The sequence below is a fragment of the Triticum aestivum genome, chromosome 4B (genome assembly GCF_018294505.1).
Source record: "Triticum aestivum cultivar Chinese Spring chromosome 4B, IWGSC CS RefSeq v2.1, whole genome shotgun sequence".
Lineage (NCBI taxonomy): Eukaryota > Viridiplantae > Streptophyta > Magnoliopsida > Poales > Poaceae > Triticum > Triticum aestivum.
The window spans coordinates 6762153-6834241 of NC_057804.1; the positions used below are offsets into that span (position 1 = coordinate 6762153).

The 72089-nt window shown below is 46.9% G+C and overlaps 3 protein-coding genes across 5 annotated transcripts; 2 read left to right on the plus strand and 1 right to left on the minus strand.

Moving 5' to 3' along the window:
* The first annotated feature begins 17655 nt into the window (after positions 1-17655).
* On the plus strand, positions 17656-20601 carry LOC123090522 (receptor-like protein EIX2). The gene has a single exon (XM_044511829.1). It carries the CDS (start codon positions 18343-18345, stop codon positions 20593-20595), a length of 2253 nt encoding a protein of 750 aa, XP_044367764.1. The 5' UTR covers positions 17656-18342; the 3' UTR covers positions 20596-20601.
* A 9867-nt stretch (positions 20602-30468) lies between these two features.
* LOC123090521 (disease resistance protein RPM1) lies at positions 30469-44097 on the minus strand. Of its 3 annotated transcripts, XR_006442460.1 has the most exons (9): positions 43929-44086; positions 41003-43827; positions 39779-40480; positions 39142-39481; positions 38828-39009; positions 34332-34578; positions 34060-34240; positions 33919-33974; positions 30469-30889 (listed from the first exon to the last, which is right to left on the minus strand). XR_006442460.1 is itself a non-coding variant. In XM_044511828.1 (3 exons), the coding sequence occupies exon 2, from the start codon at positions 43797-43799 to the stop codon at positions 41019-41021; it is 2781 nt and encodes a 926-aa protein (XP_044367763.1). In that variant the 5' UTR covers positions 43800-43827; positions 43945-44097; the 3' UTR covers positions 39601-40480; positions 41003-41018. The 3 variants fall into 3 exon arrangements, 2 of the variants coding, with proteins under 2 accessions (XP_044367763.1, XP_044367762.1); XM_044511828.1 differs by lacking the exons at positions 30469-30889; positions 33919-33974; positions 34060-34240; ... (1 more) ...; positions 38828-39009; positions 39142-39481 and having other exon boundaries at positions 39601-40480; positions 43945-44097; XM_044511827.1 differs by lacking the exons at positions 30469-30889; positions 33919-33974; positions 34060-34240; ... (1 more) ...; positions 38828-39009; positions 39142-39481 and having other exon boundaries at positions 39601-40480.
* On the plus strand, positions 35578-38846 carry LOC123090520 (receptor-like protein EIX2). Its single transcript, XM_044511826.1, has one exon. It carries the CDS (start codon positions 35610-35612, stop codon positions 38424-38426), a length of 2817 nt encoding a protein of 938 aa, XP_044367761.1. The 5' UTR covers positions 35578-35609; the 3' UTR covers positions 38427-38846.
* Positions 44098-72089: the final 27992 nt, after the last annotated feature.

A 72089-nucleotide genomic window follows, 5' to 3' on the forward strand; every position in this document is an offset into this window, starting at 1 on the left:
ACCACCACGCCGTTGTGCTGCTGTTGGATGGAGTCTTCCTCAACCTCTCCCTCTCTCCTTACTGGATCAAGGCGTGGGAGACGTCACCGGGCTGTACGTGTGTTGAACGCGGAGGTGCCGTCCGTTCGGCACTTGATCATCGGTGATCTGAATCACGACGAGTACGACTCCATCAACCCCGTTCACTTGAACGCTTCCGCTTAGCGATCTACAAGGGTATTTAGATGCACTCTCTCCTTCTACTCGTTGCTGGTCTCTCCATAGATAGATCTTGGTGACACGTAGGAAAATTTTTGAATTTCTGCTACGTTCCCCAACAGTTTTCACATATCTTACTATACGTTTTGCAGCAGTCATATGAACAGTGGTAGGTGCATGAAGAAACTGACATACTTTATTGACAGCAAAAGAGATGTCTGGTCTAGTCAATGTTTAGTATTGAAGTGCACCTACCAGGCTCCTGTATTTTGTACTATTTTCTGAATTCAGAGGCTCTCCTTCAGAAAGAGACAATTTTTCTATGCTAGATAAAGGAGTAGGTGCAGACTTACAACTTTGCAAACCAGCCTTTTTTACCAAGTCTGTTGCATACTTTTCTTGAGAGAGGTGAAGACCATCCTTGTGTTGCTTGACCTCAATACCAAGAAAGTAGTGTAGATCTCCTAGATCCTTTAGAGCAAATTCTGCACTTAAATCCTTCAACAGTGTTGTTATTGCTTCATCAGATGAACTTGTTGCAATTATATCATCAACATAAATGAGAACAAATATGGATATTCTTGACTTGTTATAGATAAATAACGAAGTGTCAGACTTTGAAGGAACAAAACCAAGTGTTTGCATCTTTTTACTGAGGCGAGAATACCATGCTCTTGGGTCCTGTATCAGTCCATACAAGGCCTTGTCAAGTTTGCACACATGAAGTGGTGCCCGTGCATTTACAAACCCAGGAGGTTGTTTCATGTAAACCTCTTCTTCCAGAACACCGTGGAGGAACGCGTTCTGAACGTCTAGCTGTCGTAGACTCCATCCCCTAGACACAGCAATGGACAAGACAAGGCGAATGGTAGCAGCTTTAGCAACTGGACTGAATGTGTCCTCATAGTCAATGTCATACCTTTGTTTAAAACCCTTTGCAACGAGTCTAGCTTTGTAACAATCAATAGCTCCATCAGCTTTTCTTTTTATCCTAAAGATCCACTTACAGTCAATAAGATTTTTACCTTTGCTTGAAGGGACCAAGTGCCATGTTTTGTTTTTCCTTAGTGCCACAATTTCATCATGCATTGCCTTTCTCCAATTAGCATCACCAATGGCTTCTTCAAGAGTGTTGGGTTCTCTTGGTTCACCTATTGAACAAATCATCCCATATTTTGTAATATGTCTATAATCAATAGGTTTAATTATGCTTTGCTGTAGCCGTGTGCGACGTGGAGTAGTAGCAGGAGCCACTACAGAGAGCCCCGGCGCAGAGGATCCCACGCTTGGATCAAACTGATCCTCCCCCGATCCCAAGGAGGATCCGGACACAGCTCCAGAACCGGTGGTGTCGGCAGCGACAGTTGGTTCGGGATTTTCTGCGGTCGTCCGCTGCGACGCACGCGGCAAATCAGCCACAGAAGATCTGGTTCGAGCCGCGTCATCATTGCCTCATGATTGCCTGGGCCCCGCCTCGACAGGGTCTGTCCCCGCTCCCGTCAGGCGAGTCGCTGTCGGCCGCTTGTAGACGACCGGTTGGGCCTCAAGCCGCCCGCGGCCCAGGCCAGCGTCGGCCTGCCATCTGGCGGACGGCGATTGGAGTGCCCGAGGGGAGTCGCCGATGCCATCCAGGATCTATCGTGTGGCCAACGCGGGTGATTCGGTGCGCCCACCTGCAGCTGTCACGGTCGCACGCGCGCCTGCGGCTATCGGGGCTGTCGCAGCAGATTCCCTGCAAGGCACCGATCCCGAGGCGGATTCGCTGCGCGGCAGCTCCTGACCAGATCCCAAGAGGGATTTGCTCCCCAGTTCAGGGCACATGAAATATGAATCTGCTGCAATATTTTCTTCACCATCTTCCATGATTTTTTCACTGCTTTTTCCTGCATCATCACAAGACTCATGAAGGCTATTAGTAGTAGGGTTAGTCATATGATCATCACAATTAATAATGCCCCCTTGATCATAGCCAGAGAAATGAGATGGTAAAAGCAAGATTTCCTTGTGTAGGAGAGCTCCGGCATTAGGATGTAGACTCGCAAAGGGAAATTTGGTCTCATCGAACACGACATCGCGTGAGATGTAAACCCGTCCGTTGGAGATGTCAAGACACTTGACACCTTTGTGCTGGGCACTATAGCCAAGAAAAGCACATTGCTTTAATCTAAACATGAGCTTGTGATTATTGTACGGACGGAGATTTGGTCAACAAGCACATCTAAAAACATGGAGAGATGTGTAGTATGGTTTGACATGGAGGCGACGTTCCATAGGTGTTTCATTATTGATGACACGGCTAGGTAGCATGTTGATGATGTGGACAGCTGTAAGAAACGCCTCGTCCCAAAATTTGAGAGGCATAGACGCCCCTGCTAGAAGAGCCAGACCGACCTCAACTATATATGTGTCTATGCTTGCGTTCGGCCGACCCGTTTTGTTGGTGAGCGTATGGGCATGATACATGGTGCGATATGCCTAAGGTTTGGAAGAAGGAATTGAGTTTCTCGTATTCCCCTCCCCAATCGGATTGGACAGCTATAATTTTGTTATCAAACTTCCTTTCAACAAGTGCTTGGAAGTTTTAAAAACTTGAAACACATCGGACCTCTTTTTAAGAAGGTAGATCCATGAGAACTTGCTATAGTCATCGATAAAACTCACATAGTAGGTATGTCTACCAACAGAGGAGGGAGCAGGGCCCCACACATCAGAAAATATCAATTGCAAAGGCTTAGTGGAGACACTAGTAGATATGGGATATGGTAATTGATGGCTTTTAGCACACTGACATGAATCACAAATAGTTTCAATATTTCGCTCACCAACAAACGGGAGCTTATTTTTCCTTAGTTTCAATATTTCGCTCACCAACAAACGGGAGCTTATTTTTCCTAAGTAACTTTTCAACTAAGGAAAAAGAAGCATGTCCTAGACGATCGTGCCATCATGTGGACAGAAGTTTGATAGCACCACAAGCTTGTTTATTGAATCTTCTGAACTCCGGAATCAACGGGTAGAGCCCTCGAACGCATCTACCTCGATAAAGAACTTTCCTCGTTGCCTGATCCTTGATCAAAAAGAAATAGGGATGAAACTCGAGAAAAACATGATTGTCAATGGCGATTCTATGAACAAACAGAAGGTTTTTGTGGGCACTAGGAACATGCAAGATTCTTTTGAGATGTATTTTGCGACTAGGGGTATTAAAAATTGAATGACCAATGTGACGTATACCCATACCTTCACCACTGGCCGTGTGGATTTGATCCTTGCCACGATATTTCTCCTTCATGGTGACCTTCTCAAGCTCGTTGGTGATGTGGTTTGTGGTGCCGCTGTCGACATACCAGTTAGTGTCGATCCCATAGGAGCCATCGGCCGCCGCAGCCACCTTTTCTTCATCTTGTGAGGAGTCACCATCATCCTCCTTGTGGCGGTACCAATAGTCCTTCGCCGTGTGACCAGGCTTGCCACAAATTTGGCAGCGAGGTAAGTCCGGGCGAGATCTGTTGGAGCCGCCGCCACGACGCCCTTTTGAGCTGCCGGAGCGCCCGCCACCACGAGCGTTGTTGGAGTAGCCGCCACCGCCGCCAGATCCGAACCTCCCCTTGCCACGAGAGGAGGCACGAGAGCGAGAGCCACCACCGCGGCCTCTGGAGACGGAGTTTGCGGACGACTTGAAGCCGCCATCGGAGCCGTGGTACTGCGCCATGCGCTGATCAAAATTGCTGAGCATGGCAAAAAGTTCATCAAGTGTTACCGGAGTGACGCGGGCGTCCAAGGCAGAGACGAGGGGCTGGTAGTCGTGGTCTAGCCCATGGATGATGTAGGACATGAGCTCGTCGTCCTGGATGGGTTTGCCCGCCGCGGCGAGCTCGTCGGCGAGGCCCCTCATGGCGGCGAAGTAGGTGGCCACCGATTGATTGCCCTTCTGCGCGTTAATCAGCGCCGTGCGGATGTTGTTGACGCGGCTGAGTGACTGCGACGAGAACATGCTCGCCAGCGCCACCCAGAGTTCCCTCGCCGTGGTGATCGCGGTCACCGTGACGAGCACCTCCTTGGAGAGGTTTTGGAGCAGGTATCCTAGGACCTGCTGGTCCTCCTTCACCCAAAGTGGATGAAGAGGATTTGGCCCCTCGGTTTCCTTCCCAGCAGCATCTTTGGTGGTGTGGGTTTTGGCCGGCTCGGTGGCCGTGCCGTCGACGTAGTGGAAGACGCCGGCGCCCCGCAGTTGCGGCGTGATCTGTGTCCGCCATAGGATGTAGTTGGTGCGGGAGAGTTTCTCCTTCACTCCACCGCTAAGCAACGACTGGAAGGAGGAGGAGGTGGAGGAAGACATGGCTGTGCATGGAGATGGGATAGCTAGGGTTTAGTGGAAGAAGATTGCTCTGTATACCATGTGCGACTTGCGGTAAACGTCTTGCCTATCCTGGCAGACGTGTTGCGTGTTATATAGCGGGGTTGCGAGCCCAAATACGCGTACAAGTCGGTTAAGAGATTACATCTTGGAAAGGAAGAAAAGTTAGAGATAAGAGGAGATAAAGATTACGATATACTCATCTAACTAACTACTTTCCAACGGTGATGGACTCGTTGTACACGCCATTCATACGCAACATCATCATGTTTGACAGTGCACTCTGATAACTAAACTGCAGACTTAGCGCTTAGGGAAATATGTATGTTTGACAGTGCACTCTGATAACTAAACTGCAGACTTAGCGCTTAGGGAAATATGTAGGGTGGGGCGCTTTACTTGTATGAATAAGCAGTTGAACCCAGTCAGACTGCACTAGAGAGTGATTATTCTATCATGCCCGTGATGTACCACGCATGTATCCATCGCCCGCTGTTGTTTTGAGATTGGTGACACGTTTTCTGATTTTTGTCAAAATTTGTCTTGTTTCAAAGTATCACATGTTGTTTTGTTAGGTTTTCAAAGAATCACATGATGTTTCGTTAGGTTTGAGTGAGAGAGAAAGATAGACAGAGAGAGAGCACCAAAGAAGAACAATACTTATGATCCCGGTTTCATAGAGAGGTGGCAAGTGTGATCACAACGAGCTCATCACGTGAGGCAGGCACAACTGAGCATCCAAACACTAGTGTCATGTTGCGCTCCAGGCCTGGGCCTCTACCTGCTGGAGCAAGGCCTCCTATCACGACAAGCTCATTCAAACCGCAGAGAGCTAAATCGTCTCTTCCATCCGTGATACCCCTTTGACACACTCACTAGACAACTCCGCCATCTCATCGTAGCTCGATGCCCTCTTTTCCCCTTTTCTCATTCTTGAGATGAAACATCTACCACCGCTGTAGCTATGCATGCACTAGCCGTACGAGCATCAGGCCTCTTGCAGATACCTTTAGTTTACTGCTCGGTCAGATTTCTGCTACTCCCTCTGTTCCCTTGTACAAGGCCACTATCAAAAATACATTTTGCATCAATACAAGGCCACCAACAGTAATCGAGGCAAAAATTAATGATGTTTCCTCGTAGTGGCAACTTTTTAATACTTACATGCATGTAGTCATAATGACACTAAGTCACTTCCTTCCCATTCATTCGTTGCATGCTTGTAGTGTATTAATGATCCCGGTTGATGAAAAAAAAGTTGACTTGCAGAGGAGTCATTAAATTTTATCTTGGTACCTATAATATGAGTTTGTGGCCTTGTATAAGGGAATGGAGGGAGTACCTCACAATCCCACCATGTAATAGTTAATCAATGGCGCGCTCATACATGGCTAGCATTCAGGGAGAAACTCTTTAATGTTGTGAAGTGACAACCACAACCCCTTGAATGTGGCTGCCAACATTGATCAAGACCGACTGCAAATTTATAATTGCCATGTAGTGATGTAAACAGTCAAAGCTGGAGGCTGGTGAAGAAGAAGTGGTACGGTGTGTGGGCATTGCAAATCTCATCATTCACTCACCTACCTTCTGCATGTACGTAGCTTGATTCACATTTCCTTTGCTAGATTTGTTGTGCCCATTACGCAAAAGACACGAAAGAAGAGAAGTTTTATTTGAGTATTAATCACCGTACATTTGTAGCAGCGGGAAAGAACAACAGAAGCCAAGTTTGCATGAAATGTGAATATATGTATGGTACACGAAGAAAGCTCTACTCTCCCAGACTCTTCCACTGATGAACTTACGATGTTGGTGCCTCGTGGTCTTGTGAGGGCGCATCGGGGGTGTGCCACACGGCTTCCCACCCTCCGCAAATCTGTCGTCGCCGCAGCTGCCAGTCCAGCGCTTTCTCTGGATGCGCCGCTGGCTCGGACTCTCGGCTCACCGGCTCGAACCTCGCCTACTGCCACTTCTCGGATGGCCGCTGTCGGAATCAGCTGCACCGCGTCTCTTGACCTATTAAGTAATTAATTAGCTTCTGAGTGAGAGCTTCCTTTACTTCTTCAATGCATGGTGACTTGGGTCCCGATTCTCAAGCGCTAGATGCTATTGAAAATTAGTGATTTCTACCAGTTAATCTTGCAATTAGTCGATAGTTAGCCCTCGTGTAATGCTTCAGTAGATTTAGAGTGATGGATTGTGGAGTGATGCAACTGCAATAGGATGGTGCTGTCACTGCCTCCTGATGCCAGGGCCATCCATCAATTAGTGCCTAATTTGTTTTTGTGCTCCCCGTTCATTCCTCTGCCGTGCATTTCATGGCTGATTGTCCCAATCATAAGCAACTTCAACCACAACTTCTGTGAAAGAAAAGTATGCATGGCAAGACCAAGACCAAGACCTGGAACATACTTTGTCCTAATCATCGTATGAATACGTGTCACCTTGTTGGTTGAGTCTTACAGATCCTCCATTTTGAGACTTTGGACATGCTAGGTGCAACCTGATTGTCCTGGGAATTCTGAATTTAGATGGTATACTTTTTTGTGTGTAAAATACATATACCATTTGATTTTAGAGGTTTTGTACACATCCGGGGACAGTTAATTTCTTTCTGACAAAAGCAAGGCACTGTCATATGTAGCCTATAGATTTATTTGTGAAAAGTTTTCCAGCACAGCCAAGCGTGCGAAAAATCTTGGTAATGCTAAAATAGCCGATACAGACATGGTACTCCATTTTTGTTCCTTGGGTCAGTCTTCGATAGAAATGGCCACCCATTGATTGGTGCCTAATTTTTGAGCTCATCGTCTGTTCCTCTGTTGTGCATTGCAGGGTCGATTGTCCCAATCATAAGAATCTCCAGCCACAACTTCTGTGCTTCTGTGTAAGAAAAGTATGCATGACAAGACAAATACCATGACCAAGACTTGGAACATCCCGTAGGCGTAGGCCATACATCCCGTAGCACTTTTTCTGTGTCGACCTAGATTTTATTAAGTCTCAAACATTTTCTGGAAAGTACATAGACGGACCAAGAAATAATAATACTCCCTCCCATTCATATTAATTGACGCTGGTTTAGTATAACTTTAGTACTAAACCTGGCCACACCTACTGCTGAGGTTTACTATCACGCCACACCCACGCCTGGCGATAGGCTCAGCTCCAGCAGTAGGCACCCGCCGACTCACGCCCCTACGCCTGTCAAGAGGCTCAGCCCCAGCGGCAGGCACCCGGCAAGCAGCAACCCCACCGGCAGCGACATGATCAGAAACAGGGGCACACCCTATATTGGAGCCTCCACGGCCAGTGGCTCGTCCACGACGACCAGCAGACCGCCCACGACCACGCCCACGGCCACCCAGCAACCCAACATCAGCCTCGGACGTGGCTTGACCATGAGCAGAAACCGGACCATGCGCCATGTCAACAACCCAACAACGTCATACACACACGCTGGACAAATAAGCAAGAACCACGTAACATATATCAGAGCATAGCATAACAGCAATAGGCAACCGAGTATAAAACACAGTACACAAGCAACATAATCAGAAACATGATAATACTGTCATTGAGGTTGGTGTTCCCAAATCATAGGCTGACTGCAACTCTTAAGGTTTACTATCCAGTCTGTTGAGTATATTGATAATTAGGAAGTATAGGATAGACTAGGATTCGGTCCTGCCTTGTCTTGTACTCCAAGTTGGTCTTTGTATTCCTATATATATGCCCACGAGGCTCAAGCAATACAACGAACTATTCCACCAATCCCTCTCTCCCTTCCAACATGGTATCAGAGGTCTTCCGTCCCGAGGTCTTCCGTCGTCACCCCGACCTGCCCGCCGCCGCCGCGTCGCCCCTTCGGGCCGTAGCGCCGCGGCCCGCGGTCCACCGCCGTCACCGCGCGTCGACCTCCCGTGGTATGCGCCGCGCCGTCTCCCTTGGTGCGGGAACGCCACCGTCCACGCCGGTCTTCGTCATGCTGTCAGGGTTCTTCGCCTACGTCGAGCACCGCCGCCGCACTCCTAACCTAGCCGCCGCCGCCGCCTTCAGGCCGCCGCTGCCGCTCTTCTTTGGCCGCCGCCGCCGCTACCTTTGTAGCCGCCGCCGCCGCCCGTCCACCCCCTTCGTCTTCGTCCAGCACCAGTTCGTCGCCAGCGTCGCCGTCATCTACCCCGACCGCTTCATCTACTCCGACAACCGCGGGCGACATTGGCCCCGCGCCGATTGGCGCCGCAACCGTCGTCGAGTCCTTCTCTGCTGGCCTCTCCGACTTCTCCGACATGGTGTACAGCTCGTGCAGGTCCCTCGTCTACGCATGCCCGGTGCTGGCAACACCGCCGCGTGCCTTCGTCCACGACGTGTCCCCGGGCCTGGCAAGCCTGGCGCGGCGCTTCGTCAACTTCGTCTTCGTCCGTCTACGCATGCCCGATGCTGGCAACACCGGTGCGTGCCTTCGTCCACGATGTGTCCCCGGGCTTGGCACACCCGCCGCGACGCGTCGTCAACACCATCTACTTCCTGGCGCACCACTACTTCGACACCACTGCGCCCATGCTAACTCGGCGCCCCCTTGCGCCCGCGGCTCCACGGCGACTTCCTCGACACCGGCCACCCCGACTCGACATCGACCACGGCATTCCTCGCACGGCTACCTCGACCACGGCTCCACCACACACGCTCTCGGCTACATCGACAAACGGCACAAAGGGCTACCGCCTGCTTGAGCAACCTCGTCGGTTTTCACTCCAGCCACGACTCCGCGATGCGTCGACCGTTACGACTGTGGGGGGTGTTCGTCGGCTTGCCTTCGGATTCTTCTCCAGTCTCACCGTCTGCATCGCTACCGTTGTGACTGCGGGGGGATGTTGAGTATATTGATAATTAGGAAGTATAGGATAGACTAGGATTCGGTCCTGCCTTGTCTTGTACTCCAAGTTGGTCTTTGTACTCCTATATATATGCCCACGAGGCTCAAGCAATACAACGAACTATTCCACCAATCCCTCTCTCCCTTCCAACACAGTCGAGTACCTGAATGCAACTAAAATTATAAATTTCCCAAATCATAGGCTGACTCTTAAGGTTGGTGTTCCGATTATGCTTCTTAGAAACCTGAGCCAGGCAAATGGTTTGTGTAACGGTACACGGCTAATTGTAAAAGAATTAGGTGATCGGCTTATCAAAGCTGTCATTATGACTGGCTCACATGTGGGTGATACCGTTTATATCTCCAGGATTGAATTATTGGCAAAGAAGGAAAATGCACCCTTTGTGCTTAGACGTCGCCAGTTTCCTGTTCGTGTATGCTATGCCATGACAATTAATAAGAGCCAGGGACAGACCCTACCTGATGTTGGTATATATCTTAAGGGTCCTGTTTTTACGCACGGGCAGCTATATGTGGCAGTGTCTCGTGTTACTTCGAGGGCTTCTTTGAAAATCCTTATATTAGATGCTGATGGCAAATGCGGCTCTGAGACCAAGAACATTGTTTTCCCTGAGGTCTTCCGGGCCGCAGGAATGACCTAGGTTTGTTGTGTATGATGGTAGTCTTCATTTTGGTAGGTTTTGGCATGCTTTTGTGAGGTTGATGATATTTTGGGTGGCGACGTATATTGTTGGCTGAATAAATATGTGGTCCCGTGTGATGGCTGTGTTTTGGTGCTGATTTCTAATTTTCTCTCCTGTTGTGGTGGTCCTGCAGGTTACTGTTTACATGATGCATTGCTCGCAGTCGGTGTCGTGCTTGTGTGTCTGCTATAATGCCTCTGCTACAACATGACATGTGTTAATGTAGTGTTTATTAAGGTTTGGTCAGCATGCTGAATAAGTCCTAGGTTTATCCGTGTGTGGCAGATCCTGAGAGTTCTGTCAGGACAGGGTGAGACACTGAGGCAAAAGGCAAATGTACATGCTCCTTATTACTTATCACAAACATTTTCCTGGGAGCTCTTTTTTATTGTTTCTCATCTGAAATTGGATTCATACTAATGCCATTCTTACATCTCATTTTGTAACAGTTATCTTCTGATATTATGAGTCTTGGGGATTATAAGTGCCATTCAACTGTCACTCTCATGAGAAAGACGGGTTGGCACTTACTGATGCAACAACCAATGCAAACAGGTTGTTGATGTTCCTTTGCCTCTCGACGTCTCTTTTATTGAAACTGCATTAACTGTTCCATGCCTAATGCTACTTCTGCTTGTCATGTCCTTTCTTTTCAGGTTTGAACCGTCCGTGCCTACTGTTGCCCCAACAACTATGGGCAAGAAAGGTCTGGAAGAAGCAAAACCCTTTACTAGGTGTTTACCCTGCCCCAATTGATCTCTTCTTGGGCCTTTGTTATCATTTCACATTGCACCATATAATTTTTCATTGATTCTTGCATCATTTCAGGAACAACGACGTCTTTTGGTGACCTAAGCCTTTTAGAAACAAGTTTTGTAAATGGATGTTTTTTTAGGGTTTAGGAGAGCTCTTCCGCCGTGGGAGCCGTCGGGAATCGTTCGCTTGCCAGGTGGTGGCCACTTACCCGGTGGCTCCAGTTCTCATATTTGTCTTGGTTTTCCTCTTCAGCCTCCAGTCCTATGTTTGCTAGATTCATGGACTAGATCTGGCCAGCAGATTTGTTAGTTACATGCTTGCAAGAATGGGTTCAGTTTGGTTTTTGATCCCTCATATTTATTCAGATTGCCATTTCTTTGCTACCTACATATATGCACCTTGATTGCTATGGATGATCATGTAGGTAAATCCCTCCCTTTTTATTGATGCTTTGTCCTGCTTGCAGCATATATGTTTATGTGACCTTTCCTTTCTTACCTGTTCTTATCCTTTGCAAATGGATTTACGCTCTCTCTTGCACTACTTTGTTATTGTCGTTACTTAGAATAAAACGGTCTATAGCTGACATATACTCATGCCTTACACCTCTTATTATGTACATTTTTAGATTATTGTACGCTGTGATTATTGTACAGACCATTGCTGCTGAATAGATACATAATAAAATCTTTTCTGTACACTACAGATTAAAATCAAATGATTAAGGAAAACATCTAACTTCATGCTTTCTTCACAGACACCACGGGGCACCGGCGACCCTCCTTCCTCACCCATGAGGGTTAGGCTTCAATGTTGGTGTCACACGATTGCATTGATCCACTATGCGTCAGACTTTGCATAGTTTTGTGATGATTTGGCCACTAACAGGAGTATGATTGGCATCACACTGCACAGTGCACACAAATTTCTCCGGTGGGCATATCTAATCGTCAGAGGTGATCGCCCATGTGAACTATTCCTAATTGATTTAGCCTTCTGTACAATATATACCCTTCCAGTAGACCAGCGATTAGCTATGATAATCTGCGTTACTCAGCGCAAGTTCATTGCAGTGGCGCACACGTTTTCAGTTAATTTTTAGTGAATTTAACCTTCAGTGTTTTTTTTTCTGTTTTGTACCCACGCTTCATATTTCCTAACATACAATGACTGCCTGTAATCTATTCACCAAAACATCCAAGTGCATATATGATATATTTTCCCAAAAGAAGAATCTACATGATTGAGCTTGACCCTTTCTATGGATATTTTTGACACTTCATTTATTTGTTTTCAGGGTAGGCTCTCAGTGGATATGTCGACTTCTTGCGCTCCTAATATATGCGGTTTTACTTATGCCTGGCTTCATAATAGGTGTGTGAAAATTGAGTTTATTTTTTGTCTCATCATGTTAGTTATCGTTATGGTGATCACAAATGCTTGGCTCTTGACAATAAGTGACTTTGAGCTTGTTAAATTAAACTTGGGTTGCCAGTTGAAGCTTGCTCATTATTTCTAACATACACATTTCATTCTTTTGGGTTGCCAGTTGGGTATTACTATTTCTTCTCAAGTCAGGTTCTTAGAAGCGTAGTCTACGGAAATCAGCCAAGAAATAGGTAAGCAGAGTTACATACTGCAGAAACAAAAAACATTTGAGTTATGATCCATGTTAGCATTACTGAAAATCATAATGTACAGGTTGCATCTGTACATACCCACAGATCGTACCAAACCCAATCCAGTAGTGGTATTTGTAACTGGTGGAGCTTGGATCATTGGGTGAGTGAATTTTTCTCAAGATGCCTTTCTCTGTGACTTCCATTGTTGATGGTCATGTTCTTTTTATCTTGAAGGAACTATGCACCGCACTTGAATATCTGATCCTTTTGGATGGTGATTCTGTCCAAAGTCGCTGTGGCACCGCACTTGAATAGGGCACCACACTAGGTACTACCGCCTCCCCACCACTCACGACGCCAGGTGAGCTCACTCATCCAGCCTCCGGCCTCTTTGTTCATGTTGCGTTTCTCATGATGGTGTCTTACATCTTCCACTTTTTTGTGGAGGCTGTTCTACTTCTTCGAATTCAGGCGGCATAAGGAGGACCCGGTGTTGATCTGGCTGACGGGAGGACCCGGCTACTGCAGCGACCTAGCCCTTTTTTACGAGAATGGCCCCTTCCACATAGCAGACCAACATGTCGCTACTCTGGAATGAGTTTGGATGGGATCCGGTATATTATATATACTGACAGTTTGTGTACTAATCAATCAATCTGTATAATATTTTTCTTAGAGATTGTTTACACCCTGTATAATCTTCTCTCTTTTTGGATATTGGCTACTGCAGAAGTCGAATCTTATCTATGGTGATCAGCCAACTGGGACTGGGTTCAGCTACAGCTCTGATTCGTGTGATACCCACCATAACGAAGTTGAGGTGAACCAGAGTGATTATCCTTATTTGTGAGTTGCAATCAAGATGCAAAAATGGCCTTCTGTGTTTTTCCTCATAAGTTCCTTGCATCTTTAGGCATGCAATTTTGATAGGCCTTCTTCAAGGAGCATATGAGCTGGCTATGTGTAGTGCTCCAGAATGCTTTGCTTTGACTGATTTTTAGTGTGGTGACTATTTCTGTCTATAAAATTGAGAAAGCATTAAGATTATTGTGTGTGATATATTTAGAAAGCAATTATGTAAAAAAGGCACATAAGCCAGAACCTATAAACCTAAAACTGATATTGAAGATTTTTATAATTAGAACTGAAGGGTTTATAATTAGAATATTAATACGGTTTCACTCTTCATAGGGCACTTGTAGCAACCACATTATGAAAGGATCGACGAGGAACGATCTGATATGCATTGGTGGCGATGAAGGTAGAATTCCAATATATCCTCCAACAAGACTTTAGTACTACCTGTGATGGACGCCATCACCTATTCTAACTCTCGCAAGTACCTAATGATATATGATGCCACCAGCTACTCTGATGTACCGTGTAAACTACCGTGTGATCTCCCTGTACTTTTGTGCACGTGTCCCCTTTGGGACGTCTTTCCATCCTTTTGTACTCTATCTATCGTGTATGAACATTGTATCCTTTAGTTCACCCTGTATATGAACATTGCATCCTTCAAATGTGTTCTATTATTGTTCTCGTGGCTTGGAGATGTGTTGTACTACAGTTTTGGTATCCATTAATGGTGTCTTGCTCGTATTACATGTGAATGTTTCTTTCTTATTTATTACATGTGAATGTTTCTTTCTTATTTTATATTGTAATCCTGATTGAATATGAATGCTAAGACTGGCTTTCTACTAACTCCATTACTTGCTTGCTCACATCATTGGGACCGGCACCCTCGCGCTAAGGCGCGATTCCGATCTAGTATTCTAGTGAAAATTGGTAGTGTCTAGCTGTAGACCACAGATGCAGTAGATTCAGAGTGATGGTGCAGAGTACTAGTATTATTGACAAAACCAGGCTGTTCTGCTTCTTGTGTTCGACGAAATTTTGTCACCGTCCATAATAGAGTTGGCTGAGTATGTTTACATGGGCCACTTTGCTAGGCCATGCGTTTAGCGTTGATAAAAAAAGATTAAAAAAAAGAAAGGAGAAAGTAATGGATGTGGTGCCTAGTAATAGACATACGTGCGCTAGGGACTAGCTCTTAGCGAGTCCCATGATTAATCAATGTTGCATGTACATGCATGGATTGTGCCTCACGTACAACTACTAGCCCTATGTGCCAACATGCACAACAGGCGCAATGAGTCGTGGCTAGGCATGCATAGTGTACGTATAATGATGGGTGTAGACGCACAGTAACGCCAGTGCACGACCCGAAACGTGATCGATCAGGTCAACGTGTACTCATGTGCTGCGAGCGTCCAGCCGCCTAAGTTTTCACAATTAATCCTTAATTAGCCAGGATAAACATCAGCACACCTGACGGGAGGGATAAACATAAGCGCCTGGTTTGTAGGCAGGATCACGCTCGGCTTCAACAGAAAAACGGCGGCGGCCGTGCTGTACGAGCTGCTCCTTCGTACCCTAGCCTCTGGCTATAAAAGGCTCATCTCCTCCCACGTACAAAGGAGGCACGCACGAGTAGACGCCGTCGCCCTGCACATCCACACACGTTCAGAGAGGGAGAACCCACGCCGCAAGGCTGCCCATCCATCCATTCGCGAGTGACCACACAGATCGTACTCATCCATCACGCTCCACTTCATCCACCATAGCTCACGTACGCAAGTATCCATCACGCGCACCTCCAACATCCATCCATTCACCAGCGCCCACACCAATCCATCACACATCTACGCGGCCACGCAGCCGGCAGAAGACCGGATCGCATCGACGGGCCGACGCAGCCGGGCGAGAACACCGGCGCCAGCGACATGGACACCAAGCTCACGTTCCCGAAGGGTGAGATTTTGATCTAATACATCTATTTTCTTCAGTCTCCTCTCTAGCATGCATGTGCTACGCGGAGAATATGTGCCGGTCACCGATGACCCTCGTGTGATCCCATCGCCGCCGCCGGAGATGACTGCACCGAAACAGCAAACTGCACCGACACCGCCGGAGATCGTCTACGCCAACCCTTTTATTTTCAGGTGTCATGTTCTTGGCTGGAGATGACTCGGGAGCTGCCGGAGCTCGCCAACTGCGCGGCCCAACCGCTAGCCCCGACGCTCTACCATGGCGGCCTTCATGGCGCTCGGCGAATAGCCCGTGGTGTACAGGTCGCGACGCACAGATTGCGACGAACAGGGCCACTGTGAACAGGTTCATGGCAAAGGATACACAGCCGCGTACAGGTTTTGCATCACGCTCTTGGAGGAGACGGCGTGGCGGAATCGGAGCTCGGTGACGACGCGGCCCGAGTCTCGCTTTTCCCTTCATGGCGCACAGATTGCGACGAACAAGGCCACGGTGAACAGGTTTATGGCGAAGGAGACACCGGTGTACAGGTTTTTGCGTCACACTCTTGGAGGGGACGGTGCGGCGGAACCGGAGCTCGCCGACAACGCAGCCCGAGACCCGCCTTTCCCATCACGACGTACAGATCCTTGGTGGAACCAATATCCGCAAAGATGGGTCTAAGACCGGTTCCTCCTTCATGAGGCCCGCGTCCCCGGCGAACAGGTCAATGGCGTACAAATCCTTCACTGAACCGAAGATTGCAACGACGTTGTCCAAGACCGGTCCCTCCTTCAAGAGGCGCACCCACCATGGCGGACAGGTCCTTAGTGTACAGGTCCATGGCATCGCCAGCGCACGGGTCACTCTTTCGCGTAGTACCAACCCAAGGCGATGCGGCTTTTGCGACACCACTTTCCACGGCCCCGTGATGCGGCGCCTTTGCCTTGGCAGACCGCCAAATACTTGGTGTCTAGCCAAGATGAGGCGCCAACCACCCCGGCCACGCCAATGTGAGCGTGTGTCAGTTTATTGTTACACTGACGCCGGTCTCCCCAAACCGTTACTCCCGCAAGGCGTAGCCCCTTGAACACCCCAATGAAGCAACAGGTCATCAAGAAGTCTAAGCCGACCTCGACCCATGCTACCCCAATACCAACTACTCCAATGCCGCCAAGACCGAAGAGGCACGACGGCGAGGGCGGGCGCGGCCACCGCTAAGGCCACGCCACTTGCGGCGCGTGTACCGACGAGGACACGGGCTCTGCCGCTGCCCACACACACATCACCATCATCATGCATGGAGGACGAGAAGCGAAGACGACGAAGACGACCACACAGCTTAATCGGAGGTATCTCGCGGAGCAACCCGCGGGAGTAATTAACCGGGAGCCTTCCGAGGCCGCGGGAACCAGGAGACCGCAATCGCCATAGTCAGGCTGGCCGCGCTAGTAGGCCACGGAGCGCACTTTTTCTTTACGGGATCTTGTACTTTTGTTTCTCGAATGAGATTAATGAAATACTTGTTCCCCGCATCCTTTTATTTGTGTATTTAGTACTGGCACGTCCGCAATTTTTTTATTTCTCCTGGTGCGTAGAGAGATAGTAACACGATAACTATCGTTGTTTGTTATTATTTTCTCGTGTCAAACACCTTAATAGGAAATTTTGAATGGAAATGGTAATTATAGTGTTGTACATTTAGTGCCACTAGTGTGTTCTGTTTCACCTTGTTGATTGAGACAACCCCAGGCTGTTCTGGACCTTGTGTACGTATATGCTTTTGGTGTTATTCTTCGTTTGAGCACGTAAAATAAATTACATAATGCCATTTGATGTTTAGAGGCTATGTCGACACCCACGCTCGAGTTAATATCACCCTGACTAAAAAAGTAAGACACCACAATATGTATCTATACTCTTTGAAAATGATTCCAGCGCAGCCATGGCCGCGAAAAACCATCATAATGAGAAATAACTGATATAAATGATCCCCGGAATTAATTGCCTGACAAAAATCATCATGTGGAAATTACTTCAGTTTTCTTCCTTGAGTCAGTCTTTGATAGAAACAGTGGTGCTCATTGATTGGTGCCTGATTTTTTGAGCTCCTCGGTTATTCCCTCTGCCGTGCATAGCATGGTTGGCTGTCCTACTCAGTAGAAACCCCAGCCACAGCTTCTGTATTGGAAAAGTAAGTATGCCAAGACTGAGACGAAGACTTGGAAAATACCATAGACCATACAGATATTGTTATTCTGAGTGGACTCAAGATGAACTACTCTCTCCATTCCATTGTTGTTCTCATCCTGTAGCTAGCTGCTCTCTCCCTCGTGGAACCAATATGGCTACCAAGCTTGGGCATCTCGCCCGAGCAGCTGCGGCAATTCTTTGCCTATTGATTTTCCATGTTGCACCGTCTGATTCCCGGTATCAGGTGGGACTGGAACTTGTATCAGCAGGGAGCGGGAGGCGCTTCTGTCCTTCAAGGCGGGCCTTCTGGACCCTGCTGGCCGTCTCTCCTCTTGGCATGGCCAAGATTGCTGTCAGTGGGAGGGAGTCCGGTGCAGTAACAAAACAGGCCATGTTGTAAAGCTCGATCTCGGCAACACCTACGCGGATGGCTACTACGAAGTCGACTGGTCCAAAAGCCTAAGGTTGTCAAGAGATGAGGTGAGCCCCTCTTTGGCTGCGTTACAACAATTGAGGTATCTTGATCTGAGTGGGAATGACTTCAATGGCACCAGCATACCTGTGTTTGTGGGCTCTCTGGAGAAACTAAGGTATCTCAACCTCTCTTCTTCATGTTTCGGTGGGAGAATACCTTCCCAACTCGGTAATCTCTCAAATTTGCAATATCTTGATGTTGGTGGGAATTATTTCTTCTGTGATGATGAGGGTAATCAACATGAGCCGTACACTCTGGATTTTACATGGTTGGCACGTCTCTCATTGTTGAGCCATCTTGACTTGAGTGGAGTGGACCTCAGTCCTTTTCAGGACTAGGTTCACATGGTTAACATGCTTTCTTATCTGAAAGTGCTTCGCTTAGTATATTGTAGGCTTACCAGCACAGTGTCTGCTACTTTAAAATCAAATCTCACACATCTCCAAGTCCTTGATCTATCAGAAAACTCGTTTAACTCATCATTAGAGCAAAGTTGGTTTTGGGATGTCACAAGTCTTAAGGAGCTGCACCTATCCGATTGCTACTGGCATGGATCTATTCCTGGAGAACTGGGAAACATGACATCCCTTCAAGTAACAGATTTTAGTGGCAATAATGATCTTGTGGGTTTGATACCGCGCAACTTAGAAAATTTGTGCAATCTGAAAGTGTTGAATTTTGATGAAATCAACATTAATGCAAGCATAGGGGAATTAATGGATCGATTGCCAAGTTGCTCATGGAGTACAATACAAGTATTGTCAATGCGTGACACAAATTTGACCGGAAAACTACCAATATGGATCGGGAACATGACTAGTCTCAGTGTTCTTGACGCCAATGGTAACATGATAACTGGTACTATACCACTTGGAGTTGGATCACTTGGTAACTTGACAGTGTTGGATCTCTGCTACAATAAACTCTATGGTGTGCTTGTGAAGGAGCATTTTTCAGGCTTACTGAATTTAGAGTTTCTGGACTTGTCACACAACTTCTTGAAAATGGATATTGAACCCAATTGGGTTCCTCCATTTAGACTAAACTCTTTATTCCTTGAGTCATGCATAGTCGGTCCCCGCTTTCCAGCATGGCTTAGACGGCAGTCCAACATTGATCAACTTGTTCTCAGTAATGCAAATTTGTATGATATTATTCCTGATTGGTTTTGGGTGAAATTTTCCCGAGCTTCACTCTTGGATGCATCATTAAACATGTTGCATGGTTCATTACCAGCAAGTCTACAACAAATGTCAGCTTCCCGATTATCTCTCGACTCCAATAACCTCACAGGTCTAGTTCCACGCCTTCCTATAAACATATCCATCTTTGATCTATCTTCAAACTCTTTCTCAGGGCCATTGCCACATGAGCTAATAGCTCCACGGCTTGAGGTGCTGATTCTGGAAAATAATCAAATTATAGGAACCATTCCATCATCTATCTGCCAATTGACTCGTCTGAGACGCTTGGACCTATCACGAAACAATCTAACAGGAGATGTTTTGCAATGCTGGAATGGTCCAGACAACAATACTTCAGTGTCCAGGGTAAACTCTGCAAATCAATTTGGTTCTGTCATGTCTATTCTAGTCTTGAGCAACAATGATTTCTCGGGTGAATTTCCTAAATTTCTTCAGAGTACCTCACAATTGAGGATCCTTGATCTTTCATACAATAGGTTCTTTGGAACATTGCCAGAGTGGTTACCAGGAAAAATGCAAGACTTGGAAATCTTGAGGTTGAGATCAAATATGTTCAATGGCCATATTCCTAGCAACTTTACTTGCCTTTCAAATCTTCGTTATTTGGACCTAGCCCGTAACAATATATCAGGATCCATACCATGGTCACTATCAAACTTGAAAGCAATGAGATACGCATCTGATAGAGATTATGAATATGACTATGTTTTTAATGGTGCTTTTGACGACAGCATGCCAGTAATCACCAAAGGCCAAACACGTGATTATTCCTTTGAAATATACAAGCTACTCGTGAATCTTGATCTGTCATGTAACAATTTAACAGGACAAATTCCAGAGGAGATACATTTGCTGATTGGGCTTACTAGTATGAACCTATCAAGTAATCAGCTGGTCGGCAAAATCCCAGACAAGATTGGTGATCTGAAGCAGTTGGAGTCCCTGGACCTATCCCGCAACAAGTTTTCTAGTGAAATCCCGTCGAGTTTGTCGGCTCTAACCTCTCTGGGCTACTTGAACCTGTCATACAACAACTTATCAGGTGCTATCCCATCCGGGCCACAGCTACAAGTCCTTGACAACCAGATTGGTATCTACATCGGCAACCCAGGTCTATGTGGCTACCCTCTCCCCAAGAGCTGTTCTGCTAGTACTTCAAATGCAGAGCAAAGTGTCAACCATGAAGATGCAGATCATATCTCATATCTCTACCTTGGGATGGGCATAGGATTTGTGGTCGGCCTCTGGGTGGTGTTTTGCACCATGTTACTGAGGAGAACCTGGGTGATTGCTTACTTTCAGATCATTGACAAAATTTATGATGATGTTTATGTATGGGTGGCTATTACTTGGGCTCACCTGATGAAGAACCATGACGACGACGCAGCGTGAGGGAGCGCGCGGCATGTGCAGTTGAACTGCTCAAGAGTTGTATGTTATTGCTTTGTGATTTGGAGAGTAAGTGGTACTATGGTGTGTGTATTGGTACTACTATATGTACTAGTTTCTGGTGCTATTATGAGTTACCTGTAAAGGTACTTAATGTACCGCAGCACAATATATTGTATTGTATGGGTTGAATCAAGTGGAATTATTCTACAAATTTTGTAAGACATCCTGTTTTGTAAACAGCTTATTCTAGCCAGACCAAAAGTTGTGGGCATGGTTTCCTGAGTTGTTTGCGGTCTATGTTCCTGCTTGTGCTCAGGAAGGAGATAATGCTGCTTTTGTTTCTGCAGGGCTGTATGATATATCGTAGTTCCAGCGAGCGAACTGCGTACCTGTTTTTTTACCTTGGTTCAGTATTTGGTCTGGAATACTACAGTTCAAGTCTTGAGTCTGAAACTCTGAATTTGAAGCAATGATAATGAAGGACGAGAGGCGCCTGGCCTGATTGATTGCTCACCTGGCAAAGCAGGTAGGCAAGAGGGACACTGACTGATGCTAGAATGAAAAAGAATTTGTGCTGGTAACATACCTCAATTTGGTCCTCTACTTTGATGTTGCTGTATGGCAATTAGTATCCAGCATGCCTGAAATGTTTGTTTGCTGCATATCCAAGAAGGAACTTGCTGATATTTCTGTAGTATTTCACACATATGACTTCTCTTGGAGAATAGGACCACAGATGGTGCAATACTTCCAGTATAGATCAGAATTGTAAGTGTTAGGTTCTGTAATTCTGAAATCTGAATCAAACGCAAGCTGCAAACTGTCGGGACTGAATTTTGGTGATACAGAACTTGGTGCATGTAGAATTTAGTAGTAATCTATATTTGTCTTTGCCAACATGATGATTCAGGCATGTAGAATGTATGCAACAGAAGCAACGCCCAAATCAGTGTTCAGTCTGCACCATCTGAAATCTGCCGCCTACAGGTTTGTCCGGCCTCTCCTCTGCCTCCATTGGCACCTCTGTTATTTTCCTTGAGAGCTACTGCTCGGAAACGAGAGATTTCTTCTGAGTCCGTCTGCAATAAATGGAAACAGTGGCCCAGAACAAGCCTTTGGGGTGGATACATCCCCCCCTCGCGGCTCTCGCGACCGCGTCGCCCCCACGGGCAACCGGCCGCGTCGTGACCCTCTTCTCCAGCTCCCCTCCCCCCTCCTTCCCTCCCCGCCGCCGTCGTCGGCGCTCGCCGCCGGGCCTGGCCCGGGCGACATTGGCGGCGGCGGCCCCCTCGCAATTCCCCTCTCGGCTCTCCTCTGGCGCGGGACGGAGCGGGCTGGGGGTGTCCCTACGCGGCGGCGGTCCGGCGTGGTGGCGGGGTCTTGGCGCTGCGCGGGCGGATGGCTGGGCGGTGGCGTCGCCGTTGGCGGCGGGGTAGCGCGGCGGCGCGGTCTGGCGGCGCCCGCTCGGCCCAGATCTGGGCCCGGGCGGGCTGGCGGTGGGGTGCGACTGCGTCGCGTCCTCCAGGAGGCGGGGGAGAGGCGAAGAGTGGCAGGGCGCTGGCGGCGCCATCGTCGGCTTGCTGCAGCGTGGCGGCGGGGCTTAGCGGGCCCGTTTTGGGCCTGGCCGGGCCAGGAGTGGCCTGGCATATCCTGCTGCCGCGTCCGGATGGCTATCGCGACGGTGCCGGAGGTTCTGTCCTCCCGCACGACGGCGGTGGAGGTGGTTCCCTCCCGTTCGGCTTCGGTGTTGCTTCTCCCTCCGCGGGGCGCTTCTCTCCGGTCCTCTTGGCCTCGTGTTGGTTTCCGCGGTGAGGCGGCGTGGGTGGCGGCGCAACCGCGATGACACATGGTGGTGGGCGGCGGTCTGGCTGGTCGGCTCCGGTCCATTGGGCGGTGGGGTTGGAGTGTGGGAGAAATCCTTGCCGGTTCTTCGGCTCCAATGCGGTGACACCTGCGGGTGCCACCATTCCTTTCTGGAGGGTGTCGGTGATATCCATCCCCCACCTCCCTCCGCGTGCCGAGGGAAACTCTAGGACATGTCCGGGCAGTAGGGTCGTCGGCGTCGCATTCCTTTTTGGAGGTGCTGCTTGGTACGCGGCGGTTTGGAGCCTCGGGTTGTGGTGGTTTGTCTCTGGAGGGCGTAGCGGTGGCGGGCCATCCGCGCTTTGTCGAGCTGTCGTTGTTGGCATTTGTTTCTTCTTCTTTTTCTTTGGGCTTGATGTGCTGTTCGCCCCAAAGCGGGGGAAACCCTTTTTGAGTAAATGGAAACAGTTTTGTGAGCTCTTCCAGGGGATCGGGATCTTGTCAATCGTGCTATCCAACACCCATTCAATCGTGCCAGTGAAGCTCTTCTGCAAAAGCCTCTCTTTTGGTGCCTACATTTTTCAGCCTAGCCCTTCCGATGTTCTTTTGCCTACGGTGCCTACATCTTGCCATTGCTGTGCATAACAGGAATCAGGGGTACTAGCAGTACTATGTACCAGATCATTATCATCCATCCGACCATCTTGAAAGGCAAGGTCTTCGTGTACTGGAAATCGAACCTTTGTCAAATATGACTTGTAGTGGACTAAATGATAGTTAGGTATACGACTCAAATAGCCTATGATTATAGCAACAGATTTTCAAAAGTGGCAAGATAGATACAAAGAAACTTGATTACAAGTGCAAGATCACTCAGATTGCAAAATCGGCATAATGCAAGACCGCTCAGAAGACTAGATGTATATCAAACTTTCAGTTGCTCCACTCCAGCAATGGAAGAAATTGCTATAATCTTTATGGCAAAGAAATCTATTGCTCAACTTAAGGTCACTAACACTGAGAAGCTTTTTTTTTTTTAGAAAAGGAGGACGACCCCCGGCCTCTGCATCTGGGCGATGCATACGGCCATTTTATTAATTATTGACACAAGACCGTTCAGAGTCATACAACAATAAGTCTAAAGCCACCAAAACAAGAAACAAATGTCGCTATCCCTATCCAATTGATGTAGGGGCGCTGAAAGTCTGGGCCTAATACCAAACAGACCACGCAGCCAAACCTAAACATCTAAAGACTTGAGGTCCCACCCAGGACGCCTGCCTGGTATGGGCACCCACCAGTCCGGCGTGCTTCTCAACCAAGACCCCTGCCGGGTATGAGGCCGCCGCAGCCGCCTGCCACCAATCCATCTTCAGACCTGTACTGTTGCACCGACCTTGCCAGGCCTATCTGCCATCAACGCCACCATGACGCCAGACAGCTTCCACCTCCTGCACGAGTCCATCTCCACGCATCAGACGCCGAGTCTCCACAGCGCCACGCCGCCGAGATCCGCCACCATCAATGTGTAAGATGAAGCACCGCTCCACCAAAGTCACCGTCCTCTAGTCCCTCGAGCCCGTGTGCACCTCCAAGAATGACGCCCCCAGGGGGGAAACGACACCAGCGAGCCGCCGTCATCCGATCTATTGATCTAGGGTTTCCCCCGGAGGTAGCAGAGAGTGGCCTTGAACTTCTCCACGACGATGCCTTCAAGAAGGGAACGACGCAGACATCGTCGCCATCGCCGGCCTTGGCAATCGCCAATAGCAGGATTTCACCCGGATTTGATCGAAGACCTCCATCCCTCGTGCACGGGTCGCCAAACCGCCCGGCACGCACCACCGGAACCACAATCCGTCGGCCAACCCCAAAGCGTTGCCGCCGCGAGGTCAGCTTTGGCTGGGGCGCCGGCAGCCATCCCCGACCCCCGGCCCATCCCACCTCCTCCCCCCCGGATGAAGAAGAGGAGGGGAAGGCCGAGGCCGAGGCCACCACTGCTGCGCCGACCCCTCCGCCAGCCGGCCACGGCGGAGGAAGCCGCCCGCAGCCCGCACCGCCCGCAGCCCGCCCCAACCAGATCTGGATCGAGCCGCCGCCGTCACCACACCAGCCGAGCACCACCGAGGAGCAGCCCATCACACCACCCGCACACCCGCGCTCCAACCTGCGCCGATGAGGGGCCGCGCCGCGGCGCCCCGCGAGAACGCCGTGACCAGATCCAGGTCGGTCGGCCCGCGCCAGCCCTCCCGAACGAGGCGATGAAGACGCCCCGCCGCCACCGGCGCCGGCCGGGCTTCGCCCGGGCGCGCCCTCTGGCGGCGGCGGGAGGAGGAGGAGGAGAAGAGAGGTGGAGAGGCGGCCGGCGGCTAGGGTTCCTCCCCTGCCGCTCGCGGGAGCGCCAGAGGAGGACGAGTGTATCCAGAGGAGCGCCAGTGGAGAAGCTAACTTGCATATATTTTTTGCACGATCTGGCCATAGCACCATCGGTTTACTTACCTGCAGCTCCAATAAAGATTGCCATGTATTCCAATTCCGATGCGACGAACAAGACAAGTTTTTCTGATAACAGGAAGCATAGCTCAGCTCCACAATTTCATCACGAAATTGAATCATCTTTAATAAGCGCAACATCGTGAATTCCAGATTGAGTTTTCAGCAGCATATTTGTGTGCTCTCAAGAATAAATTTCTCCATGCAAAAGCAAGAAGGCAGCAGAATCTTCAACTAACTGATGAGCAGAATACCCATTTCACAATGTGGAATGGGACCACACGCATTGGCACCATTGCAGAGCCTCTCATGTTCTCCCCTTCAGGGTTGCGCGCCGCCAAGTATGCAAACTCATTGTTCCTTTTCTTCTTTGCTGCTAATTTAGAAACCGCCACTGTCATGGAAACATAGTTCCCAGATATGTCACCATGGCTGTCATGTTACGATTGAGCAGTTGCGACGATATTTGTGTATTGTTACCAGACAATAGTTTTGCTTGTTTTTAAACATTGTAATGCTATATGCATAGTTAGAGAATAAGCATTCAAATGTTAAAAATAAGTATGAAGTGCCTATCAACACATACAAGTGCCACCAAGCTTGTTCTACATTGGTGTATATTAACATCTAGTGCCACAAGTCGCTCCAGCAAATAAAGACATCTGCTTGAGGAAAAGAACCAAATTTCTAATTATGTCTTTGCTTCGACGGATTTATTTAGTCTATATTTCCATTTTTCATTTTAAAATTCAAATACCGCTCAAATAGGCTGCTAGTATTAGTGGATCTGGTCTCTTGAATAGATTTGGATGGACAGTTCGTATTAGTTGGTCACTACCATATAACCCTCACCCACAGAGGTATATAATTTCCATAACCTTCTTAGCGTCAATCCGTAGGTTATTTAGACACTATTATTTTGTCCTCTCTCTTCTAAAATGTTCAATTGTGAAATGTAGAGGACAGAACACACTAACAGTTCTAATTTGTGTGATGTACCGACCGACCATTGAATAGGTAGTGCATTCACGTGCAACTGCTATCCCTATCATCAATTCATCATGATTCATGGTAATAGTTTTTCCGAACAACCATTGGATACGCAATTGCAAAGAGGCAAGCCTCCATATAAAACGAGCATGCAGCAAAAACACTTACTCATAGTGGCCTCCTTTGTCTCTCTTCGGTCTCCAATCCACATTTCCTTTTCTCAATTGATTTGTATCATCGAAGTAACTATAGCAAATCTCGTGTTTTGGAGACTTAGATACTGGTGTAATAGGATTGGGAGGTATCATGAAGCCACACGAACTCTTGAATGAACTGTCGCTTTTTTAGCATTTTTGTCTGGCACGTGACAGGGGAGCATCTCGCTGCAGTGCCAAGTTACAGTCTGCATTCTGTCCTACATAGTTAGGTTCTTGGTAGAGGTAGATGATCAGTACCATAATTTTTTAATGGGATCAGTACCGCTCTAAACATCAGAAAAATCATAATGCGGCTGGAGTAACTTCAGGACTGGACCATCTGCAGCCCAAGACTGGACCGAACTTTCCTTTCACATCCTCGCTTATCCCGTAACTGATGTCCTCAATTTTGTGCATGGCTGTTCAGGTAACCATTGTGCCTATCTGGAACCCTAGGCGCCCAAAATAAATATGCATGTTTGTGAGGGAAGGTTTTGTGCATATAGTAGCACTACTAGAATCTGAAAATTTCCCCAGTACTAAATGTTTGCCGAGTTGTTTTTATCGAAAAACTCGGCAAAGAAATCATTGCTGATTTTTTTTTTTTTTGGCACTGGGCAAAGAAATCGTTGCTGAGTTCTTTTTTTTTTGCACTAGGCAAAGAAATCTTTGCCGAGTTCTTTTTCCTTTGAATTGGGCAAAGAAATCTTTGCTGGGTTTTTTTCCTTTGAACTCGGCAAAGAAATCTTTGCGGAGTTCTTTTCTTTTGGGAGTCGGCAAATATTTATTTTTTCTTTCTAAATATTCTTCTCCTTTGCCTTGGCCGAGTGTCTTTTTATTGCACTCGGCAAACATTTATTTTCTGTTTTCTTCGCTTTTCTTGTGTATCTTTTCTTTTGTACATTATTTGTTTCCTCTTTATTTTTTTGCTCAGTTATTTTTTATTATTTTATTTTATTTATTATTTATTTTATAGGACGTAAGTGAATGTGATTGATGCTTCATCCGTTGCCGTTGAAATTTTTTCTATCCTCAAAGATACACCATTAAATTATCCTTGTAAAAGTTTGGCATCTTTCAGAGTCCGCTTGCTATATTTATGTCAATTAGTGCATTTCTAGACATTTAAAGGATATAATCCAAATTTGAACTGCAAGTGTATGAAAAGGTTTGGCAAAACTGGGTTGGAAATCATATTTGTGTTCTTGAGTCTATGCTTAGGCCTTATACAAAGAAAGGAAATGAATTCCAAACATGAGGGTGCCAAGACTCGACTCCAAACATGAGTTTTTTGGTTTTTTAATTAAAAAAATACAAACAAACTCCAAAAATATTGAAACTTGACTTGGTGTCATCATAGTATCCGCGTAGTGCGTGGTAAAAAAAATTACAAGGTGCGGAAAACTTATGACATACATTGCTTAGAAATCCGAGAAAGAAACTATTAGTACTTTATCCAAACTCTGCAAAGATTTCTAAGCAATGCCAATTGACAAGGTGTTTCCAAAGAGAACAGGGCTAGTTTGACGTTGAACTGACCGGTACTTTATCCATTGGCATTGAATTTTTTTTCCCACACTCAAGATACACCATTACATGATTGATGTCAAAATCTGGCATATTTTCGAGTCCGCTTGCTATATTTAAGCAATTAAGTGCATTTCTAGGCGTTTAATGAATATAATTCAAATTTGTACTAAAATTACGTTAATAGATTGGAAAAGATGGGTTCAAAAATCATATTTGTGTTCTTGAGTCTATGTTTAAGACTTAAAGAAGAAAAAGAAAGCAATAACAAACATGAGAGTGTCGAAACTCGACCTGAACAAAGAGTTTTTCAATTTTTCACTTTTAAAAAATTCAAGCAAACTCCAAAAAGTATGAAACTTGGCATTTATTTCATAATATGTTTCCTGTAGGGTGTGGTAAAAATTAGAGAAGGTTTCGCAAAAGTAATGACGTACACCCTTTGAAAACTGAACCATCTCAGAGGAAGAAACATGGTCCGAGAGGGAATGGGTGTGGTTTGAAGGGGACGCAAGTGATGCTTTATCCGTTGACATTGAATTTTTTTTTATACCCTCAATATACACCATTACATGATCCATGTGAAAATTTGGCATTGTTCGGAATTCGTTTGATATATTTTAGCAATTAAGTGTGTTTCTAGTCCTTTAACGAATATAATTCAAATTTGCACTACAACTACCTTAAAAGGTTGAAAAAATTGGGTTGAAAAATCATATTGTGTTCTTGAATCTATGTAAGTCTTATATAAGAAAAAAATCAAACATGAGGGTGTGAAAATTAACCCAAAATAAGAAAAATTCGGTTTTTTAATTCCCAAAAATTCAAGAAAACTCTACAAAATATGAAACTTGCAAATAGGAAGTAACCTAAGCAATGATTGTTGGAAAAATATTCAGAACTTTCTAACGACTTTTTTTATGTTTCACACTTTTTTTTATTTAGCAAAGGAAACACACAATTTTGTTCATACATACTTTCCGCCTATTAGTAAAGAACATGTCCACAGGATCGATGAGGTGGCAGTTGCACCACCACACAACTCACGAGCCCATGCCCCCACGTTCTTCTCTCTTTCTTTAGCCTCTCAAATCCTCCAATCACAAATAGTTTAATTTATATAGAACTTTTTTACCTGTTTATGGTTTAATTATCTAATCTTAATCTTAACTAGAACATATTTTATTATCCTATTAGCATAATTAACAACATAACTATAAATTTAGTTTATATATTATTTTCAAAGTTATCACTGATTTGTCATTTCTAAGTATTGCTCTTTAAACGGATATTTTATTACGCAAAATCCATTTTGGTAAGAACATTAGAAATAACAAAAAACCCAACCCACCAATTATTAATTCATGACATTTGCTGGGACCATATTGTATATATTTGATATTTGATATTTGATATTTGATATTTGATATTTGATATTTGATATTTCGCAATTTACTGAGTTGCCTATAACAAGTTACACGCCCGTTTTGTGCAACTATAGATCTACAAATGATTTCTAAATGTGAAGTTGCACTTAGTTTATAATTTTATATAAGGAGCATTCTCTTAATTGATTGTTAGATAGATAGTCGACGTATAAGATCGTCAACATGGCAACAACTACAGTCGCATTAGAAATATGCACTCTCCAACACGGTTAATATTCTTAAGTTTGGTTGAGAGCTCTAAAATGTATGATCTAACGCATATCTTGAGGTTTCTAGTCCATGACTGGATATTAGCAAATAGAAAGTGCTACATGTAGAAAGTGTTCATGCGAATCAACATGTGGTTGGAAGGTTGGGAGGCCAGTGGTAACTCGTATTATTTAGATTATTTTAAGCCTTCCTGCGATGCGCCTTTAGAGGGAGGAGACGTTTCCTTCAACTATGAAGGCGTCTGTGACGACTTCTTCAACTTCAAAATGATGTGCTGGATCAGTCTCTTGGAAGTGCTCATAGGGTAAGGTGTGCATGTGTCCGTTCATAGGAGTAAGTGTATATGCGTATGTATGAGCATCTGGATTTGTACTGTGTTAAAAAAATTGTTCACGAGGACTTGTCAGCGAATAGTTGGTATTACATGTTTTGCTACTAGTGTTTTCGATGTTGAATGTATGACGCGTGGCGTGTTTCTTATTGACTTGCATGCACAGGCATGTTGACCTGAAACTCAAAATGATAGAGTAAGGCCGATAATGCACTCATATTTAGACAATCACAAGGTTCAGCTAGTAGCTCTTTTGACAGAGAGTTTAGCAAGTAGCTGAGAACTTGCTAACTTCTCACTCGGTGGCGGTCCAGGGTTGAGGGCACCCGAAGGTGAAGAAGACATGGCGATGGAGTTTTGATCAGAAGCTAGATTGATCGGAAGAGGCTGGCTTTGTATACCATGTAAGGTTTTGTGGAAGCGTTCCTACTTTTTGTGGAGAGCCGTGTGGATTATATTGATCGAGGCAAGAAGTGCCCTTGCCGTGGCTTACAAGTCTGACCTGATCGCATAGATACAGATCGTTACATGAGATAGAGATCGAGGTTGTTACGGGAGAGGTGTTAGAGGTAATCTTGATTGATATAAGATGTATACGTGAGGTCCAAGTACTAGTACGTTAGCAAGGTTAATTTCGCTGGTTGGGTCCGGCTGTAGTTAGGCTGTAGGATAATTAGTAGTACTACAACTGCACGAGCATTATATTGGTACATGTCCAAGTCATAGGAGAGTCCGGTCAGGATTTGTATCATGTGTGTCCGTGTAGGCGTAGGACACGGTCTAGTAAGGCTACGTTGGTTGTGTATATAAACATATCCAAGCCGTGAGTTTTGTAACACCGGTGCAAGAAAACAGAAAAAAAAAAAGAGGAAAAAAAAAGACACGACACGTGCCTTTGGTAAAAGTTTTTGTGTGCGTGTTCATCGTGATTTGATGTAATCGATCCTGTGGGCGAATCCCAACAAAAGGAAAGCTAGAGAAAACAGTTGAGATTACAATGTACAAGTTTCTAGGCTCTTGAGATGCTACCAATGGTACAATGGTTATTGACGTGTCTATTAATACGCAGTCTGGATGTGTTGATCGACTAGAGCCCTCCATAATAGAGATTGTCCCGTATTCTAGCGACCTTTGAATGGTCGCCTGGTGAACACATAAGCACATATACGCCTCATTTTGACAGCATCCCATGCCTCGCCGTCTTCTTGAGCTGAGCATTCCTACTTGCACCACAAGGACGACTGTCTGAAATGCCATACTATCTTTGCCGAAGCTTGCGATGCCGGGATTGATTGCTACATGCACATGTTGTTAATGTGGGATGTCATAAACGTTTCATGTATACCGTACAGAACTGATGAAGAACATTGAGATACTGGTTTTCCAAGTTTTTGCTAGGTTGATGTATATACCTAAATATCTTGATGCGGCCTCATAAAGTAGAGATAGATGGAGCTGTGCTCCAACTTAGAAAGCCTAATAAGATAATTAGAACAATCTAGGCATTCCATTGCAAGGCAACACCAAATTGTTTTTAAAGAGACAATTAGAATAATCATTACGTAACAAGTTTCTTTTTAGGAAATGGAAATTAATTCCCAAGTGTTATAAATCTGAAGTGATTTGTGGTAATTCTGGGTGAACGCGTCGACAACCGTTAGATGTTCTCCACGCATCTCAATGCAAGTGCTAGTGCCAAGTTGCCATCAGGAAAACATTCGGTCTGGTGCCGAGACTGTTTGGACAGTTGCATCTACTCCGTCTAACCCAATCACCCTCTCTCCTGAGTCCCGTCGTCACTCATTTCCCTCTCCCCATTTCTCCGTCCTTGGTCGTCGCCGAATCCTATCTCTTCCCCGGCGCTTCTCCGACGATGGTGCTGGTGGTGATTCCCAGCAGTGGCGCGATGGCGTAGTGCGGAGGCAGAGGTTCACGCGCGCTTCTCTGTCGTTGCAGGTTTTGTGCTTGGTCGCAGCGACGCAGAGGGGTACTGCAACATGTGTGTCATTTTGTCACCATTACTCGCACTATTTTTTACAGTGATTTGGCCGTAGGTGCTCCCTCCCAAAAGGCAAAACTGCAAAGTTGCACAGATACCATTCTTGCACTGCCGGACCAGATTGTTGTTACCTCCCAATCCCATGCTTCATGGAAACGTAATAATTAATCAACGACCTATTCATCTCTAGCAGTTTTGAGAAACTTAATAAAATAACGAAGAAACACCCACAACCCCTCGAATATAGCTGTCTAACCCATTCAGAAAAGATCTTGCCAATGCCAGGGAAGAGGCCGGATTTATAACGGCAGTCTTGAGACCAGCCGACGTGGGATGTAGTGATGTAGACGGCCACGGCATGCAGATGCAGTACATGTAAAATTGGCGCATGCAGATGCATGTGCGATGTGCGCGTTAATATATACCAGAGAGAGATTATATGGGATACAGTTGGGCCAGGAGTCCAAGATTATAAGTTAAATTAAACCGCACATTACAACAATCCAACAATACACAAGTATTAATATGGTAGCTAGTTCACCTAGCTCGGATTGTAGTGTCAATCGCAAGCGACATAAATATGGTAGCTAGTCATTAATTTAATTTGATGATTACTCTCCCTTCTGTCCATAAAACATGACATGGAGCGACATATGTAAAAGACACCCTTTCATAAATTTATAAAATTGCAGTGGGGACATGCTCTATTGTCTCAGGTAAAAAAACAAAACAAAGCATGACATGTCGACAGTGGAACTGTGGGGAAAAACATTTCCTCGTGGGGCTAGTAGGATTCTTCTGAAGTGACTGTACCCACTATTGTACATATTTTTTTAGAAGAAATTCGTGCTACGGTCGATGAACGCCAGCTCCCCTTTGTTGTGTTGTGCAATTTTAATCTTATGATGGGGGAAGGTGACATAATTAAAATAATGCAAATAACATTGATTGGTCAAGACTCGAGAGTGGTGCAATCTAATAACTAATTCGGCGCTGCTATACAGACGACATATTTGTGACCGACTCTTGCACGATCTTACTTGGCAGCTGACTGTGAAGGAAGGAAGCAATTGTTTTTTCCTTAGCTGATGCTAGCGCTGTTGGGGAGCAAGTGTCGTTTGCCGATCGTGCATCAAGTGTCGTGTGTGAAGCAATTTCGTAACTAATTTGCGGACTTGGTGCTTAGGGAAATATGTAGGGTGTGGCACTTTACTTGTACGAATAAGCAGTTGAACCCAGTCAGACTGCACTAGAGAGTGATTATTCTATCATGTCACGATATACCGTGCATGCATCCATCGCTCGCTGCTGGTTTGATATTCGTGACACATTTTCTGATTTTTGTCAAAATTTGTCTTGTTTCAAAGTATCACATGATGTTTTGTTAGGTTTTCAAATAATCACATGATGTTTCATTAGGTTTGAGAGGGGGAGGGGGAGTGTCTAGAAAGAAAGCCAAATAAGAACAATACTTATAATCCCCAGTTTCATAAGAGGTGGTGGGCGTGACCATAGAAAGCTCATCATGTGAAGATCGGCGGGTGCAGCTGACATCCAAACACTAGTAGTCTGTTGCACTCCATGCATGGTCCTCTCCTTGCTGGAGCAATGGCTCCACTCACCCAAAGCTCATTCATCAAGAAGAGAGCTGGAACATCTCCTCGATCAATGATACCCTGTTCACACACTCACCACACAACTCCGCCATCTCACCCTAGCTCGATACCCTCTTTTCCCTTTTTTCTCAGTCTTGGGATGGCGCATCTACGACCCCCGTAGTAGCTCTGCATACACTAGCCGGCTCTACAAAAGTGCTTGTGCATGTACATTTCATTTACTACTCGGCGAGATTTCTGCTACCTCACAATCCCACCATGTAATTATTAATCAATGGTGTGCACTCATACATAGAAAGTATTCATGGAAAAACTCTTTCATGTAGTGAAGCGACGACCACAACCGCTCGAATGTAGCTACCTAGCCTAGCCAAGACAAGTGCACGCTAACATCGATCACGACCGAGTGCAAATTTATAATGGACATGTAGTGCCATAGAGGGTCAAAGCTGGAGGCAGGTGAATGAAGATGCAATACAGGGTGTGGTCATTGCAAATCTTGTCCTTCACTCACCTACCTTCTGCATGTACCTAGCTTGATTTGCCTTTCCTTCACTAGATTCTACCTACTGCGCCCATTGCGCCTTTCCTTATGGATGTTGCATTCCATGTAAGATCTTAAATAATGAACACATAAAATTTATAAATGCCAAATGTTACCAAACTACAGAGTAACACAAACGCAAATTAGATCAGGATTTAAGCATACCTGTGGAGGCTATCTGGCTATGATCCTGAATCTCCAGCCTACATTCAACTCTGAGTCTGAATGTGAAGCAATAATAATTAAGGAAAGGTGCCTGATGTCAGAACTTTGTTCTGGGAGCAATACAAAGCCTAGGTGGCTCACCTGAATCTGAAGTCGTTTCTCTGAAATTTCTGAACTTTGCCTGATGAACCCACGGAATATTTGTAGAGTCTGTCGCCTGATTGATTGTTCACTTGGCAAAGCCAATATAAAATCGTCAGATGTTAACTTCTGTTCCTTGTTCTGCAGGGAAAAAACAGCCTTGGAAGTCCTAATTCAGTCCCTGGATGGAATCACATATGTGGATCATGATCCTGAGGGAGGAATCCAGCTGCAAAGGGTTTGAAAAAAAGGCTGAATGCAGGGGAAATTACAGAACACGACTATTTCTTCGTTGTTCACTCCAGGAGACCCGAGATCCCCCCGACGGTGACACCTCTCCGCCACCACCACCACCGCTCCTCGTACGCTGCCGCCGCCAGACAACTCCGTGCGTTCGATGGATGCGCCTCTCCGGGAGGAGTCTTGGTTGGCCTGCTCCGGCTGCACCTAACCTAGTGCCACTTCTCCAACGGCCACGGTGGTGGCCACCGGAATCAGGTGCGCGCTGCGTCTCTTGACCTGTTAATCAATTACCTCGTGATTGAGAATGTGAGATATTCCTTTGATTAGTTGGTGGGAAATGATGTCTTCGCCGAGCGTGGTAAGTGGTAACTAGCGGTGGTACTTGCCTACTTGGGTTCAATTTCTCAATGGCGAGGTGTTAACCTGCTAGATGCTACTGAAAATTGGGAATGTCTAGCCTCTAATCTTGCAGTTGGTAAGCGCTAAGTGCTGCAGTAGATTGTGGAGTGATGCAACTGTCACTAGCATGGTGCCCTGATCCCACGGCCATCCATCCATTGGTGCCTAAAATCTATTCCTCTGCCGTGCATTGCATGCTTGATTGTCCTAATCAGAAGAAACGGCAGCCCCAGATCTGTATAAGAAAAGTATTTTTCAACCTTGTTGGTCGATGCAAAGTTGCAAACTGATTGTTCTGGACCTTAATTCACTTGAGATGTTATACATATGTATTTGTGGATAAAATACATATTTACATTTTGATTTTAGAGGTTTTGTATGACACGAACGTTCGAGTCAATTTCTTGATGTACTTGGCGACGGCGACCTAGCTCGTGGCCGGGAGAAACAAAATTAAGACACCGTGATACGCAGCATATATATTTTGTAAGAAAAATAAATCCAACACAGCCAAGAAAATAGCGGATATAAGTGATCTCCGGAATTGCCTGACATAACTCATCTTGTGGAAATTACTCCTTTTCTGTTCCTTGAGTCGGTCTTCGATAGAAATGGTGGTGTCCTGTCCTGATCCCATGGCCATCCATTGATTGGTGCCTGATTTTTTTAGCTTCTCGGTTATTCCCTCTGCCGTGCATTGCATGGTTGGTTGTCGCAATCATAAGAACTTCCAGCCACAACTTCTTTGTAGGAAAAGTATGTATGCCAAGACGAGACGAAGACTTGAAAAATATCGTAGACCATGCATAATATTGTGCTTGCGAGTGAACTCAAGACGAACTACTCTCTCCATTCCCTTGTTGTTCTCATCCTGTAGCTAGGTGCTCTCTCCCCCTTGTCGAACCAATATGGCTGTCGAGCTTGGACATCTCGCTCGAGCAGCTGCAACAATTCTCTGCCTGTTGATTTGCCATGTTGCACCGGTTGATTCCCTTGCTAAAGCGAGGATATCAGGTGCGACTGGAACCTGCATCACCAGGGAGCGGGAGGCGCTTACGTCCTTCAAGGCAGACCTTCTAGACCCTGCTGGCCGTCTCTCGTCATGGCAGGGCGAAGACTGCTGTCAGTGGGAGGGAGTCCGGTGCAACAGCAAAACAGGCCATGTCGTCAGGCTCAACCTCCGCAACACGCATGGCGACAACAGCCTGAGCTTGTCGAGAGATGAGATGGGCTCCTCTTTGGCTGCTTTACAACAGTTGAGGTATCTTGATCTGAGTGGGAATTACTTTAGTGGTGCAAGCATGCCATTGTCCGTGGGCACTCTGGAGAACCTAAGGTATCTCAACCTCTCGTTGTCAGGTTTCGGTGGGAGAATACCTTCCCAACTCGGTAATCTCTCAAAATTGCAATATCTTGATGTTAGGCGGAATGGTAACTATGATGTCCGTGGCAATTATTCCTATAATCTGTACGCGGTGGATCTTACATGGTTGGAGCATCTCCCATTGTTGAGTAATCTTGACATGAGCGTTGTGGACCTCAGCCTTGTGCAGGATTTGGTACACATGGTTAACATGCTTTCTTCTCTGAAAGTGCTCCGCTTACGAAATTGTGGCCTTACCAGCACCGCGTCTGCTACTTCAAAATCAAACCTCACACATCTCCAAGTCCTTGATCTATCATACAACTCGTTTAACACATCACTAGAGCACAACTGGTTTTGGGATCTCACAAACCTTGAGGAGCTTTACCTATCATCTTGCTACTGGTATGGATCTATTCCTGCAGAACTGGGAAACATGACGTCCCTTCAAGTCATAGATTTTACTGGCAATGATCTTGTGGGTTTGATACCAAGCAACTTAAATAATCTGTGCAGTTTGGAAGTGCTGCAATTTGATGGTAATAACATTAATGCGAGCATAGGGGAGTTCATGGATCGATTGCCATGGTGCTCAAGGAGTACATTACAAATGTTGTCAATGAGGAATGCGACTATGACCGGGCACCTACCACTAGAAGTTGGAGCACTAGGTAACTTGACAGAGTTGGATCTCAGCTACAATAAACTAAATGGTGTGCTCATGAAGGAGCATTTTTCAGGCTTACTAAATTTAGAGTATCTGGACTTGTCATACAACTCCTTGAAAATGGATATTGAACCAAATTTTGTTCCTCCGTTTAAACTGAAGTACATAGATTTACAGTCATGCCTAGTGGGGCCCCATTTTCCAGATTGGCTTGGATGGCAGACCGACATTGATACTCTTGGTCTTGCAAATACAAGTTTGGATGATGTTATTCCTGATTGGTTTTGGGTGACATTTTCCCGGGCTTCAGTCTTGGATGCCTCAGGAAACATACTACGTGGTTCATTACCGGCAGATCTACAACACATGTCAGCAGATTTTATACTTCTGGGATCCAATAAGCTCTCAGGTCAAGTTCCACGGCTACCTATAAATATATCAATCTTGGTTCTGTCCTCAAACACTTTCTCAGGGTCATTGCCATCAGAGCTAAAAGCCCCACTGCTTCAGGCATTGCTTCTGCAAAATAATCAAATTGCAGGCACCATTCCATCATCTATGTGCCAATTGACTGGTCTGAAGCGGATGGACCTATCAAGAAATAATTTAACAGGAGATGTTATGCAGTGTTGGAAGGAGTCAGGTAACAGTTCTTCAGTGTCCAGCTTAAACTCTGCAGAACAATTTGGTTCTGTCATGCTTAGTCTATCCTTGAGCAACAATAATCTCTCAGGTGAATTCCCTAAATTTCTTCGGAGTGCCTCACAATTGAAGTTCCTTGATCTTTCATACAATAGCTTCTTTGGAACATTGCCAAGGTGGTTAGAAGAGAAAATGCCACAGTTGCAAATCTTGAGGGTGAGATCAAACAAGTTTAGTGGCCATATTCCTAAGAACCTTACTTGCCTTGAAAATCTTCATTATTTGGACTTGGCCCATAATAATATATCAGGAACCATACCATGGTCGTTATCAAACTTGAAAGCAATGAGGGTCATAAGTCGTAATACGGTGTCCGTTAATTTGGAGGAGAGTATATCAATAATCACAAAAGGCCAAACACGTGACTACACCTTTGAAGTCTACAACCTAGTGGTGAATCTTGATCTGTCATGTAACAATTTAACAGGACAGATTCCTGATGAGATAAGTTTGCTGATTGGGCTCACCAGCCTAAACTTATCAAGTAATCAGCTGACCGGAAGGATCCCTAATCAAATTGGTGATCTAAAGCAGTTGGAGTCCGTGGACCTATCCTACAACGAGTTCTCTGGTGAAATCCCGCCAGGCTTGTCGGCTCTAACCTATCTGAGCCACTTGAACCTATCATACAACAACTTATCAGGCGCGATACCATCTGGCCCGCAGCTGGAGGCTCTTGACAACCAGATCGGCATCTACATCGGCAACCCCGGTCTTTGTGGCTACCCTCTGTCCAAGAACTGCTCTACTAGTACTACTGATGCAGAGCAAAGTGTCAACCTTGAAGAAGCAGATGATATCGCGTATCTCTACCTTGGGATGGGCATAGGATTTTTGCTTGGCCTTTGGGTGGTGTTTTGCACCATGTTACTGGGGAGAACCTGGGCGATTGCTTACTTTCAGATCATTGACAAACTTTATGATGATGCTTATCTATGGGTGGCTATTACTTGGGCTCACCTGATGAAGAACCACGACGACGACGCGGCGTGAGGGAGCCCGCGGCATGTGCAGTTGAACTGCTCAAGAGCTGTATGATATTGCTTTGTGATTTTTATGTTATTGCTTTGTGATTTGGAGAGCAAGTGGTCCTATGGTGTGTGTATTGGTACTACTACTATGTACGTACTAGTTTCTGGTGCTAATACCAGTTACCTGTAAAGGTACTTAATGTACCGCAGCACAATATATTATATGGGTTGAATCAAATGGAACTATTCCATAAATTTTATCAGACCGAAAGCTGTGGACATGGCTACGTGGACAGCAGTGGGCCTCCTGAGTGCTTGCGGCCTATGTTCATGCTTGCGCTCACAAAGGAGACAATGTTGTTTTTGTTTCTGCGGGGCTGTATGATATATCGTGGTTCCGGCGACGGGGTTCATGACCACTACCTTGGGCCGGTACGACGGTCGACGGGGATGTGTAGCTGGCGCTGGGCCCTCTGAAGTCTGAATGAGAGAGAGGGCACCTCCTGCCGCTGGTCAAGTAGCAGCTCAAGCTCTCTCTATGTCTCCAGGTTATGATCATTCCTGGATCCCCTATGTACTGGAGTTCAACTCTTGAGTCTGAAAATCTGAATGTGAAGCAATTATAATGAAGGGTGAGAGGCGCCTGACCTAAATGATTATTCTCCTGGTGAAGCAGGTAGGCAAAAGGGACACTGACTGATGCTAGAATAATAAAAGGATTTGTACTGGTAACATACCTCAATTTGGTCCTCTATACTTTGATGTTGCTCTACAGCAATTAGTACCCAGCTTGCCTGAAATGTTTGTTTGCTGCATATCCAAGGAAGGAACTTACTGATATTTCTGTAGTATTTCACACATGAACTTCTCTTGGAGTCCTGCCAGTGAAGCTCCTCTGCAAAAGCCTCTCCATTGGTGCCTGCGTTTTTCGCCCTAGCCCTTCCGATGTTCTTTTGCCAACGGTGCTTACATCTTGCCAAAGCAGGAATCAGGGGTAATAGTAGTACTACGTACCAGATCATTAGCATCCATCAGACCATCTTCAAAGGCAAGGTCCTCGGGTACTGGAAATCCAACCTTGTCATATATGACCATGGTATATAAAAAGATTTCCAGAAGTGCAAGATAGATACATAAAAAGTTGATTACAGCTGCAAGATCACTCAGATAGACAAATCGACATAATGCAACAAGACTACTCAAAAGACTAGATGTATAACAACTTTCAGCTGCTCCACTCTCCAGCAATAGAAACAATTGTTATAATCTTTATGGCAAAGAGAATTATTTCTAAACTTAAGGTCACCGACATTGACAAGTCAACTTACATACATTCTTTGCACAATCTAGCTATAGCACCATCGGTTTACTTACCTGCAGCTCCAATAAAGATTGCCATATATTCAACTTCCGATGAGACGAATAAGACAAGTTTTCCGATAACAGAAACATAGCTCAGCTTCCCCATTTCATAACGAAATTGAATAGTCATTAATAACAGCAACGTCGTGAATTCCAGATTGAGTTTTTAGCAGCACATTTGCATGCTCTCACGATCAAATTTCACCATGCCAAAGGAAGCAGGTAGGCAACGGAAACCTCAACTAGCTGATGAGCGGAATACTCATTTCACACGATGAAATGTGGAATGAGACACACGCATTGGCACCATCGAGAGCCTCTCATGTTCTGTTCTCCCCTTGGGGATTGCGCACAGCCAAGTATGCAAACTTATTATTCTTTTTCTTCTTTGCAGCTAATTAAGAAATCGCCAGAGTCATGCATGGAAATATGTATTTTCCTTTCAGACCCACAGCTGATGTCGTATTTATCAGAAACAGGAATAGCCCAGATTTAACAACTCATCGAGAAACAGATGCAACAAGTGCAAACACCTGACAGGCTGCTGGGATTAAATTCTTCTCGCCCCATCAAAGCCTTAACACAGGAGGAGATATGTTAGGAACTCCTCCAAAGTACCGAAAAGTGCCCTTTTGCCTTGAAACTGTTGAATTCTGTGTTGAGAATCCCATGAGAAGATGATGGAACCGGCATTGTTGCATAACAGAGCAGAACCTGATAATAATCGCAGGTGAGTCAGTCTTGGGAGTGAACAAATCTCTGTATATTTGTCAATACATTAATAGCAGTCAACTCAGCCTCTTAGTTTAGGATAAGCACGCATTCTTTAACAAACTTTAAACAAGAGCATGCACATATGAGGAACTGTAAGTTATATAGATAGAGAACAAATAGGAGTCAAATTTGAGTCAACAACAGGTACTTGAACCTTGAGAGTGTAAAACAAACATATCCTAAATATATACCATAACTTATGTCAATATGAGGAAAACGGAAATGGTAAGATCTATACTTGTTTCTACAATCAGTTCTACTAGTACTAGGCTATGTAGTTGCATATTTCTACTGTATGTGAAGAAGATATACATGGGCATGAAGAAAGGAATCACATTAATTAGCTTTAGTCAACAAACTCACAATAAATTCGCACAAGCCATTATTACTAGCTTATCAATTGCTAATTCAATTCTGCCAATGCATAACATATGCACAAAAGCCGAAAAAGTGAACCCTAACCTTGGAGCAGGGATGATCACCTAATCCTTTCAAACAGTCCTTTCCGAGTCAGTTCAACTGTAACATTCCTTATGTGGCTAATCTTCATTATATCTTCATTGCATTCATCTGAATCTCTCTGTCGCCGGAGTTTCTCAATCAATTCTTCTGATGTGTCCTCCAGACGTAATTTTTCAAGGGCCCTAAGATATTCGATACCATCTGGAAGAAACTTCAACTCGGGACAGTACATGAACAATAGCACGACGAGGTTTTGCATTGCGCCCTTCTCTATTCTAACTTGGTTGAGCTGTGCCGCGCCCCATATGTGTAGAAACTGAAGTTTTGGAAATGAGCCTGCGTAAAAGTCCAACCTCTTCCCTTCAAAAGCCTTCATTAGCCCAAGAGAGCGTAGACCATGTAACACGCACAAACAGGAAAATGTGTCCTCATCAATATTGGAGAATCCCAGGGTCAAGCAAGTGAGGCTATTAAGGTGTGACCAAGAAGAGAGAAGCTTTGGCATCGATGTTTTTTCTAGCTGTCCTGCTAAACCAAGCCAAGACAGGGTTAGAGGTAAATATAGCCCTTCAAACCGCAGCACCTCATTCTCAGCTGCAGCGGCAATTCCGAGATGAACAAGATGGCTCATTTTAGAGATAGCATTGCTCAAGTCAGCAGAGTGTTCACTTCTCACATTGCACACAGTGAATGTTCTTAGCTCTGTCAAAGCTCTAACTTCACGCAGAAACACTGGAGTGGCTTTGACACACTCGAGAGCACGCAATCCTGCCAAGTGCTGTATTCCATTAGGCACGTTGACTCCACCTACCCTGAAAATTTCTAATGACTCTAATGTACCAGGAACAGTATATGCATACAGGTATCTCAACTTCTGAAGTTTTACAACACTGTTCGGCAAATACGTCAGATTAGCGTTGGTAGCATCCAAGACTTCCAAGTTTTGTAACCTCCCCACTGCTTCAGGTAGGCTTTCAATATCGGTATCCCTAAGTCCCAAATAACGCAGATTAAACAAGTCGAATACCTCATTGGGAAGCATTTTGACACGAGAACCTTGCAGATCCAATGTTGACAGCAAATTTGAAGATGTTAGGATAAGCTTCAGCAAATCAACATTGCTATATTTAAATACATGGAGCGCACGGATATGTGTCGCACCAGATCGTCTCAGCTGCTCAAGGTTTTCCCCTTGGACAAATATGCGACGTACACACTCTGCAGAAAATGCCCCGGCAGCAGAGCCATTACAAACTTCACCAAAGCATTCCTCTTTGGCTTTGTTGAGGGCAAGCAGGCGTATGACATCATGCATCCGGTAGGATTTCAGTGATCCGGCATGATTGCTCTCCATTACCTGCAGTAGGCTTCGGTTCACGAGCTCAACCAAGTATCCCTCGGCCACTTCCTCCAAGGTTCTGTTCCCTTCCTTTTCCCTGATAAATCCAGCAGCAATCCACTGCCTCATTATCGTCTTCCTCTTTAATACATAATCTTCTGGGAATAATGCACAGTATAAGAAACAATTCTTCAAATCATATGGAAGGTCGTCCAGGCTGACCTTTAGAATCATATCAACATCAGGGAGCATGTCTTTCACCAACTGTGAATCCAAACCCCTGTACACATTCTCCCATTCGGCAAAATTTGGGAGTTTGCTGGAGAGTAGGCGGCCAATGCATGCAAGAGCAATAGGCAAACCTTGACACTTTGCAATGAACTTCACCGCTAATTTGTGCAACTCCAGCGGGCACTCTTTGTCGTCATCATTCCAAAAAGCTCCTTGGCAGAATAACAACCAAGAGTGACGTTCTTGTAGCGGTTCCAACTGAATTGCAGACTCCCTAGTTGCCAACAACGACACTTCCTGCTTTCTTGATGTTATGACAAATCGGCCGGTACGATCAGATGTTGGGAAGACATTCCTTATCTCTGTCCACACGCGTGCAGTCCAGACATCATCCAGGACCAAGATGTACTTTTTACCTTGAAGGTAGTTATGGATGGATTCTGCTAGGCCTCTCATCTCAATGTTGGCGATATCAACTGCGACCCCGAACTCTGTGGCGATCTTCTTCAGCAGGTCTTCAAGACGGTAATTCTGCGACACGGTTACCCATGCAGCGGCGTCGAAATCCACCTTCACGGTGTTGTACACATGAGCAACCAGAGTGGTCTTGCCAACACCAGGCATCCCACACACCGTGGTGACTTTGCTGGTCCTCTGCTCCAGACCATCAGCACCACCGCCTCCGCCGGTCAGCCACCGTATCAGCCTTTCCCTGTTCTCCTCAATCCCCACAAGGTCCTCATCCCTGGTGAAATGCAGAGCTTGATTCGTCGATCTGGCCGCAGAAACAAATCTGTCAATTGAGTAATCCTTCTTCCTCCGCTTAGCATCCTGCAGCTTGGCTTGGATATCTTGGAGCTTGGCCGCCAGGCGGCGCCATGTCCTGATATGCTTCAGCCTCTTCTTCATCTTGGCGGCATAGCCCCCATGCTTCTCCTCCTCCAGCTTGTAGGTGAACTCGTCGACGACGTCCTCGATCTGAAAGGCGAGGCCCCTGATCTGGCCGACGAAGATGGCGGTTGTCCTATCAGTGTCCTTGAACCGCTCCGCCTCCTGCAGGTAGGCCTGCATGCTCTCCAGCTCTGCCTTGGAGTCACGGATCTTGCCGAAGAGGTCCCTGAGGGCGGAGGCTTCCTTCCATAGCAGTTTTGCGCCAAACGTGAGCGCGTCTTTCGCCAGCGCCGCACCAAGCTTGACCACCACCTGCCCTACCACAGCCTCCGCCATGGTTGGTGAGGCGTCAAAGCATCACCGACTGCATATTAGATCCACAAAAAATGAATCAATTTTGGACTTGAGATGAGATCTCCAGCAAGATAACAAACAGCAAAATAATTCCTGGAAGTTGAACACCACGGTATGTAGGACGCACAGGCCAGGGAGCTGAGGGGGGCCGGAGAAGCTGGACGGCGGCAGCGGAGAGCTGCGCGGCTTGGACCTCGGGCCGAATGAGGCGGACGGCGGTGGAACTGGGGCCGGAGAATGAGAGAGGCGCGAAGGCCGCGGAGACAGCTCGCCGGGGAAGGTCGATGGGGGGATGGGGGCGGGGAGTGGCTCATACCTGGCCAAACGGGCCGGCCCGGCCCGGCCCATCGTAATCGTGCCTGGCCCGGCACAGCCCGCCAGGGCACGATTACTATACGGGCCGTGCCGTGCCGGCCCGCGTGCTGCGCCCCAGGCCCAGGCATGACCCAGTTAGTAAACGGGTCGGCACGTTGGCCCGTTTAGCACGGTGGGCCGCATAATTTTAGCCTGTTATTTGACGCACTGAGCATTTTTCAGCCTATTTTTACATGTTGGGCCATATATATGTATAAAAAAATAAAAAAACGTAATCGGGCCGTGCCGTGCCGGCCCGCGTGCCTAGCCTCCACGCCAGGCACGGCCCAGGGCGTGCCGCGTGCCTGGCCCGGCCCGTTTAGCCCGTGCCATGCCTGGCCCAAGGCGGGCCGTGCCGGCGTGCTCACGGGCCGGCCCGAAAAAACCAGCCCATTTGGCCAGCTATACAGTGGCTACCTGAGAGCGGCGAGGAACGGCGGCACGGGCGGGATCAGCGACGGCAGACACCCTGGACGGTCGGGGGCAGATCTCAGAAAACCCGTGCTCGCCGAGGTTGTCGCCGCCAGGCCTGTGGTCGTGCTGGAGTAGTTGCGCCTCCGCCGCCAGCGGTGGCTGGACCAATATGGATGCTGAGCTTGGGCATCTCTCCCGAGCAGTGGCAAATTGGCAACAATACTTTGCCTATTGATGTTTTGTGATCTATTTTCTTGTGTGAGTAAATACAAATTTCTCTCTGAGCTTGAGTTAATTTCGAGTAAATTGCACAGAAGTACCGCAATACAATTGGGGCATTGGAAGCACATTGGTACCAAGATTGGTAATTCTTACGTGTCAGTACCAAGATTGGGCGAGCCATTGCAAAAAAGGCTAAAAGTGCGTTTTATACGTATTGACAGAGAATCTGACCGGTTGGGCCTGCCCGTCAGGCGCCACGCTGGTCAGTGCGCGCGTGCCCACGCACTGACTGCGCACTAACTAGGACGAGGTCGGCTCGCACCGTTTAGGCCTCGGTGGTGCGACCTAGCCAGACCCCGCTCTGCCCTCTTCCTTCTCCTTGCTCCCTCGCCGGCCCCGCCCGCCCCGCCGCCAGCCACACCACGCCGCCGTAGCCATGGATCGAACTGCTTAGGCGATGTCCCCTCCCCCGCGGCTGCTCCTCCCTCGTGCCCTCCTCTCCCCCGCGGCTGTTGTGCCCTAGGCGACGATGGCCTCGGCGACGATGGCAGGCGGCGAGGGCCGGGGCGATGCGAGCGGCGGCAACCTCCCCCACTTAGGCCTCGATGGCAGTGGTGGCTACTCCAGCTCGGAGTACAGTAGCGAGGACAAAGATTTTGCGGAGCCGGTGTTATCGATGGAGCAGAGGCTGCGGATGGCGCAAATTTGGGTGGCCAACCCTAGCACCGCCCATCACGGGACTCATGGCTTCGGCGGTGTTCTGTAAGTGCTCCACTGTTTCATTCTCGCTAACTGAAATTGGGGATTAGGGTTAGGGTTTACTGCCTGCATGTTTAGCACTCTAATTGTTAGTCCTAACTAGAGCAGAGAATTATAGTGGATTACATGAGTCCTAACTAGAGCAGAGCAGCATTAGGTGTTACCTAACTAGAGCAGAGCAGCATTAGTTGATTACATTGTTATTTCTTAGTCCAAATTGTCAGAGCGGCATTAGGTGTTACCTAACTAGAGCAGAGCAGAGCAGAGAAGCATAGTGGATTACATGAGTCCTAACTAGAGCAGAGCACCATTAGTGGACAATTTTGTTAACTACTTATCTGAAAATACAAAACATCAGTTTGTTGTGAGTACTCCTTTGTTGTCTTAGGGTTAAGTGCCCACTCTGTAATTAGGGTTGCATTGAGATAGTTGTTTACATTGTTTAAGTTTGTAGTAATTGTTTAGTTTATTCATATTGTAAGGGTAAATAAAAGCTTTGTTTATATGTTAACTTAAACAAAGCTTTATTTATATGTTAACTTGTTTATATGTTAACTTAAACAAAGCTTTTATTTATATGTTAGCCTATCTGTTAAGTAAAATTGTTTATTGTTAACCATTTTTGTCTGTTATTTCATTTTGCAGTTTGTATGATGACATTTTGGATGTTAGGTTCCATTTTGATGCTTCAGAAATGTTTGAGCTGAAGCTCTGCAGTTCAGATGTAACATATTTGGATATGATTGCAGTGATGGAAACCCAAGGATTTAGTGAATATGATCTGTTGTTTCACATTGAGAATCCAGATTTAGGGGAGAAAGGATTGGAGATGGTAGAGAGTAATGCTGAGTTGCAATTAGTAAAGAGGCAGGTTGAGGAGTGTAAGGTTATAAATTTGCTAGTGAGGGCATGTCCACCTCCTTGCAGCCAGTTTGAGAGGCAAGAATTATCCACTGTTGTGTATGAAGAGCCTGTGTTATATGATCTCAGTGAGCCACCCATCTATGTTGTTGATCAAGAAGGAGTTGCCTTTGAAAGTCAGAGTAGCAGCTACAGTGTAGCTCATGGTACTGGTGTTTGCACACAAGAGAGCAAGAATGTAAAAGGAAAAGTGAAAGCTGTTTTGGAAATAGAAGAAGAAGAGGGATATGATGGCAGTGGTAGTTCTGATTGTGAAGGTGAAGATGACAGTGATGTAAACCCTTTTTATATGGGTGATGCGGATGACATAGAGATGGATGAGGGAAAGAAACAGAGAGAGTATGATGAAATATAAGAGGAAGGAATAGATGATGAAGAATCTAAGGAGGAAGAAGTGGTGCATTATGAGGGTGACACAGAGGTTGAGGAACCTTTTCAAATGGATGAAGATGACAAAGTTGTTTCACAGGATGAAGAAACTGTAATTGTACATGAAGAGAAGAAGAAGAAGAAACAGAAGCTTCCAGTTAGGAAAGAAGTGACAGTAATAGAGGGGGCTGAGCAAGATGCAGAAGAGGGATGTGATGGTGCTGCAAGGGTTGTTTGTGTTGATTGGAATTCAGTACAATTAGTAGACACTATTGATTTGGTCATTGCACCAATGGCTGACACTGAGATGGCAAGATGAGGAAGAGAGGGATGAATCGAGTTTGCCTAATGATGCTAACATAGATGCTTGTGAAGATGTGGATGGACAGTTGATGAAAGATGCTGCAGATGATCTAGATGATGCACATGATGATGAGCTTGTAAGTATGTATGACAAAGAAAATCATGTTATTGAAGTAGGCAAGTTGTTCCCAAGCATGAAGGAGTTTAGGATGTGTTTCAAGACTTATGCAGTCAAACATGAGTTTGATGCCAAGACTATGTGGACTGACAAAGAAATTTTATGCAAGGTGCAGAGGTTTTGATGGAAATGTCAGGCCTTGCAAGTGGTACATATCTGCTAGAATTCAACCTGATGGAAGTACCATTAGGGTTAATCAAATCCCAAATCCAAATACTTGCATTACAAGTTCACAGAGAGTATCAACCATGACATCATAGCTTTGGATTGCAGAAAGGATCACTCCAATTTTAGCCAAGAAACCAAACACTACAGCAAAGAAACTTAAAGTGGACTTGGAAAAGCAGTACCCCATTAAGGTGAAGTATACCACAGTGTGGAAAGCAAAACAGAGGGCAATGAAAAAAAAAAATGGTGATTGGGCAAATACTTTTAGGATGCTTTATAACTTCAAAGCAGAGGTGGAAAAGAGGTCACCTGGCAGTGTTGTGGAGATAGATACTGAGGTAACAGAGGATGGTAGAGTTCTTTTCTCCAAGTTCTTTATGGCTTTAAAGCCTTGCATAGATGGCTTCAAAGCAGGGTGCCGTCCATATTTGAGCATAGACTCATCTTTTTTGATAAACAAATGGAATGGTCAATTGGCAGCATGCAATGCTTTAGATGGACACAACTGGATGTTCCCTATTGCTATTGGTTTGTTTCAGTCAGAGACAGTGGTTTCATGGACATGGTTCATGATGCAGTTGAAAAGATGCATAGGGCCAGTGTCACCTTTGGCAGTACACACAGATGCATGTAAAGGGCTAGAAAATGCAGTGAAGAATGTTTTTCCTCATTGTGAGCAGAGGGAGTTCTTTGGCCATATGTGGATGAATTTGATCAAAACATTCAGAGGGGAAGAATTTGGGAGAATGTGGCCAGCAGCAAGATCTTAACCCAAACAAACACATTCATATCATCTTGATAAGATAAAAGCAGCATGCAGTGAGTTTGGTCCATGGTTGAGCACCTATCATTCTATATTGTGGTACAGGTCAGGATTTAACACTGCCATCAAATGTGATCATCATATCAACAATAACTTGGCAGAAAGTTTTAACAACAAGATAAAGCAGTTGAAGAACTTGCATGTGCATGACATGGTTGACCAAATCAGGATCATGGTCATGCGCATGTGGGAATTGAGAAGAAGGAGTGGTGATTGTTTGCAAGGGGATAAGCTTCCTGCAGTGGTACAGCAGGTGGTGAACAAGACTAGAAATCTTACACATTTGTCTGTGGAAAAATCTTCATTGTGGGGTGCTAAAGTTAGAGATACCAAGAATGGAAGGAGGCATGTTGTTAACATTGAGTTGCATGACTGCACTTGCCTCGAGTGGCAACACACCGGGAAACAATGTGACCATTCCATTCTTTTCTTGGCCTCCCAACCCAAGATAAACATGCACCCATATTTGCATAAGTATTAATCAGTGGCAAGATTAAGGCTGCATATGCAACTCCAATTCCGGCACTTACAGATCAGTCTCAGTGGCCTGAAGTGAAAATTGAATTTTCCATGTGTCCTCCCCTAACAAAAAGAAAGGCTGGCAGGCCTAAAGAGAGTAGATTCAAGGTATGATTTGAGAGGTGGGAGTAGTAAAAAGGGGAAGGGGAAGAAGGATGCAAAGCCAAAAAGGTCCCAAAAAGGTAACAAAAATAGATGCAAGCTGTGCCAGGAACTTGGGCACCGAAAAGGATCTCCAAAATGTCATTACATTCCTGAAAGGACAAATTATGTTTACGTTTATGTTTTTTTATTTGGGTGTTGATTTTAATTACTAGCAAAATTATAAGCTTTGTTTTACAGGAGGAAGCGTGGAGGTCAACCCCTTGTTGTTGAAGATTGCTGGGCAATCAAAAAGCAAGAATCAATGACTATAGAAAAAAGAGAAATTTTGGTGATGAATCAGAGTTGGATGATGCTGCGGTGCAAAATGAGCAAGAGTTGGATGATGCTGTGATGCAAAATGATCAAGATGTTGTGCAAAATGAGGTAGTTTTTGATCTTGTGATGCATCATGAGCAATATTTGGATGATGATGTGCTGCACAATGTGGTGCAAACTGAAGCTGTTGCGGCAGATGTTCTACAAACTGAAGCTGTTGCGACAGATGTTCCGCAAACTGAGCCTATATTGCAAGTTGTATTACCAATTGAAGCTACTGGAGTTGATGTTGTGCAAACCGAGCCTCATGTAGATGTTGTGGTGCCAACTGAAGTTGTCCCAGCTAGTCCAGTTAAGAAAACTAAGACTTTGAGTGAACTAGGTGTGGTAGGATCAAAAAGTGGTAAGAAGAAGAAGAAATCGAGTGGTAAGAAGAAGAAGTGAAAACTTCTTTTGTCAAACTTGTTTAATGGTGATGTGTGTCGTAGAATAACAAACTTACCTCAATTTGTGTAAAATGGTATTTGTGTAATGCTATTCAAATTCTGGCCGAATTTCAAATTTGACCTAAAATTCAAATTTGAAATTGTTTAGTATGTGGTATTGATGTTACAATGCTTTCTCAAATATTAGTCATATATAAGCATGTTAAGCAGTCAATCCGAGCACTTATTGTTGATGTGAAATACTAGTCACAAAAAATGGGCTCCAATCAAGCTTCAAAATATCGGATATCGGGTTCGTATCGGTGTGGCTTTGACATATTGAATGTCGGATATCGGGTGATATATCGGACGATATGTAGATATATCGGCGAACACGTGTCTAGTTTTTTTTCATTATTCTTGTTCAAAACATTTACTTTTAGTAAAATAAAATGTATGATGTCAATGCTTTAACATAACACTTTTAGGTTCCTAGTTTACTCATTTGTTGATTAATAAACAATTAAGGAAAATTTTACAAAATCCTTACTCTATGATTAAAAAAAGTATGATATATGTGCATTTATACGAAACATTGTGAATGGCTTTGATAATATATAATGACGTTGTAAAATGCATAATCTTATTTCACTGTTATCCAATAAATAATTGTTGTCATCTATGTATCGTTCTATATTGGGGGACATATTGGGTTAGATATCGGCCATATAGGTCGATATTTCGGTCGATATCGGATGATATGTTGGAAAATGATATTTGCAAAATGATATGTTATGTTTATATCGGTGGAGCCCCAAAAGTGATATATCCGCCTATATATCGGTCGTATCGGCCTAGATTTAAAAGCTTGGCTCCAATTGAGCTCCGAAGCTAGGCTCAAGCTTTTAAATCTAGGCCGATACGACCGATATATAGGCCGATATATCACTTTTGGGGCTTCACTGATATAAACATAACATATCATTTTGCAAATATCATTTTCCAACATATCATCTGATATCGACCGAAATATCGACCGATATGGCCGATATCTAACCCGATATGTCCCCCAATATAGAACGATACATAGATGACAACAATTATTTATTGGATAACAGTGAAATAAGATTATGCATTTTACAACGTCATTATATATTATCAAAGCCATTCACAATGTTTCGTATAAATGACATATATCATACTTTTTTTAATCATAGAGTAAGGATTTTGTAATTTTTTCCTTAATTGTTTATTAATCAACAAATGAGTAAACTAGGAACCTAAAAGTGTTATGTTAAAGCATTGACATCATACATTTTCTTTTACTAAAAGTAAATGTTTTGAACAAGAATAATGAAAAACAACTAGACAGGTGTTCGCCAATATATCTACATATCGTCCGATATATCACCCGATATCCGACATTCGATATGTCAAAGCCACACCGATACGAACCCGATATCCGATATTTTGAAGCTTGGCTAGGCTAAACACCCCATTTGTAAGTAAGCAATTTTTTTTGACCTTTTCTAAATGGGCCAAAAATCAAAACTTGGCATCTAGTGTGCAAATATAGGGTCCATGCCCAATATGAGATCGTATGGATAAATTATGGCATGCTTAGCCCTAAACCCTAGCTTGAATCCCATGCAACCTCATTCATGATAGCTATGTTTTGTGAAGGGTTTTTCATGAAAATACCCATAGACCAAGTTTCTTATTTTTCCCAGCAACTCACAAACATAAAACGATGATGAGTGCAAGTTTCATATTTTTTTTTGATTTTTTTGAATTAGTTATGCTCAACCCTAGCCCGCAAAACCCCCTCAAAACCCCATCTGAAACCCCGAACCCTTCTGCGCCGCTTGATCTCTGTTAGTGGACGGCCTGGATCAGGCGCTAGGGCTACGCCACTGATCCGCGTGAGGCTCTATGATTGGCTGCAGTCGACAACACTGGATAACCCCCCGCCTCAACTCTGGATCGCTGGATCACTGGGCGTTCTACGGTGTGGATCAGCATTCAGTGCTACACGTCAGCGATCCGCGTGCTATGCTCTGATTTGCTGGATTCATAAACACATTTTTTGCGCTGCGACGAGTGGTCTAGACGTTGGGCTCTGGTGAAAGAAGCCCACCCTTTGGACCTTTGGACCGAACCACGCCTCCTCTAGCCAGGCCCTAGCCAGCAGGCTACGTTGCCATGATCGATCGGAGCCTACGATGCATGCATGCACGGGCGGCACACGCACAGAAAACGGGTCAGTGTGACCCCTTGACCCCCGACCGATGGCACAGACGCGTGCACCTGTGTGAAATGTCGCAGTGGGGCTATTGATGCAGGGGCACCCCCCATTGATGCATGCAGACTTTGGTTTCCCATGCGCGTGTACACACTCCCGATGCCACCAAACGCCGCCCGGTCATTACTTTCACCCGGTGAAACCATTCAAAAATAATAATAATCAAAAAACACGTCGCACTAGCTAGGGCTATTTAAGCCACACCTATCGTCTTGCTCTCCCTCGTCATCCATACCCCAACCCCATTGAGGGTGTCCTGGATTAAGGGGTCCTCGGGCGTCCGGACTATGTAACATGGGCTGGATTGTTGGGCCGTGAAGATACAAGACAGAAGACTCTCTCCCGTGTCCGGATGGGACTCTCCTTGGCGTTTGGATATGAAGATTCCTTTCTCTGTAACTGACTTTGTACAACCCTAGTCCCCTCAGGTGTCTATATAAACGGGAGGGCTTAGTCCGTAGAGGCAATCATAATCATACAGGCTAGACTCCTAGGGTTTTAGCCATCACGATCTCGTGGTAGATCAACTCTTGTAATACTCATATTCATCAATATCAATCAAGAAGGAAGTAGGGTATTACCTCCATAGAGAAGGCCCGAACCTGGGTAAACATCGTGTCCCCCGCCTCCTGTTACCATCAACCTTAGACGCACAGTTCGGGACCTCCTACCCGAGATCCGCCGGTTTTGACACCGACATTGGTGCTTTCATTGAGAGTTCCGCTGCGTCGTCACAAAAAGGTTTGATGGCTCTGTCGATCATCTACAACAATGCAGTCCAGGGGGGAGCTTTCCTCCCCGGACAGATATTCGTATTCGGCGGCTTCGCACTGTGGGCCAACTCGCTTGGCCATCTAAAGCAGATCGACAGCTACGCCCCTGGCCACCAGGTCAGGTTTGGAAGCTTGAATTACGTTGCTGATATCCGTGGGGACTTGATCTTCGACGGATTCGAGCCCATGGCAGCTGCTCCCTGCCACCACGATGAACATGACCTAAATCTGTCATCGGACCGTTCCCAGGAGATAGCGCATGTAATTGCTCTGGCCCTGGATCTGGAGCAGATTACGCCATCCGAGGACGGGAAGTTCAACCCCGCCACGGAAGCCGCAGACTCAGCGGCGTTAGAGCCACACACAGATCCAACCTCGAGCGGGGCCTGTATCACCGGAACCTCCATTTCGTCTCCATCCATATATTCCGAACCGCGTGCATCTGCGCCCATCGAACCTGATCAGGCGTCGATCATTGAATTTAGCTCCGCGGACATCTTCCCGCACTCACCTTTAGGCGATGTGCTAAACTCATTAAAAGCCCTCTCCTTATCAGGGGACTCTCAGTCGAACTATGTCCGCTTTGAATTGGAGGCTGATGACGGAGAATTCCGCTTCCCACCCACCACCCACTGCATAGCCACTGTCGAAGTCTTAACCGACATGCTCGATTACGGCTCCGGAGACATCGACAGTATGGATGACGATGCCGGAGAGGAGCAGGCACAAAAACCACCGCCTACAGGGCGCTGGACAGCCACCTCCTCGTACGACGTATACATGGTGGATACACCCAAAGAGAACAACAGCGACAATGAGAAGGATCTAGTCCAGGATAAACCTCCTGAGATACAGCCAAAGCGCCGACGTCAGCGGTGCTGCTCTAAACCACGCCGTGGAAAAAACAGCAATACCGGCAGGAGAAAATAATACTCCGGACGACGCCAAAGACAACGAAGACCCCGTTGAGCCAACTTCTGAACCGGATGAACGGGAGGATGGGCGAGTCAGCCCTAATGAACAGGCCGTTAACGAAGACTCGGAGGACAGCAACTATCTTCCACCATCCGAGGAAGTGGTGAGCCTCGGCAACGAAGACTTTATCGTGCCTGAGGAACCCGTCGAGCAGGAGCGTTTTAAGCGCCGGCTAATAGCCACTGCGAGGAGCCTGAAAAAGAAGCAGCAGCAGCTTCAAGCTGACCAAGATCTGCTCAATGACAGATGGACTAATGTCCTAACAACCGAGGAATACGGCCTCGAGCACCCAACCAAAAGTTACCCAAAGCGCAAATTGTTACCCCAATCTGATGACGAGGCGCTGGAGCCCGTCCTACCAGCGCGCAATGCGGCTGACCAACTACCACGTGGCCGGGACAAAGCGGCAACTCAAGCCGAACACTAGCCCGCACTACCTCGCCGTAAAAAAAGAGACACAACAGCTCGGGGATACACATATGACCTGCGGCGTGACCTGAAGAACAGAGTAGGTTAGACCAGATCGATCTACGGATCGCGGGGGCGTGCCCTGACGCATGACGATGGCCATGTGGCCGGACGTGATAAACATAACCACGTCCGGGCCGAAAACCACAGACAAACTCCATCCGAGCTACGTCGCGACTTGGCCCGATATAGAGGCGCCACACACCCCCCTTTGCTTCACTGATGAAGTAATGGAACATGAATTCCCGGAAGGGTTTAAACCCGTGAAGGTCGAATCATATGATGGGACAAAAGACCCCGCGGTATGGATTGAGGATTTTCTTCTCCATATTCATATGGCCCGCGGTGATGATCTTAACGCCATCAAATATCTCCCGCTAAAACTCAAGGGACCAGCTCGGCACTGGTTGAACAGTCTGCCCAAAAATTCAATTGGCAGCTGGGAGGACTTGGAAGACGCCTTCCTCGACAACTTCCAAGGTACATATGTCCGACCTCCGGATGCCGATGACTTAAGTCACATAGTTCAACAGCCTGGAGAGTTAGCCAGGAAATTCTGGACTAGGTTCTTAACTAAAAAGAACCAAATCGTCGACTGTCCGGATGCCAAAGCCCTAGCGGCCTTTAAACATAGCATCCGTGACGAATGGCTTGCCCGACACCTCGGCCAAGAAAAGCCAAAGTCAATGGCAGCCCTCATGGCGCTTATGACCCGCTTTTGCGGGCAAGGATAGCTGGCTAGCCCGTAGCAATAATAATACAAGTGAACCTGGCACTTCTGAAACCAGAAATAGCAACGGCAAGCCCTGATGCAATAGACATAAGCGTCGAAGCAATGGTGATAATATCGATGACACGACGGTCAACGTCGGATTCAGTGGCTCTAAGTCTGGTCAGCGGATGAAGCCATATAAAAGAAACAATCCGGGCTCGTCTAGCTTGGACCGCATACTCGATCGTCCATGTCAAATCCACGACACTCCTGAAAAACTAGCCAACCATACCAACAGAGACTGTTGGGTTTTTAAACAGGCCGGCAACTTAAATGCTGAGAACAAGGAGAAGGGGTCGCAAAGCGAGGACGATGACGAGGAGCCCCGACCACCGAACACAGGGGGACAGAAGAAGTCCCCTCCCCCAAGTTAAAACGGTGAATATGATATACACTGCCCATATCCCCAAGAGGGAGCGCAAGCGCGCGCTCAGGGACGTCTACGCGATGGAGCCAGTCGCCCCAAAGTTCAACCCATGGTCATCCTGTCCGATCACCTTCGATCGCAGGGACCATCCGACAAGTATCCGTCATGGTGGTTTAGCCGCACTGGTCCTTGACCCAATCATTGACGGATTCCATCTTACGCGAGTCCTCATGGATGGTGGCAGCAGCCGGAACCTGCTCTATCAGGATACAGTGCACAAAATGGGTATCGATCCCTCAAGGATCCAGCCCACAAAAACTACCTTTAAGGGAGTCATACCAAGTGTAAAGGCCCGCTGTACGGGCTCAATCACATTGGAGGTGGTCTTCGGATCCCAGGACAACTTCCAAAGCGAAGAGTTGATCTTCGATATCGTCCCCTTCCGCAGTGGCTATCACGCACTGCTCGGACGAATCGCATTCGCTCGATTCAATGCGGTGCCACACTACGCTTATCTCAAGCTCAAGATGCCCGGACCACGCGGTGTCATAACAGTCAATGTAAACACGAAACGCTCTCTCCGTACCAAGGAGCTCACCGCTACTCTCGCAGCAGAAGCACAGAGCGGCCTTTCCAAGCAGAACCTTAATTCGGCGGTCAAGCTCTTGGACACTATCAAACGAGTTCGAACTACTCTGCAGCAGGACAGTCCAGGTCGTCAAGAGCTTGACTAGCAATTTGGCCTCCGTCCCAGTCCCGACCAACCGGCGGCGTTTGTACGGCGCGTACATAACTACGCACTCAAAATACCATGGGCATAGATGGAGGCACAACTAGATCGTGGTCCATAATACGGTTCAACCTCCCCTGGATCCACATACTTTCACCTTTTCTTTTTTTCATCCGTTTCAGGTTTCTTTTTCCCAGGCCTTTCTGGTGGCTTGACTATCGGACCCATCAAGGGATGGATGCACCAAGACGGCAAGAAGCATCGACGTATACGGGAATCTTTAGGTAGTCTTTTTGACGATCACCCTACCTGTTTTCAGGACCCGCACGCAACTCTCCCTTGGTCGTGGCATGTTAAATAGCCCTACTGCTTATCGCACTACTTGTACAAATACGCTTTGACGTATTAATCAAACTATAATGGAAACAGTTTGCGGCCCAATTTCTGCGGCATTAGCCTGTTGCTTCATTTTTTCTTTTTCTTGATATTCTCATCAATTGCACCCGTACACTCTGGTACGCCTTAATTCGCCAGGGGCTTCATTACACCCCATAATACGGCAACAAAGTCTGAACACTTTTTTACAGTATAGTTCGGCACCCCGAACTTTAGCATTATATGCATCGGCTCTGAATCATGTCTTTGGTCAATAGTTGGGTTGCCCGGCTCCTGTGCTTACTTCTTACGTTCCGCTATATCGGCTAGGGTAGTAAAGGGAGAACTACTGCGATTGTGTCCTGGTTTATCCGGATGAGCACCTCAGTAGAGAAAGCCAAAAACTGACAGTCATGATGCGGCGTGAGCCGGTCAGCTGTTCGAGAGGTTACAAATCTTTTGCGATTTTTTTCCACATTATGCGACGGATCGATCTTTACCTGATCAAGTGTTTACAACACCCTAGTTCAGATTTACGAATACTAGGGGATGCGCCTAACATTCTATTGTCAAATTCCTATGGCTAAGTGAGGGTGATAAAGCCACATAGTCCGATTGTCTGGTTCGTTGCGCTAAACACCTCCTTCAAGGACCAAACCTTTGGATCAAGAGTGTTTAGATTATATCCCGAACACCCCCGTACTACCTACGTGGATGCTGAAGCAGATGACTGGCCAACTCTTAGATTTAATAAAAACGGCCGCATAGGAGGTAAAATTTCACATAATAAAACAAGCATTATATTACATATCAGCCTTGTTCACCATACAAGACAGGACAACATGAATGTATTCATTCAAAAACAATGTCCTTAGCACATTGCTCTGCCACAATGCGGGATCCCTCCAAGACATCATCAAAATACCACTTGAGCGTGCGGTGCTCCTTACCAGCGGACGGTCCTTCGGTCACGAGCTTGATGGCGTGCATCTTCGCCCACTGAACTTTGACACGGGCGAAGGCCATCCGCGCACCTTCGATGCAGACCGACCGCTTGATGGCGTCAAGCCGGGGGCAGGCATTGACCAGCCGCTTCACGAGCCCGAAGTAGCTGCTGGGTATGGCTTCGGCAGGCCACATCCGGACTATCAAATCCTTCATGGCCAGTTCGGCCACCCTATGCAGTACGATCAGCTGTTTTAGGTGATCGCTAAAGGGCACCGGATGTTCTGGTGCAAGGTATTGCAACCAGAACAGCTTCTCCGTTGTGCTCCCCTCTTCAGCTCAGAAGAATTCCGCAGCGTCGGAAACACTGTGCGGCAGATCCGCAAACGCCCCTGGAGAACTCCAAATCCGGGTTAGTAAGAGATACCTCTTCTTCACATATTTGCTTTGCATAATTAAGGCCTTACCCGCCGTGATTTTCTTGGCCTCTTGGATTTCCTGGAGGGTGCCCTGGGCTTCCACCCGGGCATCTTGTGCGCTCTGGCGAGCCTTGGCGAGTTCGGACTCTTGATCCGCACTCTTGCGCTCCAAGGACTCACATTTCTTAACAGCGTCCTAGAGCTCTTGCTGGACCTCATCAACCCTGGCCTCGTGTTTTTCACGGGCGGCTTGCTCCTTTGCTGCTTTCTTCTTGGCCTCGGCCAACACCTTTTTATGGGCCTCCACCTCGGTCATCGCTCCTACAAATATCATGGCACTGAGGTCATCACAAATCATCTGTCCTTTCTGATATACAGAAGGTCATTGCATACCTTGTTTCTCCTCTAGCTACTTTTTCGCACGGCCGAGCTCTCCCTTGGCCCGCTCCAGACTCTGCTTCAGTCCGGAAACCTCAGCAGTATAAGAGGTCGCAGCCAGTAACGACGCCTGCTTATTCACATTGACTCATCTGGTTAGTCTCCTGCGAAACTTGTTTGATCCTCTGTCCGGCTTTTCTTTTCGAACATCGGACAGTGTCTCAGGGGCTACTGTCTATATTGTGACATTCTTTTTACATAATTGCGTTGCTTACCTCAAAGCCTGTTAGAAGGCTTGTGCAGGCTTCGGTCAGTCCACTCTTCGCGGACTGAATCTTCTCAATCACCATATCCAGTAGAGTATCCGGTGCCTCTGGTTGGATAGAGGTCGCCGGCGGAATGGGCACACCTCCTTCTTCCAAGGGAGGCTGCCTGCCGAATTCCGGAGCCGTACTGGTCTCCGGAACCGTATTCGGCTGGGGCCGAATTGGACATGGCCCCCATCGCCAGTATCCATGGGGATTTGCTACCCCATGTGTCCGGCGGCCAAGGCTTCACCCTCTGGCGCCGCCCTGACGGCCTCCTGCGTCTCTCCCTGGCATGGGATCCTTCGGGACAACACCTCGGTGTCATCCATGGCCCTGGGAGAGGAAGCCGCCAGAAGGGACCCGTTGTCCATCACCTGCGGGTCCAGCGAATTCCCCGAAGATGACGATCGCTCGAGGACGGAATGAGCCGGACTACAAGTGCATGATTCAACATGTTAAAACTATGAAGTAGAGATGCTGGATATATGAATGCGTCTGGGTCTTTGAGTACTCTTGATTAGGCCAGGGGCTTATCTTGGGGGCGCTGCTCTGGGCTGCTGTCGATGTCCCATGCGGAGTCGATGTCCCACGCGGAGTTATCTGCGAGGGAGACCTTCCCCTTCTTGGACGCCTCGGCCTCCAGACGCGTGGAGGCCACCCTCTTCTTCCTTCCCCCTCAGGGCGGAGTTGCTTTCTTCCTCCTCTTTGTCGTCATCCTCGGTGGCGGAGGAGTGGGTCTCGGTATCTTCGGACGTCACATTCGAAGCGCCCTTGCGGCGGAGGCCACTTCGGGTCTCCTTGACCTTTTTCTTGGCCTTCTTCTCCGGCGCCTGGTAAGGCGCCGGAACCAGCATCTTCGTCAGTAGCGGGATGGTCGGTTCCTCGGGCAGCGGAGCCGGACACTGAATCCGCTCCACCTTCTTTGTCCAACCCTGAAAAAGTAAAATGGGGAAGCTCACACGTTCTCCTTGAGTATATGAGCAAAGGATATACCTTGAAAACACAAAAACTTACTGGACTGGCAGAATGGGTTAGGTTGTACCCATGGTCTTCGGTTTCCTTCGGCCATGTCTCATTGGCCTTGAAGAGCACCTTCCAAATGCCTTCGAGCGTGACACCGAAGAAATGTTGCAGGGTCTGGTGCTCGGCCGGATCGAACTCCCACAGATTGCAGGTCCGACTCTGGCATGGAAGAATCCGGTGAACTAGCATCACCTGGATCACGTTGACGAGCTTGATGTTCTTGTCCACCATGCTCTGCATGCGCGTCTGTAGCGCGGTCAGCTCGTCCAACGCAGCCCAAATTCAGGCCCTTCTCTAGTCAGGAGGTGAGCCGCATTGGGGCTCCGGACTTGAATTTGGGCACCGCGGCCCAGGTGGTGTCGCGGGGCTCTGTGAAATAGAACGACGGTTGCTGCCACCCTTTGACGATCTCCACGAGGCAGCCTTTGGGCCATGTGACGTTGGGCATCTTGCTCACCATGGCGCCTCTGTACTCTGCGTGTTGGCCACCCACCACCTTTGGCATCACATTGAAGATCTTTAGCCATAATCCGAAGTGGGGTGGGATGCGAAGGAAAGCCTCACACACGACAATAAATGCCGAGATGTTGAGGAAAGAATTTGGAGCTAGATCATGGAAATCCAGCCCATAGTAGAACATGAGTCCGCGGACGAATGGGTGGAGAGGAAATCCCAGCCCGCGGATGAAGTGGGGGATGAACACCACCCTCTCATGGGGCTCCAGAGTAGGGATGATCTGCCCCTCGGCCGGAAGTCGGTGGGTGATTTCCTTGGCCAAATACCCTGCCTTGCGGAGCTTCGTAATGTCCTTCTCCTTGACGGAGGAGACCATCCACTTGCCCTGCGCTCCGGATCCGGACATGGTCGGAGTGCTTTGTTGAGGTGGAGAAGATGAGAACTTGGGCGCTGGAGCTCGAGAATGGTTGGGCAGAGAGGGAGAAGGCGTTGGTGAAAGAGGTGAATCCTTATCTCCTTATAAAGGCAGTGAATATCAAGCGCCTCCCCACTCGCCCTAAAAACTCGACTATTCCCAAGGGTCGTGCAGATGGTACGGTGGGATTACCCATGCCCATATTGATGAGAATCCCGCAATAAGGGAACATGATCTCTGCTTTGACAAGACGTGCCAATGAGATCGTGTCTTGAAACGTGGAGCGACAGGCTGAAAAATGGTTCGAAATAATAACTGGGTGGTGACGTGATGTCACGCTACAAAAAGTTGTCAGCAGATTGGACTCGTGAAATATTATACTCTCTGCGGTGGTGTGTGGAATTTGTTTTGCAGAGCCGGACACGATTCTTGTGTTCAAAGACCATTTTGGAGTATTCGGAGAATGAACCCGCCTTGCAATGCCGAAGACAATCTGCGCGCCGGACACCTCGTCATTGAAGCCTGGTTCAGGGGCTATTGAGGGAGTCCTGGATTAAGGGGTCCTCGGGCGTCCGGACTATGTAACATGGGCCGGACTGTTGGGCCGTGAAGATACAAGACAGAAGACTCTCTCCCGTGTCCGGATGGGACTCTCCTTGGCGTGGAAGGCAAGCTTGGCGTTTGGATATGAAGATTCCTTTCTCTGTAACCGACTTTGTACAACCCTAGTCCCCTTCGGTGTCTATATAAACCTGAGGGCTTAGTTCGTAGAGGCAATCATAACCATACAGGCTAGACTCCTAGGGTTTTAGCCATCACGATCTCATGGTAGATCAACTCTTGTAGTACTCATATTCATCAAGATCAATCAAGCAGGAAGTAGGGTATTACCTCCATAGAGAGGGCCCGAACCTGGGTAAACATCATGTCCCCCGCCTCCTGTTACCATCAACCTTAGACGCACAGTTCGGGACCCCCTACCCGAGATCCGCCGGTTTTGACACCGACACCCATCCTCCCACATCTGCCCCCATCTGCCCTCCTTCTTCTTTCTTCTCCACAAAGTAGAGAGTCCCGAAGCCACCATGCAGTACAACCCGACCTACCGCTACCCCCCCCCCCCCCCGTGCCGGAGAGGCTCTATCCCGCCGGCGACTATGTAGAGAACACCCTTAGGGTTTGGGCGATCTCAAGGTGGAGGGGTGCAAGGGAGTTCATGCAGTTCTTCCTTTCGGCCGGCTACCGCCACCTCCCCCGTGGCTCTCCAACTATGTTCCATGTTGAGGAGGTCAATCACAATGGCGTTGTGGTTGGTTTCCTCGCTACATTCACCAACCCCTTCGACGTCTTCCACCTCCTCGGCCGAGTGTTTTGGTGTGGATGTGAGTTTATTGCTTTCACCACCCACAACATCTTCACCGACTTCAACAACATCTTCCCCACCTACAACGGCATGCACACCCTCCCGTACCCCGTCGACAACCAGGAGTGAAGGGCGCCCGGAGGAGCGAGGTGGCGTTCACCAAGAGGAGGAGAAGGAGAAGAACCCTGTTTGGTGCCCCCGATCTATCTAGCTATCTATCTATCATTTTAGTATTTTAAGTTGTAATAGTTTATGTTTGTGTGATACTATTATTAAGTTGTAAGGCTATGCTATCTATGTCATTGAACTATCTAGCTATCTATCTATTCGGTTGTGCTACTATTTAATTATATTGTTGTTGGGTTTCTTATTTTTATATTTTTGTTCCGTGCTATTATTTGTGGGTTGCTATGGGTTGTACCCGTTTCATGCTATTATTTGTGTGTTGCTTTGTGTTGCTACACCGCGTTCACCACGCCACACAAAAGGTCTTCACAATGTTGGCCAAATCATGAGTCATGACCCACATACTCACAAAGTGTTCTATCTAGTTTTTGTTTTTTCCTATCTAGTTTATATTGGTTAATTGATATATGTGCTTGATGTTCTATCTAGTTGATCTATATGTTACTAATACAAGGAAGATTCCACTATGGACATGCAAGTGTATGGGTACCCAATTGTTTTTGCGAAAAGGAAAAAAAATCATATATCGGTGTGCTGCATGTGGGCATGCATGTATCTAGGCCCTGGCTATTTTGGGCCACTAGCTAGCCAATGTTGGTTTGAATTTTTACCCCTGGCCAATATTTAGAGAGAAAACAGGAACATTTTCTTGGACCTATTTCAATCGAATTTTAACTTGATCATTTCCAAAAATAATTTCTGAGGCTTTCACATGTCCCCATTTAATTTGGGTTTCATGAAACCATAGACATGCATAAAAAGAATCACAACAAATATGTAAAGAAAAACAAAACAGTACAATACATACGGCCCAACATTTATTCGACAGAAAAAATTGGCTAAAGAAAAAACAAGTAAAGAAGTACATGTTTGTTAAAGGTTTATTTGCCGAAGCAACATTTTATTTTGATTTAGTCGAAGCATTTTTTTAACATGGGTGCCTCTATGCTATAAAACTGGGCTGGTGCCCCTATGCGGGTGGGCTTTTCTCAATTTGGGCCTGGTTATTTTCTCACGGCCCAACATCTATTCGGCAGCAAGATTTGTTGCTTCTGAATTTTGGAGGTGTGCACTCTGTTAACTGAAGAATAAGAACAGAGCATGAACACTGAATATTTCTGCTTCGATTCAATTATAAGAACTTGGCATGGCGCACATATCGCATCCTATGCCCTGACAGACCTAAACGCCCCCTCTAATGATGGATGAATAGCAAGTAAAATATAAACAGAGCAATGACGCAACAATAAAACCCCCCTGCCATGATATTTGCTTGTTTCTGCAAATTGATCATCTCCATTTGATTTTTCTTGATCTTCTTCAGTTCCTCGGTCAGTTGAGACTCCAAGTGCGGTTCAGCATGGGTAGCATTGTGCGCATAGCTCGCCATTGGCACGACTCTACCCGCCCCTCTGTCCGAGCTCCCAAAATTCTCCGTCTGCGGCACCCCGCCCAAATTGAGCTCCCAAGTTGCGGCCCCGCTCGAATCAACGTAGCCCTCGAACTGAATCCTCTCAACATAATCATCCATCCACTCGAAATGTGTGCATTTCTTCAGGTTCTGAAAACAACAACATGAACCCTAAATTCAAGATTCAAGGGTATAAAACAAAATATGGAGAAATCAGAGCAAATGACAGTGAAAGAACGGGCTAAGAACTGAGACTAACCTTGCCATCCCTTCCTGCCATTGATTTGCTCAAGCACTTCACAAATTCCCGCCCAAGATTTCCATTCTCATCAGTCCTACTAACCCACCGTTTCAGAGGCTCTGGGCGTGGGCATGACGGGCACCTTGTGAGCGGCACTGGGCCATACTGACGCCATTTTGAGTGCGTGGCGGAGGAGGTGGACATCTGGACTAGGTCGCCGGAGAAGAGGAAGAATGGGGAAAGGGGAAGCAATGGGCGGCGGCGGGCGGACGGGCACGGGCGAAGAGGTGGGTCCCGCGCTTACTGGACAAGTGGTGGGTCCCGCGCTTACGTGGATAAGTTGTGGGTCCAGCCCATAACAGCTAATGAGGGCATCAGTTCATCTTAAGGGCCATGTCGTGTGTGCGCTATTTACTCGCTCAAAAGTGTCGCCCCAAAGCTATTCTGTCGAACAACGACGCACTCCATCCAATTCCCACGAAAGATGTCGCATATGAGCTATTGACCCCGATTGAATGATACATGTGTGATTGCGTTCACCTTTTCCTCTGCTCGCTGACCGAGCGTCCTGATGTCCTCTACGCGCCTAGTCGCAGGCAGGTCGCCACACAAGCGGTGCAGCTAACCCTAGACACACTTAGGAAGGGCGCATTTTCTGGTGCCAGATAGCATCGCCGGCGCTTCGTCAAGGTACGGCGCCGACCAAACCAGGCTGCAGCTCGGCCTAGCCAAGTTTGTTTTTATCTATTTGTGTATCAGGCTGAAGAGCACGAGGAGAGACACCAAGAGCGCGACACCAGCGAGCGTGGCTACCAGGATGAGGCCGGAGAGTCCCAGCAGCACGCCGCCGAACTGTATCCTTATTTTTATCTTGCAGGTTTATACCTTCCTGTCTGAACAGGGTCATTGCCATTTAATCAAGAGAGTGTTAGTTGTTGCCCAAATACACTTCCCACTCACTGGAGGAAGGAATTAATAGTTGTTTGCCTCAAACATACATTTGGTAGGTTACATGCATGCGACGCGAGATTAAGTGTTTCTGTTTGATACATACGTGTAAGCTGTACCATTCGCCATTCTTGCATGTGAATTTTCTGTCAAGTGCTCCCACCCAACATCACTAAGCCTCAAGTACATACTTCTTATTCTCTGTGACTCCAGATTAGTTCGTCGTACCTGCCCGAGACCACATGAGCGTGAACAATTGTGCTTGCAGAATATGAGGATTGGAAAATGATAATTTAAGTGTTTCTTGGTTTCTTGTGCTCATAGCTTATTCTTTGTGCTTCCACAGTTCTTGCATGTGTTTCTTGGCCTGAAATCTTTTGTAATGTTGTACATTACATTGAGATGTTATTTGCCATGCTAGAAGGTTGTATATGGCAGCCAATGTGTCAGCATCATTACCTTAAGGTAGATCTTGCATAGTAGCTCATCTCCAATTCTTCTGAATTCATACCTGATAATGGTGTAATCCTAGGGGTTTTGCTTTTATGCCTTTTTTCATTGATTGCTACAAATGGTGAAAAAAGGGTGATGTTCCTATTATCTCATATACTCCCATCCAACTGTAATGGATAAGTAGCTATTGCTTAGCCACTCCTAACATTGTATCATAACATATTTTGTACCAGTTATAAAAGAGTATTGGCAACAATTTCTCAGTCAATTTTTACCATGAAAGAGTGAACTACTTTTTTCTGTAGTCGTAGTACTACATGTGTTATGGGAGTGTGCAGCAAGAGTTACTTTTGTTTCCTAACAGCAACTAAAAAACACATGCAAGAGTCTTCATGGTGGTAACTCTAATGAGAAGCTATAAACATATTTTCTTCCCGAATGAATAGCATAATTCTAGAACCCATTGCGCCCTATCATTTCCATAATCACCTAAGATTATTTCACTCTCAGTGATGATGATGCCTTTGCTGTTTTCAGATTCTATTCCCTATTGTACCTATCATTTTCATAACCTTTCAGAACCAGAAGACTCGCGATGGCTCTCGCGTCCGCGCTCGTGGCCGCGTGAGCATGCGGCGGCCGCCGCCGGCCGGATCTCCTTGCTCCGACCTCCCCCGCTTCTGCTGCGCCCGGATCCAGCCTCAGCCCGAGCTGCTCTCCCTCTCCCTCCCGCAAGGACAAGCAGGTGTGCAAGATGAGCTCCCCCGACCTCGCGCCGCCCCTCCCGTCCTCACCGCCAGCAGCTCCATCGGCCTCCTCGTCGCCGCCACCCGTCCCGGCCAGCATGCTTCCACCACCTCCAGCCGGGCTGCCTGTTGGTTGCACGTCGTGCGTCGTTCTGCCGGCAGCCCCGTCCGCTGCTCGATCCGATCCGGATTGGGAGCTCCTACCCGCTCCGCCGCAGCCGTCGCTGGGCCACCCCGGCCAGGTTGGTGGAGTGTCCGTGGAGGTGCCAAAGGTGCCCCCAGGCAAGCTGCCAGCTTCCGCATCCGCGGGGCTCCCTGCTCCGGCCTCGCCCGTCGTCTCCGCCGCCAGGCTGGCTGTGGCTGCACTGGCCTCCCGCAAGGCCGACCCGGCCATAGGTGGGCGGATGGCCGGCGCGGGCGCCACCCCTGCTCCCCTTGCTGGCGTCTCCTGCGGCCAACTGCCGCTGTCCCCGATGTCAACGTTGTCATCCTTGCGGGGGCCAGATCAGGCGGATCCATCACCGACAGGTCTTTCATGCACCATCGCGGAGGCTTCTCCCGTGCGTCCTGGTTGGGGGGGACTTGCTTGGATGTTTCAGAGGGAAGACGATGCCCGCTGATCCCATATGTTGCGCCCCAACAGCTCGTGGGGAAACGTTGGAAGGCTGGCACCTTGTCACCGAGCGCCGTCGTTCGCCATTTTCACAGGCCTTTCGTCCGCCCGCTTTCAATGCCTGGCCGGCTCCTCCGTCGTGGTTGAAGGATCGATGTTTTCGGTGCCTCTCCAAAGGTCATCATGCCCACTCTTGCAGGGACCCAATTCGGTGCAGAAGTTGCCTCTATTTCAGCCACACTACTCGCTTCTGTCAGGCAAAGAACACCAGCCACCAGTCTACGCCGCTTCGACGTACTGCTCCGTTGCCCTCCCAAGTGCCTGCTCCTGCCAAGGATGCTACCATGGTAGAGGTGCCGCTGCAGTCTGTCCTCGCGGAGCAAGCTGAGCTGCAAGACTGCCTGATGAGAGTTGAGAGTTTTTTGGCGAGAGCTGAGGCGTTTCTGTGCAGGCTCAGAATCATGCCAGATTTGCCTCCATTGGCCGAGATCCAGGTTGATTCCAAGGGCGAGGGTGAAACAGACCCCTATGGTTGTTTCTCTCCTCGTGATAGGCACATCGCCGAGGTCGTCACTCCAGTGATGCAGATTATGCTTGGGCTGCACGAGCTATGTGAGGCACCATCTCCGCCTTTGTCGATGGTGCTTCCAAAGGAGATGGGCTTGGTGATGCCCATGATGCCATCTTTGCCAATGTTGGCGGCAAGCCCGCCATTCGTCGTTGTGGACAATGAGGGACATGATTCGCCTCTGTCATGTGTGCATCTGGAGACGCCTGAGTCCATCGTGTCGGTGGTACCTGTGGTTGATGATGTTGAAGCGGTCGGTGTGTTGCCGCCTGGTCCTTTGGAGCCCAGCCAGCCGCTTGCCTTTGTGGATCATGGAGTTTCTGACGCTTCGGTCACCCAGTTGCGGGTGACAGTTGGGCAGGTTTCTGTGTGTGACAAGGTCAACGAGATTCTCTTCGAATTGGAGATTCACAGCTTGCTCGCACGTTTGGAGAGGGCTAGCCCTTGATCTGGCAAGAAGATTGTGGAGGCTCTCAAGAGCAAGAGCAAGAAGAGTAGCACCACAGAAAAGGCGTCCGCAGCTGCTTGATGGTTGGTCACCAGTCTCTTAGGTTGTCCTTATGGCTTGGCTTATCTCCGTGGATTTGGTGGTACCTGTGGTCTTCGTTGAGGGTTTCTTTGCGATGCAGCAGTGTGGGGACTGGTGGTCGGGTCGATCATGTGCTTATGGGGTTGCATTCTCTGTGAGTAGTCCGCACGTGATTTGTTTGTATCGGTTTTCACCCAGTTTTCCGTAAATTAACTGGGCAATTCTCTTCTGCTTAATTAATCGATGAGGCAAATCTTTTGCCTCCGTTTTAAAAATAATAATAACCTTTCTTGGCCCTTAAAGTCATAGGAGATAAGGGGAAGTTTAATTCTTTTGTTTCTTCTGATATTAGTAGTGAAGGCTAGCTTTATTATTTCCGAGTGCTTCTGGCATGATCACCTTGAGCATTGTTGTTCAAGAGATTCTCACTGTTAGTCTTAGTTAAACACAAGTCCTCTTCTAGAACTTGTTTTCTGTTGTTCGAAGGTGAAATTCATCATTGTATGCATAACCTTTTATCGTTGGACCATCCATATGAATGCGAAATATACTTTTGCTACCATAGTTCAGGAAGTAAGGCTATTCTATCTAAAGTGTAGACACATTAAGTCTGAACTTCAAAGCGGAGATGGTAAAGTTTGAATTCTGCTATCAGCATTTTACAATTTGACCATGTCGTTTTATTTTAACTGCAGATGGATATGCATTTGTTTTCAGTTTGGAATTACGATTTCACAATTATTTCCTTAAGAACAAATATATATACTATGGTTAAACATGTGATGTTGGTACTTGGATATATTTGTAGAGAAGTATTATAACTACTTTGCCATGACCAAGTGTGTTGGATGGTCTGCATTTGCAGTTCAATTAAAGTAATCCATCAAAATTCGTCAAAGGGAAATTCACTTTGACTATTGATTTTGGCTACTCCTGTAGGTGCCTGTTGGAGACCCTTTTCCCGATCATATCCATTCAATATCATCGTGATATCTTCTGTAGCTTGACCTCCAAGTTTGACATCCTTATCTGGATTTAATTAAAGTTAGTTTTCATGTTTGATAGTAAACATATGCAAGCGGTGATAGAGAACGGTTAATTATTGTGGAGCTATTGTGAGATATAGTAGTTGAAGTTGTGGTTGATCATATTATAGTTGAAGATGAGTACAAGCACAAGCTGTTTGAAAATTTGTACTCTTTGACTGCAAGGGACACATGCATATATAGTAAGTTTGTAAAGCTAAATGAATGCTCGATACGAAATTCTAGATTTCTTCAGTAAATACTAGTGTGTGTAAACTTTGCATCTTCAGCTCTTTAAATGAAACCCTCGATAGTTAACATGATTTATGGACATCTGTTTGGAGCGGGCTTTAGAAAGTTGGCATTTATCAAGATGATTTTGGAACGTGTTGTGCTTTCGATGAGGCCAATTAAAAGCAGACATTTTTTCGGTAGCAATGCACACACAACCTCGAGCCCTGGATGGGTAGACCGTGACATCCATGGTGATGTCTCATCAGGACCTCACTAGAGGTGAAGATGATGCGGCTTACTAAGTCGTCGCTGGCGAAGGAGAGGGAGGGTTGACAGACTCGAGTGTGGGGTGCGGGAGGTTGCGGGCGCCAGAGACGGTGGCATGGTTTAGAGGGATAGTTGTGGCGAAGGTGACAACTCGAGTACGGGGGTGATGAGGCAGCATGCGACCGCTCTTGCTTACCACATATGGCGGTGAGAGGTGAGTGGGTCAATAGAGTGGGCGAAGATAAAGGTAGCGATGGGAGGAAGAAGAAGAATAGTAGCAGTAGAGCGTTATCACTGGCGGATGAGAAGCAATGAGTTAATGGACTCGGGTGTGGGGTGAGGGAGGTCACAGACATTGGAGATGGTGGCAGGGTTTAGAGGGATGGTTGTTGGTGGCAGAGGTGGGGTTGGCGACTTGAGCAGGGGGTGGCGTGTGATAGAACCTTCTAGCTATAGGGTGGCGGTGGTTAGGCAGGGACGGGTGGGCAGGTCCAGAGGGTGGACGAAGAAACAAGCAATAGCGTGAGAAATAAGTAAAATGGTAGCAGCGGCGAGAGAAAGAAGATTGATGCCCCAAATCGCATGTATGGTGCACCGATGCACCCAGTTGCTCGAGGTGCAGGAACGAACGCCATGACAATCAAACGCCTCCGCCAGCAGTAGGCGTGGGAGGCGTATCAGCGAGCCCACCATCGTGGCTCCAAGAAGAGGGGCAACCACCGCCGCCACTGAATAAAGGTACAATGCTGAGCGAGAACAGAAGCTTTATTGTGGATGCATTTTCTGCATTATACAATGACTGCTAGATTAGAAATAGTTGTGTTGTGGCTCCAAGAAGAGGAAGCTTTATTGTGGGCAGCCTTTGATAAATGCCGAGATGCCAACTGCCTGTTGTAGTATATGATTTTAGCCTGGGTAATCGAAGTTTTCACTTTCTTCAATTTGACTGTATTTACATGAAATATAGAGGTTTAGAAGGTTCACCTAGTCTAATAAAATCTTCTGATGTGTCAGTTGTACTGCCAGGGTTGTTTACTTGATTCTAGTTGTACAAATTTCGGGTATTAATTTTGAAAACCAGAATTACCCAACCAGAATTTTTAGTTAAACCTGAACGTCTAGCATGACCTACAGCTATTAACTTCGATTCTTGTGCGGTCCTTACATAATGCTTGCTCTTTGTTTACTATTAACTTAGAAAAAATATTTATTTATACCAAACATTTTTTATTTATTTAGTATTTATTCCATCAAAATAACAACTTAATTAGGAGATTTTATATTACATTTATCACAATAAGCAACATAATGCCGCTAAATTTACAATGTTATTTGATATACATCTCACATATATCTTGGGAAATATTGGTGTAGTCAATTTAATTATATTTCGCAGAAAAAAGGTTCTTTTTTCTCTCTTAAATCTAAAAAAACATAATAATGTCGAATATCATGAGCGAATTGATATTTACCATTAGATGTGTTTTTTTGTATTTGCATGTGTTCACTACTATTTGAGTATCCTAAAATACCTTTATAAAGAGCTCTAGAATCTAAGTGTGTGACAAATATCTTAACATAAACTTTTAGATTGTATAACTATTTATATTAGCTATAAATAGATAGAAATGTACAACCTATTTTAATTGCCTTCCAGTTGCTTATTTTCGCAGTGTGTTTTTAGCTTGTTATCTTCTAACAACTGTTGGGCCGAGGCATTTAGCATACATACTGGGCAAAACTTAAGTAAGTTGACCACGGGCGCGCTCAGACCAATGGATATCTGGCGGCTGTAATTCCATCCCTCCTTCCTCTCTGAGGCGCTCCCGCAGGCGCCCCCGGGAGGAAACCCTAGTGCTGCCTCCCCGCCCCCTCGCCTCAGCACCATCCCTCGCCGTTGTCGGGGCCATCGCCGCCCAAAGGCCGCATGGTGTTGGCGGCGGCGGAACGGCTCCCTCCCGCTCGCAGTTGGTGGGCATCGCATGGAGCCTCCCCTCTGCTTGGTGGTGTCGAGCGTTGGGCCGGCCCTGCTCAAGCTCTCTCCCTCCTCCCGGCGTCCTATGGCCACCGGCGCCACCGCCTCACCTCCCTCCGGCGGGGCTCAGGGCTCCGCTGCCCAGGGGCGGGCTGGTGGCGGATCTGGCCTCCTGCCCTGTTCTGGATGGTGGTGGTTGGCAGGCGATGGCAGGGGTGGCCGGTGGCCCTGATCAGGGGGTGGTGATGCGGCTGGTGTCTACGTTGCTCCGGTGCGGGGTGGCGGGGCTCTGGGCGGATAAGGCCAGGGCGTTGAGGCACTGGTGCTGTGGTGGTGTGACAGATCGGCTGCGGTGGCGGCTAGCTTATTCCGGCGTCGGCCTGTTTGTAGGCAGTCTGTGTCGGCCTTCAACTCCTTTCCTCATCGTCCGGGCGCTACTTTCGTCGAAGGGTCGGCCCTCTCTCAGTTGCGGTACATCGCTCGCCTCGCGCCCGGTGCTGCAGGACCGAGCTCATCTCGCGCCCGGCGGCAGGACTGAGCTCGTCTCATGCCCGACGGTAGGACCGAGCTCGTCTCACGCCCGGTGTCGTAGGACGGGTCGATGGAGGCTAGTTTTGGCCGGCCTATTGGGTCTCGGCATTGGGGTCCGCCCAGGGGTGCGAAAGACAGGTCATTTCCGCTCATATCTTTGGTTGGGGTAGCGGCGGGTCTAAGGGGAGGCGGTGTCTAGGTTCGATGCCGGGGCAGCGGCCCTGGTGGTGGTTCCGCGGTGCTCATGGGTAGAGCCCGTGGCTTGGTGCTACGACCGTGTGGGCGGCGTGGGAGCCGGGGTGTGCCGTTCGGGCGGCGAGTGGTGGCCGTGGTGAAAACCTGCTCTATCTTTCGACGGAGCGGCAGCGACAAAACTCGTTCCCTTCTTGAAGGCGTCGTCGCGGCTCTCATTGCCTGTCGTGTTGCTACAGGGAAAATTCTGATCCTCAGCTCGGGCGGTGGCGACGCTTCGGTGTCATCCCTTTTCTGGAGGCGCCGCCTTGGAGTCCACGGTTGTCATATGCGGCTTCCCTTCTTTGTGGTGACGTGTTCACTGTAACTCCTGTAGTGCTAGGGATGAGTAGACTTCTTACTTCTTTTT

Coding starts and splice junctions, on each gene's coding strand:
- LOC123090522 (XM_044511829.1), top strand. CDS start 18,343: ATGGTTAACATGCTTTCTTATCTGAAAGTGCTTCGCTTAGTATATTGT.
- LOC123090520 (XM_044511826.1), top strand. CDS start 35,610: ATGGCTGTCGAGCTTGGACATCTCGCTCGAGCAGCTGCAACAATTCTC.
- LOC123090521 (XM_044511828.1), bottom strand. CDS start 43,799: ATGGCGGAGGCTGTGGTAGGGCAGGTGGTGGTCAAGCTTGGTGCGGCG.